Below are 72,089 nucleotides of genomic sequence, written 5' to 3'. Positions count from 1 at the left end.
AGATCATGGCATCTGGTCCCATCACTCCATGGCAAATAGATGGGGAAACAGTGGAAACAGTGTCAGACTTTATTTTTTTGGGCCCCAGGATCACTGCAGATGGTGCCTGCAGCCATGAAATTAAAAGACACTTACTCCTTGGAAGGAAAGTTATGACCAACCTAGACAGCATGTTCAAAAGCAGAGACATTACTTTGCCAACAAAGGTCCATTTAGTCAAAGCTATGGTTTTTCCAGTGGTCATGTTTGGATGTGAGAGTTGGACTATAAAGAAAGCTGAGCACCGAAGAATTGATGCTTTTGAACTGTGGTGTTGAAGACTCTTGAGAGTCCCTTGGACTGCAAGGAGATCCAACCAGTCCATCCTAAGGGAAATTAGTCCTGAATATTCATTGGAAGGACTGATGTTGAAGCTAAAACTCTAATACTTTGGCCACCTGATGTGAAGAACTGACTCATTGAAAAAGACTCTGATGCTGGGAGGGACTGGGAGCAGGAGGACAAGGGGGTGACCGAGGATGAGATGGTTGGATGGCATCACTGGCTCAATGGACATAAGTTTGAGTAAACTTTGGAAGTTGGTGATGGACAGGGAGGCCTGTCATGCTGCAGTCCTTGGGGTCACAAAGAGTTGGACACGACTGAGCAACTGAACTGAACTGAGTTATATGAGATACAAACAAGTTTAGGTTTTGTCTGTGGTGAGGAAAAGGGATCTAGTGAATATTTCTTTATCTCTTATCCGTTTAGGCAAGATTATGTTTCTCTGCACATTAGGCTGCTGTAGTGTGTTGTAACTTATGTAGATCAGCTTTTCAAATTTCTCAGCTGATTGCATCTTTTCCATTCCAGTTGCCTTTTCATATATAGCCCAATACTCCTTCCATCAGCTCTTCAATCAACTGTTCAGTTGACATGTACCTAAATGTCTTCCTCACAGGGCAAATGCAGCTACCCTTCTGTTATCTTCTAGAAGATTAGACAAAAGAACAGAGGGAACCAGATCCCATTGAGAGAGACACCAGCTGGACTAGTGCTTTTCACAGGGAAGGGCCTGGGGTCAGAGCTGTGGAGCTGTCAGAGTGTAACCTCACATCACAGTGCAGGGGCTCTGCTATGCCGTGGGAAATCCCAGGAGCCCTGCTGGAGGTGAATGAGTCACTGGGAGCCTATTTCTGCTGCTGGAGTCCTGAGCTGTCAGGAAGTTGGTTGTCACGCAGACACGTTCCTAAGTGTCCATTGATGACTGAGCCCCACAGAGGACTCTGCCCTAAGTTCCTGTCATACAAGCCAAAAATAAGCTGAGGAACCATATCACAAACTATGTGAAAAATGCTTCAGAGAAAGCATTTGCATTTTTTGTTAGTAAATTGAATTAGAACCCAATCTCTGGCTTAGCTTTGACCCCAGCTGAATTCCTTGCTTCAGGGTTTCAGTGTCTCTGGCTTGATTACAGGAGAGAGAGATCATTAGAAGTTATCTTAGCAATGAGGGGTTCTGCATTTGCTTACACTGTATAGTCTGTCAAAGTAGAAAACAAAACTGTGTGTATTTTGGATTTCCCATCTATTCTTTCTCAGTGATCTGATATAAAGTCCATTTAAGAGTATTGTCCTTAGACTAGGGTTTAGTCTTAACCATCATTCTCAATACTCAAAGTAGCTAGAAAAGCTTCTTCTTTTCCTTACTTGATCCACTTGATCAACGTTAGCTGGTGCTTCACTCAGAGCAGTGGTACCCCATGAGGCATGAGTTGAAGACACGCAGATTGACCTTGGTTTTCCATTGTTTTGATGTATTGACAGTTAATGAATGATTTTGTTGATGAATATGTAAATGTTCACCCTTTTGAATCCTACTGGTGTTCCTTTCCAAAACAATTATGGAAGAAATTGAACCTCAGATAACAGTAACATTAGATCCATTGCATTTAGGGGGAAAAATGGCGTAGGTTGTGCTGGGGTTGAGGATATTAAAAATAAATCAGCTTTGTCCCCACTTTCATAAAAATCATAGTCTACATCAGGTGGTATCATGTGAGTTGAATTTGTGGGTTGAGACATAAAAATAGTTAACCCTAGAACAAAGGAAGAAGCTGCAAACTAGATAATGGATAACCAAGCTGGGGGTTGATTAGACTGGATGGAGAAAGATTTTGAAGATGACTGAGAGGTGACCAAGAGACTGAATTTTAAATAATAAATGGGGTCCCATCACATAAGGTGATGAAGTGAAAGGAAAGAATATGAACATAAGCACATAGAACATGCATAAAACCTTTAGAGAACTATGAGCATTCAAGATTTACTAAGAACATGAGGTGTGACAGATGGAGATGGGACCAAAAACATCAGTGAGAACAAGATTCTGGCAGGGTTTCTATACCAGTACTTGGAATTTTTAAAAACATATATTTATTTCTTTGATTGTGTTTGGTCTTAGTTGTGATGCTCAGGGTCTTCGTTGTGCATTCAGGATCTTTTGTATCAGTGCAGAGACTCTAGTTGTGGCCCTTGGACTCCAGAGTGTGCAGGCTCAGTAGTTATGGTTAGTATGCTTAGTTGCTCTGTGGTATGTGGGATCTTAGTTCCCCAACCAGGAACGGAACCCATGTCCCTTGCCTTGCAAGGCAGATTCTTAACCATTGGACCACCAGGGAAGTTCCCAGTACTTGGAATTTTGAACTTCAACTTTGGATTTTAGGAAGGAAAATTTTGTAACACCAGCTGCAATTTCTATTGCTGACTTGCCATCATCAATTTTAAGGTAAAAAAAGACTAGAGCATGCATCTGGTCCCACCTTTCACTTTTCTCACATCTGAATGGGTTGTAGAAACTGTGGGAACTCATCACAAGAAAATATAAAAACAGCCTTTCTAATATGATTTCCTACTCACTTATTTTCCTATCCCTAAAAAATATAAGCCAACTTTACTTCATTTGATAATACTGAGGCACTAACCAAAATTGATATTGACAACACTAGAGTGTACAGGCAGCAGGTGACCTCTATCTTCTCATTTTTTGGTTTCTTCCAACTTCACCACTGAACTATAAAAAGAAGTTGAGAGGCCACTTGATGCCAGAGGTAAAACTGCTGTTGGTGGAGACAGAACGGAAATGCAAAACAGGGCTCAACATTTCCCCCTCCCCAGGAAAATGCAGACAAAATTGTTTCCTTAAGACCTTTGATCTAAAGAGGGTCCAGAAGGCCCACCATGTGTCCTTGCCTGGTGCAAGGGAAGGAGCTCAAGGCCTGGAGTTGAGGCTGGTGTCCTAATACAGTTTTTCACATTGAAATGTATAAACTTGGACAAGTCTTTTGATTTTTTAGAATCTATGATGTTCTTGTATTTAAATTGCATGGAACACTAATTGCTCTACTATATAAGTTTGCCAGGGCTACTATAACAAAACAACATAAGCTAGGTGGTTTAAACAGCAAAATTTTAGTTTTTCTCACTTCTGGAGGCTAGAAGTCCAAGATCAAAGTGTTGACAGGTTTGCAGATGGTCACTTTATCATTGTATCCTCATTTGGTCACACCCCTCTGTCTGTGTCTCTGTCCTAATCTTCTCTTCTTATAAGGACACTAGTCATATTGAATTGAAGTCCACCCCAATGACCTCATTTAACATTACTCCTTTAAGGACGCTGTCTCCAAATATAGTCACATTCTGAGGTACTGGGTATGAGGATAACACGTGAATTTTAGGGGGAGGACACAATTTAGCCCATAACACCTGCTTACATTCTGGTGGTTGTTTTTAAGGGACCAGTAAGATGATGTCATTTGGGTAAGCATAAATCTTATTGTGAATCCAGAATATTTGTGATTATGGTTGCCTTTGGTTATAGCTCTACAGTTGACTGAGTCCTCCTTTTGGCCTAATGACCTATTTTCTTTACTATCCTAGAAAGCTGGTGGAGGTCTCTGGGGTTAATTTTTCCTTCAGGTATAAACCCACCTACTTTTGATTATGCACACATGCATGTTATCCATTCTCCTATTTTATTTTAACCTATGTTGCTAGATTTTACACATATTCATTTCTTCTCTGCTTATGAGCACATAGAATACTATACTTCTGAGTCCCTTTATATCTTCCCCACATTATGAAATATAATGTCATTCTAAGGAGATGGACAAACTTGTAAAGAAAGTAGTGAGCCTGATAGCCTTAGAGAAGACCATGCGTTAGTAAGAGGTTAGAAGAGATCACACGGTCCCACAACGGAAGTTTTGGACACAGGGTCCACAGCCACCACTCCTGGGATCTCAAGTGCCAGGAGAAGGCTGCCTATCTGTTCCTTTCATATGGCTTGTGGGTGAACCTCACACATTGACTTTCTCTCTTTACCAGCTGGTATTTATCACCTTCAGCTCTCTTCAAGCAGCCTCCTCTTGCCATCAGACACCACTCAGGCAATTCTGTAGTCAGTAAACAACTATTTGTAAAATCTGCCTTGCTCTTTAAATTCCTCTTGCAATTGTTATTTGTATTCATGGTCTATCTTCAAATTGTTGCCTAATAATTTCTTTATATTAGGGGACATATTCGTTGCATTATAGAAGGAAAATGCAGTAAAAATCTGAAACTATACACTACTGTTGGGTTGGGCATATAACAATACCCATTGAGGTGTGCAATAAGTATTAGGTAATTAGACAGTGGGTAAATGGTTATGTGGGGTCGCAAAGAGTCAGACACAACTGAGCAACTGAATTGACTAACTGAAATTGTTATGTAGATGTCACAAAATATTTTAGTAATACTGGGGGAAAGTGGTTAGGAACACAGGGTAATGTTTTATTCATATTTAAAGTAAAGAAGCATAGGCTCCTACTATAAACATTCACTAGGAGGTTTTTAGGGATAGATTCAATTTGGATAGTAAGGGATTCCTGTATTCAACTTAGAAATTTAAAATTCGTGACCAACTTTGATTTTTCATAATGGTGTATGCAACTTGTTTATGCCAGGGAAAGAATAGGAGAGAATGCTCGTCTATCAAATATCTTTCTTATTTTCTCATTTTCTGAAGCATATTTAATAAGATTTGTGGTTGGAGAAAGGTGAAGAGAAGGAAGAGGATGGAGAATGGAACTGCTTTATGGTGTGTGTGCGTGTGTGTGTGTGTGTGTGTGTGTGTGCGCGCGCTCGCTCTGACTCTGCAATTCTATGGACTGCAGCCCGCCAAGCTCCTCTGACCATGGGATTTCCCAGGCAAGAATATTGGCGTAGGTTGCCATCTGAAGCTCCAGGGGATCTTCTCGACCCAGGGACTGAATCCACATCCCCTGTGTCTCCTGCATTGACAGGCAGATTCTTTAAAACATCCTCAAAATAACTAAGGACAGCCTTGACATTGTACATTGAAAAGGTATTAGTGGACAGTATATACAGTGGGTCCTTTTCAACAACTCAAATATTCAGCCTGATTTTATTATTCACTTTCTGCAATGAAACACACTGGCTTAGAAAGTATACTCTTGCAAATTCTGTTTGAGAACTTTATGGAGTTTATACTATTAATAGTCTCTATGCTTATTTTACTTTATTCTTTTCTGTGTATATTCCCCAGTCTCCACTTGTGGAAAACACTTATGGGAAAATATGACAGCAGTAAATATATTCAATGCTTCTCACATGACTAATAAGTTAATAGCCTATTTTGAGTAGCTGCAATTTTGAGTTTTGCCAAGGTTTTTCTTCCCTTTTCAGTCTTGCTTAACTTCAAAATAGACTTGTTTGACTTTGAAGAGATGGCCCTTTTGTCAGACTATAAGCTTCTCAGCTTCTCAATGAATGATTTTGTTGAATGTGTTTGAGGTCAGATTTTGTTTGTCTCCATTTCATTTGTTTTTGATTATTTTATATTCTACCTCAGCCTCAATTCTTCTCCGATTGATAGACTCAGCAACAACCTTCTACATTGCCCAGTATAGACTGTAGAGAGGAAGTCTGACATTACCTTAAGCAAATATCGTAAACGGCTCTCTGAGGCAAGATTTGTGGATAGGATAACTGGTTATTAAAACTCAAGCTTTAGAAGATCAGGTAGTTGCTTGGAAAGGAATATATAAAAGATTGGATCAATTTCCATTTAGGAAACCAACTTAAGAAAGGGTCCTTTGCCATAGGAAAGGGTACTTCTTGGGAAATTTTCCTAATTACTAGGCTGTTGTTCTGTTTATTACGCCATATAGTTAAGGAATCTTTGTTTCCAGTTCCAAAGAAAAAATTTTATTGAGTCAGAGGTGAAATAGTCATAATATGGAATTCTGTTTACTTTTCTCATACTATTTTCTAAGATATTTTATTTTTGTCATTCATTTATGAACCAGTTTGGTGAAGTGGAAAGAACATTGGACTTAGAGCCAAATAATCTACAAAAATCAGCTGATGTATTTTTCCCTGAAAATATGGCTCTTGAGGAGACAATGAGATATTGTAATTGCATGTACTTGTAGTTTTTATCAAGCTAGAAATTTCACAGATCCCTTTAAGCCTTGATATCTTTCTCCATAAAACAGAAGGGTAGGGTAACAACTGAGCAATCTCTGGCTTTCTCACTCTCACATTGTTTTTTGTTTTTTTTAAACTGGAAGAGGTAAGTAGAGTCAGATGTGATATTGAGATTTATAGTAAGAAGTGTGTATTTGGTCTTCATTCAAGTTTATGGCACAGAGCTCCTAAAACCCTTGGAGTTCCCAGCACTGAGAGTAATAAAGGTGTCTTTTGTTATGTTAATGAGACGACTTCCTAAGGCCTGATCCAGTTGCCAAGGAAACCAACAAAGAGAATTAGGGGTTGGAACTTTCATTCCCTCCACACCCAACTTCAGGGAGGGGAGGCAGGCTGGAGATTGAGTTCAGTCACAACCAATTGCTCATGATTTAGTTAATCATGCTTCTGTGATGAAAGTGAAAGTGAAGTCGCTCAGTCGTGTCCAACTCTTTGCGACCCCATGGACCTGTAGCCCACCAGGCTCCTCCATCCAGGGGATTCTCCAGGCAAGAATGCTGGAGTGGGTTGCCATTCCCTTCTGCAGGGGATCTTCCCCACCCAGGGATAGAACCCTGGACTCCCGCACTGCTGGCAGACTCTTTACCGTCTGAGCCACCAGGGAAGTTATGTGATGAAGCCTCCATTAAAACCCCGTAAGATAGGGTTCAGAGAACTTCCAAGCTGGTGAACACCTGGAGGTACTGGGGAGGTGGCAACGTACAGAGGGCAAGGACGCTCCAAGCGCCTTCCCACATACCTTGCCCTATGCATCTCTTCCACCTGGCTGTTCTGGAGTTATATCCTTTTATAATAAACCAACAATCTAGTAAGTGAATTGTTTCTCCGGATTTGGTGAAAATTCATCAAACCCTAGGAGGTTCTATAGAGGTTTTCACATCTATAGCTGGTGGCTCAGAAGCACAGGTTATGATCAGGAGTTGGGATGGGCATCTGAAGTGTGATGAAGTGGGTGTTCTTGTAGGATTGAGCTCTAACCTGTGGGATCTAATGGTATCTTCAGGTAGATAGTATCAGACAAGTGAGTTAAATTGTAGGACACCCACCTGGTGATATCTGAGAATTGCTTGGAGGTGTGGAAAAAACCCATCCACTGGGACTGGGTGCAGAATCCCAAGATGGTATAAAAAAAAAAAAAAAAAAAAATCCTTTCACAAAAGAAGAACTGGAATAAAGAGGCAAAGTGAGTGGCCTGACTGACTAGAGATAAGAGATGAGCAATCAAACACTTTGCCCACTCAGCAGTGTTTTTCCTCTGGTGTCTCAGATGCTGGCAGAAGGAGCTTTGTGTGGCCCTCATACTTGGACAACCTTTCACTGAATGCAAATGATTTTAGGATAGAAAGCAGCAGGTCAGACCTCAGCTGTGTCCCAGAGGAGCTTAGCTTTTTTTTGCTGAGAAAAACTAGCAAAACAACTTCCTTGGGTATAATGGAAATGTTGGAGTTCTGAGCTGCTAGCACCTGTGAAGAGTTGCATGGGCAAGGGGGATTATCTTTCTAAGACTTGTTAATTGTTCAGGAAGTGGGTCTATGAGTTTATTTCCTTTTAAAACTAATGGTTCTTATCATTTTGATCCACGAACTGCTTTGAGAATTTCATGATGGGTAATAAAACTATTTTACAAAAATGCATTTTGAACCAACACAGAGAGTTTTTGTAAATAATCTCAGTGGGTCCAAAAAAAAAAAAAAAAAAAAAAATCCCCTGGTAGCCATACAATAGTTCTCTTAGGTCATTGGTCCTGAAAATTTAGTACACAAAGGAATAACACTAGGACAACATTCTCAAAAATTCTGATTCATTAGATATTAAGGAGCTGGTCCTCGTATCCTGAATTTTTAAAAGCCAGCAAGAGAATTCTGATTCAAGCCAACAGGACTCAATATTAAGAAACATTGTCACAGGGGTCCCTGGCTCTTAGTTAAGAGACACTGTGTCAGACTGTCTTAGAATTCCAGTGTTCCCAAATACATTCCCCAAATTAATATCATCTTTCTCAAATTCAATCTGAAAAAGGGAACCCAAGTCCCCATCAAATGAATTAGCCACACTGGAGCAAAACCCAAACACAAAGTAGATTTTTGTCCTGACTGAGCCACTTTGGCTGGCTTCCTAGTCGGGCATCAACCAGTTGTGTATTCAATTTCCAAGTCCCTAGGTGACAGGATGCCTGGCTTCATACAAGTATGGGAACTTCCCAGCTGCAGGGTACAGTACAAGAACTGTCACATAAGATTGGGCTGGCCTTGGTGAGACCATTCTGGGTTTACTCTGAAGCACAGCATCAAAAGAGTGGTTACAACTGAAAGTTGAGATCAGAACCAAAGAAGTGGTGATCAGCAGATCTCTGAGCAAGGCAATAAGGCAATTCTGTCAACAGAAGGTAAAGCAAGGTCTCAGCAGGACTGACACTCGGTAACAACATTTGAGTGGGATGGAGCAAGCAGTTCAGGATGGAGGCTGTGAACAAAATGAAGTTGTTGGTCTTATCACATCCTGACCAGCTTAAACTTCCCACTAGACTTGACTGGGCACAAAATATTCCCTGTGGACATTTGCTGATGAATGCTTCCTAACAGAGGTTCAAGAAATAAAAACCCTGTGGGTGGTAAAATTCGTCCCTCATCTTCTTTCTGATGACTGTTTCTTAAAAACGAATTTAGGCAGAAATCAAGAATAACTCTTTGTATGTCTTTTTCATTAGCAATCTTCTTTGTTAGGGTATTGTTTAGTTCAGGAGTTGGAAAATGTTTTATCTGCAGTGCCAGATAGTAAAATGTTTTAGGCTTTGTGAACTACAATACAGTCTCTGTTGTATGTGCATCATTTTTTCCTTTTCACAATCCCCTAATAATGTGAGCACTATTCTTGGCTCTCTGGCAGTACAAAAACAAGGCATGGACTGGATTTGGCTCCCAGACTGTTGTTTGCTGACCCTCCACTAGATTGTCTCAGTGATAAAATAAGATTATTTTGTTTTTACAGGGCATTTGATATTTTCTGATAGTAAGTATAGTCAATGGAAAAAGTTTGCAGTTATCTGTTCCCCATTGAGAATATAACCCCTCCATTGTGTACTGATAGGAGAGCCTAAAGCCATATGTATGAGAAACAGTTTTCTACAATGAGTCCCCCTATAGCCACCTAATATTAAAATCTGTAAGGGAAGAGTTGAATTTTAACTGGGTTTCGCTTGACATAAAAATTCAGACTTGATAATCTGTTCCCTTTAGGCTCTAATTTTTAAAATTAACTCATATGATTTTGGTTCATTATATTTTAAAAATATATGCATATTATGAATTAAGTAGATGATTATTTCACTGTCTGAGTAATACCCTGAGATTTAAGTCCAAGTAGACGTTTGAGCATAAGATTATTTTGGTTATTAGCAGTGCTGCCTTAACTGTTGCCACGTAATGAGACTAAAACAAGGTAAATTTAGTAAAGGCCAAGTGATGTCACAGTTCTGAAGTCCTTTAATAGAGGAAAAATAGTTGGATATAGGATCATCACATAACACGTGGTATATAGTACCAAACTAGGACAGTCCTAGACAAAAATGTTCCATATCCTTGTTGGAGCAGAAGAGGTTCAGTTTCAGCCCTTTAGTATTTCAGTCACATTCAGTTACTGCTGTTAATTTGAATATTTGAATTTTGGTGACGATATATTTGTAAATTTGTATGTAACTTGTCCCTGTTATGAATATGTATGTATTCACTTTCAATATAGATCAATCCCAAAGGTATTAGGCTATTCCTGTAATCAGTATGAAAATGGGAAGAGCCAGGAACAAGGCAGGTGCAATCATGATGGTTAGAGTGAGTTTGTGCTGGTTGACACAAAGATGCCCTATTCTCTGGGCTGATACTTCCTGTGTTGGGTCAGTGATTGGCTGAAATTTAGCCTCACATGTCCCCTCTACTGGGCACTCTTGTTCAGAGGAATGCTCCTGCCCTGAGTGAAAGAGAATGAACTTGAGAGATAATGTGTCCATATAATCTTTGAGACCTGGTAGCCAATTAAATCTGGGGATCAAGTATTGCTCCCCACTTCTGGCTTTGGTTGGTAAAGAATCCGCCTGCAATGTGGGAGACCTGGGTTCGATCCCTGGGTTGGGAAGAACCCCTGGAGAAGGGAACAGCTACCCACTCCAGTATTCTGGCCTGGAGAATTCGTATAGTCCATGGGGTGGCAAAGAGTCCAATATGACTGAGCGAGTTTCACTTTTGCTTCTGGCTTTGGTGACTATTGTTTTAAAACACTATCTGATTCATTGAATCCTTCACACCAGTCACAATAACTTAATATTGACTTTGGGAAAACTTTGGTGTGGTTGAGAAAAACAAAAACCCAGAAAAGAGTATTTAAAAAGGGAAGCACTGGCAGCAATAGGAAGGGACTAGATGTCCACTACAAAGTAGAAACCTAAGAAACTTAACTTCTTCTTTCCTGTGTGTGTTCATTAGGGGGTGTCATAGGCATGAATCCACAGTGTCCCCTACTGCCTCTTTCAGGGTCTGTGCCAACATGGAAGAGCGTGGTCTAGTGTCACCTGGATGGAGGATGTTTTAATGCCAACCTCCCTAGAGGTGGACTTAGAGCTGTGATGCTGAGAAACAGGACTCAAAGTTGAGAAGAACTGGAAGATGCTTCCTTGGGCATAGGGAAATGGGACACAGAGACTAAGCAGAATTTAGCTGATCATCCCTCTCTTCACTTCTCAACAGAAGCAGTTAGAGATAAGAGTTTTGTGCTGGACACTTCTTACATCTTGCAAAGGAAAGATGACAGTCATATAAGAGAACCAAAGGCAATATTCTTCATCCTTTGATTGAAAGTGAAAGTTGCTCAGTCGTGTCTGACTCTTTGCAACCCCATGGACTATACAGCTCATGAAATTCTCCAGGCCCGAATATTGGAGTGGGTAGCCTTTCCTTTCTCCAGGGGATCTTTCCAACCCAGGGATTGAACGCAGGTCTCTTGCATTGCAGATGGATTCTTTACCCGCTGAGCCACAATGGAAGCCCAAAGAGGCTTTAAAGGAGGATCAATCAGGTCCATTTTTTTTTTTTTCCAGTATGGAGAGGAGGAACCAGATATGCTTAGTGGAAAGGAAAGCAAATTCAGAGGCAAGAACAAACAAGTGGAGTTCAAACACAGCAGAGGTTAACAGCATCTCACAGCTGGTGAAATAATACTACTCTCTTAGTAAATGTTTCCATACCAGAAGCCCCAAAGCACCTACAGCCTAGAGGTGTCCTGCCCCCTTAGTGGGGGCTTCTTAATGTTGAGCCAGGCTTTTGTTTATTGAGGCCTGATTACTTTGATTCTTTTCATCTTGAGTTCACAGGCTTAGGCAAAGCTGAGCAGCTGGTATATATTTTTGTCCTCTTGTGATGGTGAGCACTTTAACTATTAGTCTTTGAAGCCTAAAAACACATGGCAGTAGCTTTTACCCAATGTCCTGGAGCCCTTAATCAAGTTGATGTTTTGTTTGGTTATGTTAGAATAAGATTTAAGGACAGTTTGCATGCCATCCTTGCCCTATAATTATAGTCTTTAAATGCAGCCCCAGACAAGGTGTTAAACATTCTTGGAGATGGTTTAGTGATGAAATACTAGGTCTTTCTGACATTAATGGTCTTTGGTGGGACTGACTTAGGAATAGCCATGTAATGGGTGACTTATGGCACTGAAATACTAAAAGGGCCAATTACTGCATGGAGATGGACAAACCTTTAATATAATGATATATCTGTCCCTTTGTTGTTTTCATATATATTAATGCAGAATACTCATCAGGGCAGTGGCAAGACTAGCTCAAAGTCATGTGACAGCTCTGCCTTAGACGATGACCCAGGCTCCATGGTGTAAGTGGGCCTGTGGGTAATGAGTCAGGTTGTCTGTTGGCATCTTGTTTTCACCACTGGTTGAACAACCTTGGGCAATTGATTTAACTATTCTCTGAATGTCGATTGATTCATTATAAAATTGGATCATACTGGTATGTTCTTGTTACAATGGGGATCATTGGAGAGAGCCATTTGTAAATTACATAAGTTAGGCATAAAGTAGGTAGAATATTAGTTTATTTATTGTTGTTGGACCTGTTACTCTCTTGCACTCTATCTGGATTTATTATTGTTTTTTTTATTTTTTTATTTTATTTTCATTCTATAATTTTCATATATATAGCATTATAATTAAACATGTATATACACTACAAAGTGATCACCACTACAAGTCTAGTTACCATCCATCACTGCACAGTTCTATTCCCTTCTGTCAGCCACTAACCTGTTCTTAGTGTCTGAGTTTGTTTTTGTTTTATTTTTCATTTTTCTTAGATTCCACATATGAGTGAAATCATGCAGTAGTTGTCTTTCTCCTTCTGACTTATGTCCCTTAACATAATACCTTCAAGTTCTGTCTATGTTGCTGCAAATAACAGGATTTCATTTTATTTTATTTTTTTAATGGCTGAGTTATCTGGAATTTAATACAGAGATAATGCTCCCAAGGAATATTTTAAAACCTGTAGAGCTGAGTTGTCCCTGGAAGACAGAGTAAAAGAACAGCATTTCTGAAGAATTAATACATCTTGATTAGAAATCTAGTATGTAAATTGGCTACTACCCAACACACATTCCATGTGTATCCAAGATTTCTTGCTCCACCTCAAGGAATATCTACATTTTGGAGGCCTTGGGTTGAATTGCCATCACCCTCTTGCCCAGGCCACCACTTCAATTCTAAACTCAGCCCCTCAACTCTTAGTCTGTAAATCTGACATAAATCCTTTTGGTAAGAGAGACATTTTGAGATGTTTCATTTGTTAGTTGCAAGCTGGGGCACTGACATGTGTCTAAGGCCTCCTCATTGAACAAAGGTCAAGCCTGCAATACATATTTGTTCATGCAGGTCAGACTATTTAAAGTAAAAGTTATTCTGGATAATTTAGACCGTATGGTCACATCCCACTCTTTTCACCACTGAAGCTCTGCATGCATCCATCAATGAGCAGAGCTTCATCCTCACACAGGCCAACCAGCTCTTCTCCCTGCCCCAGAGTTGACTTTGATCTCTTGCTGGTTCTGAATGTTTGAGGAGCTTGGCTTCAGCCTCTTAAAACATGAGCCCTGGAGCACTCAAATGTTAAGATGCCAGAAAGCTAAGGAGGAAGCAGCAAAGAGGACAGAGAAGGATCAACCAACTGATGTAGGATGATGGTAACCAATGAGGGTGTGGTTTCCAGGAGGCCAAGTGAAAAAATATATCAAGGATGCGGGAGGGGACCTTAATATCAAATACGATTAGTGGATGAAGTAGATGAAAACTAAAAATTGATCATTGTATTTGGCAATGTTGATTAGATTAGTTTTATGGATGAATTTCCTTCTCTCCTAAATTGTAAAATCTCTATAAAGGTAACTATTTTGCATTTTTTGCAAACAACCTGAGATTCAGGATACATCATCTGTGCAGATTCACACAGATAGAAAGTGGCAGAATTGAGGCTTGAACCTAGTTTCCTGATCCTAAATCCCATTATCTCTCCTGTCAGATATTATATTTACATTTTCGTTTGACTTTCAGTTATGGGTTATCTTTTCCTAAGAACTCACATTTACATTGTGGCTGTAACATTTTGTTCCACTTTTATGAATTTTAAATATTAGTAATTTGGTGGGATAATCTTTTTAGGAAACTCCTGTCTAGGAAAAAATCCAGACATGAGCATGGCTACCTTTAACACAAGCCTCTGAACATTCCTCAATATTGTGTAGAAAGGAGAATGGGAAGAGGAAAATGTTGAGAGAGAGAGAGGCCCCATGCATCCTCACCTGAATCTTTTCCCTGAAGGCAATTAGCTGCTAAGTGTATATTCAAAGCATAATGCGCATGAAAAGACTTGGAGTGAGCATCTGTGTACAGTAGTAAAGTACTGGAATTCAGGCACTAGCATCAAGTGGGTCTTTTGCAACTCGATGAAATCCAAGAAAATGGAAAACTCACATGAGAATGTGCTTGTGGCTTTGGAACAAGGTGAATAGGACTTCTATGATAAGAGACTAATGAATATTTTTGTCAGTTCATGGGCCCAGATGGTTGGGTACACTGAAAAATGCCATAGATATTAATTACTTGAGGATTAAGAGAAGAACAAGGGGGAGATGGCTTTGACTGACTCATTATTCTCCAATTACTTTTGTCCAACATAGGAATTTCTAATTGTTCATTTTTTCTCACTGAAAAAAGAAGTCAATAGTAATTGTAGAAATGTGGTAATGGTACAAAATGACAGAAAAAAGCAACTACAGTTAATTGGTGTATGCATGGAAGTGACTTGCTTCTCACAGTTATCAAATTCACAGTTACCCACCAAATAATTTTAGATCTGAGGTCTTCTTTGTGTATTTTCTTTGCTTTTCCACAAGCCACAAAGGGTAGCTGTCATCATGAGTTTTATCAAAAGCTGAAAAAATTCATACTCAAAGCTTGGCACCATAGACATCAACAGTAACTTTTAGGATATTCAAGACTGGAAAGAATCTCTTCATTTTAAGACATAAGATAGCAAAATTCTAGAATTTCAAATTTCTAACAAACAGAGTTTACTGAAAACCCAGCATTAATTAAAACAATCCAAGTCATGAACTGCTTCAAAGTTTTACAGGGTTGTTTTGATTAGTTTAAAAACAGAGACTTATGCTAAGTTGAAGTGCCTGGTCCATCCAGAACCCTGTGAGTGTCCAACACAGCCGTAAAAAGGTTGAAGGGAGCCTTTGATCTTGAATTCAGAGCCTGAATGACTGTGCCTATTGTTTGTAAATGTGGTTGGAAACTAGAGCACGAACCTGAAAGGAATGAAACCTGCCTGATAAAGAAAACAGCTTCCAGAATGGTAGGGACTCAAACAGATTCTTTAGGATTGTGAAGACTCCAGCATGTGAAGTTTATGGATGGATGTTAGGTAGTTGATTTGCTAGTGCTTCACGTATTGGTCCAGGGCAGGTGGGGCAGAATGTAATGGCATCAGCTCAAGTAGAACCAGGAATTCACTCACCATTCTGCCATTAAGTAGCTGCTCATCATCTTGGCTCACTCTGAATCTCTCAGTGGTTTTTCCTTATTGGTAGAATACAGAGAGAATGATAGTCACTGCCTCTCCCAGGATTAATGAGGTGGTATTCACAAAAAGCATTGTATTCTTAGGAAGGAGTGCTCTGTGGCAAGATGTAATAGGGCAATAATGTTAAACATGTTTAAAACATGTGCCTGATGTTACCAAATGGATGCCACGGCTGAATAGTCTCGTATCTCAAATATAAACCAATGCATGTGGAACTGCTTACGGGTAACAGATGACAGGCTGGATAAGTGAAAGAATTGATCATTATACGGAAGGTAGTTCTTGCTTAAAAACATGCTTTACGCCTACTACTTCAGCCTTAATACACTGAAGACATACTTGAGAAATCCCATTTAGATAATCACTGGCCATTGATGGCGGAAATTAGAAATGGAGAAAAGGATTGAGTCACTGAGTCTGTTTCCTGGGAGACAATATGGAAGAAGAAACCCCAGAAAACAATGCCTGCATGTTCCTGCTGTGTGTCAACTCAGCTTCACAAACTTGCCTCTGCAACCGTGGCTGTGATAAATGCCAGACTGAGTCCAGGAGGGCTCCCCCTGGACTCACTCTTCATGGTTGCCTGAGATCTTTTGTACAAGGACCACATTGCAAATCTGTGGGTTCCATAAGTAGATAGCAAGGCTCTGAATCAGAGTGGCGCCTGTGACTGCCCCACCATGCTTGTGCTAGTTATTCAGATACATTTCCATCATCAGGGAAATAATATGCCAGATGATTACTCAAGAGCATCTTTCCCAGTATTTGGAGGTTCTAGGATTCATTTCATGAATAATTTGCTGAAATCAGATAACTTTATTCCCTTAAATCCTCTAGTGAATTCCCATTACCCTTAGAAAAGAGATCCCATCTTTTTACCACTGCTTCCAAGGACCTGTCCACGCTGGCCTCCAACCTCCTCTTGGACCAACTGTCTTATTCACTATGATGTGCTTCAGGCTCATTTACTCCCTGACCTGCCCTTGCTGTTCCTTCAGGTGAAAGTGCTCTGTCCCAGGTTTCCATATCCTGGAAGTTTCACATTCTCAGCTCAACTGTCACTTTTGCAAAGACACCTTCCAGGACCATCTGATCTAACATCCTACCCTCCCCTTCCAATTTTTCTTCATCTTATCACCTCATCAGACTATTTTTAAAAGCACTAACACCAACTGCAATTATTGTACTCATTTGTCTCTTGCTTATTGTTTCCTTCTCATGAAAATAGAGAGCTTGACAGTCTTCATCAGTCTTAAAGCCCTTGTGCCTGGGAAGCACATGGGACATAGTAGATTCTTACTAAATATGACTTCAGGGGATGAATTCATGGGCAACATTCACAATTTAGATTTCCAAATTCTTTATTTGTCATATTAGTCACTGTGAATAATTCCTCAGGGTGTTATGCTTGCTCTGATGAAGATTTTTGTCTCATGTGTAGTTGAGATAGTCTGAGATCATTCTTTTTATCATGACTTGGCTTCCAGGGCAAGAGGGAACTTGCATAGTATGGGATTGAGAGAAACAGCTATATTTGGAGTGATTGAACGTGAAAAGACTTCTTATTACCTAGCTTATTTTTAATTTTCTAGATAGAGGATGGAACAGGAGATCTGAGATCAAATTTCAGATCTCATTCTTATGTGCAGAAGGTTGGAAAGAAACTCCATCGTTCTGACTCTGTATTCTCATATATTGCCTTGACTATTCTTATAACTAGTGGTTCTTATCAGGACCAAGTGAGATACTGTGGCTGAAAAGGCTCTGGGACCTTTCAACTGCTATTTAGATACAAAACATCAGTGTTTACACATAAGCATCTTGACTTCTGTCTTCCTGACAAAGTGATGACATTTTCAGTTCAGTTCAGTCTCTCAGTCGTGTCTGACTCTTTGCGACCCCATGAATCGCAGCACGCCAGGCCTCCCTGTCCATCACCAGTTCCCGGAGATCACCCAAACTCATGTCCATCGAGTCAGTGATGCCATCCAGCCATCTCATCCTCTGTTGTCCCCTTCTCCTCCTGCCCCCTAATCCCTCCCAGCATCAGAGTCTTTTCCAATGAGTCAACTCTTCACATGAGGTGGCCAAAGTATTGGAGTTTCAGCTATAGCATCAGTCCTTCCAAAGAACACCCAGGACTGATCTTTAGAATGGACTGGTTGGATTTCCTTGCAGTCCAAGGGACTCTCAAGAATCTTTTCCAACACCACAGTTCAGAAGCATCAATTCTTTGGCACTCAGCTTTCTTCACAGTCCAACTTCACATCCATACATGACCACTGGAAAAACCATAGCCTTGACTAGATGGACCTTTATTGGCAAAGTAATGTCTCTGCTTTTGAATATGCTATCTAGGTTGGTCATAACTTTCCTTCCAAGGAGTAAGCGTCTTTTAATTTCCTGGCTGCAACCACCATCTGCAGTGATTTTGGAGCCCAGAAAAATAAAGTCTGACACTGTTTCCACTGTTTCCCCATCTATTTCCCATGATGGGACCGGATGCCATGATCTTCGTTTTCTTAATGTTGAGCTTTAAGCCAACTTTTCTACTCTCCACTTTCACTTTCATCAAGAAGCTTTTTAGTTCCTCTTCACTTTCTGCCATAAGGGTGGTGTCATCTGCATGTCTGAGGTTATTGATATTTCTCCCGGCAGTCTTGATTCCAGCTTGTGCTTCTTCCAGCCCAGTGTTTCTCATGATGTACTCTGCATATAAGTTAAATAAGCAGGGTGACAATACACAGCCTTGACGTACTCCTTTTCCTATTTGGAACGAGTCTGTTGTTCCATGTCCAGTTCTAACTGTTGCTTCCTGACCTGCATATAGGTTTCTCAAGAGGCAGGTCAGGTGGTCTGGTATTCCCATCTTTTTCAAAATTTTCCACAGTTTGTTGTGATCCACACAGTCAAAGGCTTTGGCATAGTCAATAAAGCAGAAATAGATGTTTTTCTGGAGCTCTCTTCTTTTTCCATTATCCAGCAGATGTTGGCAATTTGATCTCTGGTTCCTCTGCCTTTTCTAAAACCAATGTGAACATCTGGAAATTCACGGTTCATGTATTGCTGAAGCCTGGCTTGGAGAATTTTGAGCATTACTTTACCAGCATGTGAGATGAGTACAATTGTGCAGTAGTTTGAGCATTCTTTGGCATTGCCTTTCTTTGGGATTGGAATGAAAACGGACCTTTTCCAATGTTGTGGCCACTGTTGAGTTTTCCAAATTTGCTGGCATATTGAATGCAGCACTTCCATAGCATCATCTTCCAGGATTTGAAATGGCTCAACTGGAATTCCATCACCTCCACTAGCTTTTTACTCTTCTCCATATCTCCAGTGCCATTGTGGTAGGTATTCAATACATTGTCAAATGAGTGAATGCTATTTTAGAAATATAGAAAGGAATTACTATACCTGCCATTTTCCTCATTATCTTTTATTTTCTCATGGTAAACATCATTGACTTTGTGTCTATTTTTCATCCTCTCTTTTGTAAGCTATTTGCCATTAAATAGAACAGTTTCGTAGAAATATCTCTCATTTAATTTGTTATTACTGTCATTGCATATTGTCTGGACATGGGTTTTAACATCCCAGGGCACTATAAAGGAGAGAGGGCATCTGTCCAATTAACAAAGTGAAAGGCACAGATCCACTGGCCATGACCCTATGGGGTAAAACTGAGAATACTTGAGACTTTTATTAATCACAACTCCAGCCCACTCCAATCTATGTACTGTAACCATTGAGGAAATTGAAGTCAAGACCTCAGTGAATCATGTTGTAGTCTGTTGGGCAATACCTTTATTTTGGGATTTGGGCTATTTGTAGATTGCCCTTTTTTGGTATAAATGAGGAGGACTGTTTATTTCCATTTTGCAATAAAAAGCTACTGGCTATTTAGCCAGAAAGCAAATATTTTCACTCTGAATTGCTTTCTGGACATTTTTTCCAACAGCGCTTGATTTGAAGCTGTGAAACACATTACTCCTCTTCTCTCCTAGAACCCCCACCATTTCCTTTCAAGTGGATCAAAACCAGTGCTTTAAAAAAAATAAAGCCAGTATTCTTTGATTGCTTCTTTACCATATGAAAGGATCAGAGAAGCTGAAATAAATGCCTTTTTGGTCCTCAAATGCTGCAGTCAAGGATAGTCTGCCAGCCAACCAGGTGTTCCAGAACATCTTGCCTTAAGCCAGCCTGCCCAGAGACTGGCAGTGAAGTATGTCTGGGCTTTGGTATTTTCTGTGTAGCTTAGAATGCTATCTTTGGGCACATTTTATTAGGCTGCACAAGAAATATTGTACGATCTGCATAGTGATGAAGTTATGTATGTCTTAGCCATGTTCTCCAGTCATAGAATATTCCTTTTGCAGGCCTTTGGATCCCTTAGGTTGTTTTTAAACTTAATTTTAATTTTCCATCTGGATGCACTCTCCACTCCACACTTATTTGACTAAAAATTTCCAGCCTGTTTGTTTCTGTACCATTGAAAACCTTACCTCCAAACCTATGCCCTTTACGTAACCCACATACACACTCACCCCAAAACAAATTTTAAAAACCTTGAATTTAAGAGTTTAATTTCATTACCAGCTGTAATTTACTTCAGTAGCCTGGCTGTCCTTTATTTTAGTCATTTCCACCCCTGCTTGTTTCAGCTCAAGGCACTCAATCCTGATTGACTCATTGTCTAGGTATTTAGTAGATTTGTATCTTTCCTTTTTATTTTGGTGACACTGCCTAGGTATGCCCTGCCATTCTTGACATAGCTGATATTGGGAAGCCTTTGAAAGACATTTTTCTTACTTGTTAGTGACAGCAAGTGACAGCAATTGAATAAAATTAAAAAGAATAAAATACAAAAATAATTTTTACCTTTATTTGTATTTTTATTCTTCATAAAGGATCTGCATGAACAAAATAGCAAATTTTCAGAAATGGCTTGAGTATTAATATTTCACATTCCTCAAAATTAGATGAACTATTTTTTTCTGAATTTTCCATAGCATCCTTTAAGTACTCTATGAATGCTCTACTATTGCTCTATTATTATGGAGGGCTGACTCAAACATTCAAATATTTTGAGTGGTAGGAAAAAAATAAATACAAGTCAATTTTATTTTATGAGTTAAAAAATTGTTTAAGCCCCAGGGAAAGAGCCAACTGGACCAAACCTGCTTTATCCCTCCTGGATCCATAATACACTTTGGCAAGGTGAAGGCTTTGAGGAATCCTATAGTAAGGAATCCTATTTAATTTGGTATTTCCTGAATTGGGGAGAGCATGAAAAAAATAAGAATCAATAGGTTATAGAAAGGTTCTGATCATTCTAAAGGTAGAGGGTGGGTGTTTTGGGGGCAACAACTCTGCTGAATGATTAGCTGGAGAGACAGAATCAAAAGCAGCAGCAGAGTTACATGGCCACAGACTGAAAACTTGGGATGAGAAACCAAGATGTGGTCTTGAGTGGTGGGCCTCTACCCACAGAGAGGCCAAGACTAAGAGGGAGAAAAGGAGCTGAGATTACCATAGACCCTGAGCAGATATTCAGACAGGCTCATCCTTCAGGTTAGTCAGGCTTTTCCAGCTTAGTTGGATATTTGAATCATATAGCTGTTTTATCTTGCCTTGAAGACAATTGATAATTTCTCTTTTCTAGCATACATGGAGAACAAACCTCTTTAGTCATTAATAATTACTCAGTGCATCCCTGGTGAGTATTCATAGTCAGATTTTTAAAACAGGCTCAAGTCATTTGTCATTGTTTTTAATTTAAGCAACATCAATTATACACACACACACACACACACACATACACACACATGCACACACTTCCCCTCCCAGCCCCACCCCCACATATATGTTTTTCATTCTGTGGGGACATGTAATGAAAGGTTAGTGTGAACTTAGGCTACACAAGACAGCTGCCCTGCAGATGTTCCAGAATTGCATTAAATGCTCTACACATTAATGTTGCCTTATAGGAGTCTGAAGCTCTCACCCCAATCCCAAGAACTTTAACTCCATTCCTCTTCGATTTATTTTCAAACTGAGTGATTAAGGGACAATATGAAAACCATATGTAGCATGACCACTAAATAGTCTTTTCTTATTCATACATAAAAACAATGGGTTGGAAAGCCAAGCTTACCAGGGACATGAGAGAAACTTGCCAGTACATGGATCATGTTTGAAGAGTCAGATCAAAGAAAGAAATAGGAGTGTCAGAGCCTGGCATCTCCTGGGTTTGCATGTCCAAAGCAATTTTCATTCGTTGTCCATGCTGCATTTTGTGTCATTCTTCTCATCCCCAAATCTTCAAAATGGAAAGGCATACACTCTGTGTGAACAGACACAAGCTATCATCACATTTTAAAAAAACAGAACTGTCAACTAGTCTTTTTAGACGCCATTTGGGGTTCATTGATCCCTAGAAGATTGAAATCCTTGGTAGTGAAGTATTTCATGTCCTTTACCATGACTAAGGATATCCTCTAATTTCATTTAACTTCTAATTATTTTTTCTCTGATTTTCCAGAGTCCCCAAAGGGATAATTGTCTATATCTTTATACCCCTCTTGGAGGCAGTGAGGGAAAGGTCCAAAAGGACTCTCTGGTGAGACGGAGCGTGAGAAATGGACTAAATACACTACTGGCCTAGACTTTGTATCTGCTGAGATATTAATCACTTACTTGTGTCAGCGTATTCAAGATAGTACAGGGACTTCTGGCAAACCTGTAATCTTCTGAAGTTCCAAATGAAGGCATAGACTTCTCTTGATGGCAATATTTCTTGGAGAGTGTGACTGATGTTTGTTCTCCAAACTCAAAACCTAGCAAGGAGCTTGAATGTGATAAGATGGAGAGAAAAAAAAAAAATCTGTTCCTTGATCATCTATGAATTTTTGTCCTTCTCTTTGAATAAGTCGACCCACTTCATTTTGACTTCCACAGCTCTATTTTCCCCTCTGTTTCTGTCCTTCGAAGATTCTGTGAATTTTCTAAGTCTGTTAAAAAAGATGGACGCTACATGTGTTTCTGACTTTGATTCTTGTCATAGCATTCCCCAAGATTTCCAAAAGGCCAACATCTTGAAGAAGTATGTCAAACAGCTTAGTATATGTTTTTTGAATGTTTTAAGTGCTAGACACAACTTTGGTTCTGGATGTGCATTTAGCATTTAGTTGGAAATCAGTACAGTGATTCTCACTTTATTTTCTAGAAGAAGATTTAGTATTAGATAACCGTGTGGAGCTGGGGTGACTTTCCAAAAGGGAACATACAGCCAAGGTTTTGCTTCTGCTTAAATATTGAGGCAAAGCTGCCCTCATACAAAACGAGTTGTGACAATTCAATTTCTGGCTGCATATTTGGATCCGGGACATCATTTCCCTTTGTATTTCACGATTCTGTCACTCCAGAGTTGTAGTCACTCAATGTATTACTATCTTAGATTTCAGTTTCCATAATGGGTTCATCAGAATTCCAGAATTAAAATTCTTTTTTTCCTGGGAAGAAAACACAAAATCGTTTGTTTGACCCCTTGAATTGTCAGTTCATCAGTAGGCCAAGCTCTGTGCTTTGGGGCAGTTCAACAAATCGTTTTGCCACTGACCACAGAGTTGGATGGAATGATCCCTTTCTGTAGAGAGCACGGGGGATGGTCCAAGCCAGGGCATATGGGGAATGACTTCTCCTGCCATCTGCATTTTGCATAGGATCATGTAACCACCAGACCAGCAGGACTACTCATTCACCCTGTCAACTCCAAATAGAGCAGATTTCAGAAAGAAAAAAAAAAAAAAAATTGCAGCTAAATCCAAACAAAGAAACGGCTTATGTTTTCCCTTATCTTCACATCTTTGGATCTTAGGCACTAAAAATATATCTTTTCTTTTTTAAGTCAGAAACCTCCTAAGAGCTTTTCACTTTAAACCCTTTCAAAGCTTGCAGTGTGGCAGCAGAGAGCCTCCTTATATGTTTTTTGTTTGTTTGTTTATTTAAGAATTTAAAAAATAAAAAATTCTCTCCCTACCCAATTCTGACTTTTTATTGTGTTAAGCTTTTGTTATTAACCTTTTCACTAGGCTTTATTTAAATGAATCCTTAAAGGTTTGGAGTAAAATTAATTAATACATGTATATATGTTGAAGATCACATCTACATAAAATTTGGGGAAGCTGTTTTGACCAAATATATGAAACTACTCAGTAAATGGAATGGAAGTTTGGAACTCAACAACCAGTTATTTGTGGATGTATATCTTGTTCAATCTTGTGAACAAAACCTCTACCTGCTAGGTATTCTGTCCTGTAGATAAGTAAACAAAAGTAAGGACTTAGGAGAAAATTCTGAGAAAAGTTATACATATTTTAAATGACTACGAAACACGGTATGGTGACAAATTTTTGCTGTACTCAGTTCTTATTTGTGTTTCTTTTTCTTCGTAATGCCTACCACATTACTCTGATAGATATTCTATTCATTAATATTGCACTTAGTGTTCTAATCAATTTCTTTGAAATTCATTCTTATTTTGTTTGTTATAGAGCCCAAGCTCCTACTGCTTGCCACCCAACAGGCTAATAAATTGAGTTGTTAGGGGAAGGAGCAGTGACTCTGTTCAGAAAGCTGGCAAACCGAAGAGATGGTGAGCTCATGTCCCAAAGAGCCATCTTGCCTGAGTTAGGATTCAGGCTTCTTCAAACATATCCTGGTCCCCATCAGCCTCCAGAGGGGATGTGTTAATTTCTTCCTTTCTGCAGTCATTCACATATGGTCCTGGTCAGGAACTTTCCTGTAAGCTAAACAAAGGTATTTTAGCTTAATTCTCATTGCCTGGGAGGCAGGGTTCTCAGAGATAGGTCATTATGTGTATTTTAAGTTTATAGGCAACATCACTTTAATGATTAACTTATAGTAGAATACAAAGCTGCTTCCATGTTACAATACTGCCCTTGGTGTTTTAATTGATTCCTTTGGAATTCATTCCCATTTTGTGACAATACTGACTTCTGCTGGTGGTGGCTGACACTGTGGGAAGAATGAATTTTGCATCTAATCTATAATTTATACCTTCATGTACTCTAATGAGTCAAAGTATAGAAGAGTAAGGGGCTTCCTTCATAGCTCAGTTGGTAAAGAATTCACCTGCAATGCAGGAGATCCCAGTTCGATTCCTGGATCAAGAAGATCTATTGGAGAAGGGATAGACTACCCACTCCAGTATTCTTGGGCTTCCCTGTGGCTCAGCTGATACAGATTCTGCCTGCAATGTGGAAGACTTGGGTTTGATCCCTGGGTTGGGAAGATCCCCTGGAGAAGGGAAAGGCCACCCACTCCAGTATTCTGGCCTGGAGAATTCCATGGACTGTATAGCCCATGGGGTCGTAAGGAGTTGGACATGACTGATTGACTTTCACTTTCATGTAGAAGAGTGATGGGAAACTAGAGGGAGTGGGAAATATTAGTAGAAAGTTTCCTGCTGCTGCCTCTGTCTAATGTCACATTGGTGGCCAGGGATTTTAAGTGATGCTTCACTTGTCAGAGTGGAAAACTTTAGCATAAGCATCCTCTCAGAAATCCTAGAACAATAGCATCTCTTTACTTGTTATTTTCTTGGGAAGTTCCAGAAGAGAGGATAGGAGAGAAGGCTGGTTTTGAAAAGGAAAAAGAAAGCCAGTCTTTTTAAAAAAAATTATTTTATTGAAGTATAGTTGTGTTCATTTCTGCTGTAGAGCAGCATGATTCAGTTAGACATAAATATACATTTTTATATTCTTTTCCATTATTGTTTATCACAGGCTATTGAATAGAATTCCCTGTGCTATACAGTAGGACCTTGTTGCTTATCCATTCTATATATAATAGTTTGCATATGCTAATCCCCAAATTCCGATTCATCACTCTCCTGCACCTCATCCCCCTTGGCAACCATAGTTTGTTCTGTTTTTGTGAGTCTGTTTCTGTTTCAGATAGGTTCATCTGTGTCATATTTTAGATTCCACATATAAGTGTTATCATGTGGTATTTATCTTTCTGACTGACTTAGTGTGATCATCTCTAAGTCCGTCCAGGTTTTTACAGATAGCATTATTTCACTCTTTTTTTTACAGTATTCCTTTGCATATATGTAATATCTTCTTTATCCATTCATCTGTCAGTGGGCAGTTATGTTGTTTCCAGTTTTGGCTATTGTGAGTAGTGCTGCTATGAACATAGAGGGGCATGTGTTCTTTTGAATTACAGTTTTGTCCCAGATACGTGCTCAGGCATGCGACTGCTGGATGATATGGCAACTCCTTTTGAGGAACCTCATACTATTTTCCAGAGTAGAAAGCCCATCTTTACATCTATATCAGCACAGCAGGTATCAGCTGTAGTCTGTACCCTATAACCTCAGGGTCTCAGCAACCATGTACTTAATAATATTAAGGACTTGGTGAGTTACAAAAGTTAAAGCCAGGTCTATAGTCAATGTGCATCCATCCTTTCCTGGAGATAAGACTGTTGGGAAAATATTTGTGCTTTGTTATCTCTAAATCTTGCAAGAAGCTTAATAGTGAAATAATGATAATACTAATAATACCAGCAGCTGACAATCATTGAGTGTTTACTAGAAATCAAGCAATATACACTTTATAATGAAGCACTTTATAACTATTATCTTACTTAAGCTTGATTACGATTGGGCTTCCCTGGTGGCTCAGATGGTAAAGAATCTGCTTGCAGTACAGGAGACCCAGGTTTGATCCTCTGGAGAAAGGAATGGTAACCCACTCCAGTATTCTTGCCCGGAAAACCCCATGGACTAGAGCCTGGTGGGCTCTAGTCCATGGGGTTGCAAAGAGTTGGACATGACTGAGCGACTTCCACATGATTCTACAATATTGTAATTAGTATCCCTACCCTATAGATAAGGAAATTGAGGCTTAAAGGTGACACAGCAGGTCACACAGCTGGTGGAGTGGGAAAGATGGTAGTTTCAAAAAGATATGTCCAAGTCCTAATGCCCAGTACTTGTGAATGTGACTTTATTTAGAAATAAGGTCTTTGTAGATGTAATTAAATCAAGGATCTTGACATGATTATCATCCTAGATTTAGTATATGTGCTAAGTCACTTCAGTTGTGTCCGGCTCTTTGTGATCCCATAGACTGTAGCCTGCCAAGCTTCTCTGTCCATGGGATTCTCCTGGCAAGAATAGTGGAATGGGTTGCCATGCCCTTCTTCAGGGGATCTTCCCGACCCAGGGATTGAGCCCGGGTCTTCTGCATTGCAGGCAGATTCTTTACCATCTGAGCTACTTAGGAAGCCCCCTTGATTTAGGGTGGACCCTGAATCCAACAACCATCCTCCTTATAGAAAAAAGGAGAAAGATATTTGTGTCTCACACAGAGGAGGCCATATGAAGATGGCAGCAGAGACTGGAGTGCTGCATCTACAAGACAAGAAACATCCAAGATTATTGGCCATCAGCAGAAGCTAAGAGGCACGAAATGGATTCGCCCTCAGAATCTCCTGAAGAAAGCACCTCTGGCAACACCTTGATCTTAGACTTCTGGCTTCTAGAGTTGTGAGAAAATAATTTGTTATATAAACCACCCCATTTGTGGTAATCTGTTACAGCAACCCTTGGAAACAAATACAGCTAGCAAGTGATGGAATCAACACTTAAAACCAAACACCAAAGCCCATATTTAGAGCCCTATTCTTTATACCTCTCCCATATTGAATGTAAATATCATTGTGGGTTTATAGTTATTTGAAAAAAGCAAATGGATGAATTTTTTGTTTTTCTTTCATCTCTTTGGAAAAATGTTAGTGAAAGAATACACGTGTGATAAGAATGGTTGTGCTGTTGGTGGACAGCTGTTGGGAAAAACTGTGAGCATGCTCCTATAACATTTCCCTTGCTGCTGCTAAGTTGCTTCAGTCATGTCCGACTCTGTGCGACCCCATAGACGGCAGCCCACCAGGCTTCCCCATCCCTGGGATTCTCCAGGCAAGAACACTGGAGTGGGTTGCCATTTCCTTCTCCAATGCATGAAAGTGAAAAGTCAAAGTGAAGTCGCTCAGTCGTGCTTGACTCTTAGCGACCCCACGCACTGCAGCCTACCAGGCTCCTCCGTCCATGGGATTTTTCCAGGCAAGAGTAGTGGAGTGGGGTGCCATAATAGCAAGTCATTGTAAGACCAGAGATGTAGTATTTTAGATTCTTTGATTGGACATACTGCTAAGATTCTCCTAAAGTGATAAGGGCATGTATTTAATGAATATATCTTCAAGTCTCCTAGCCCAGGTCACCCACTAAGTCAGTCTCAACACAGAAAAACTGTCGAGGAGCATCCCTCCTCAGTTCTTTTCTTTTCTTCAGTAGACATGATTATCTTCATTTATAAGCTTTTCATTTTAATTGTGCTTGTGGTTTACTCTGCAGAAATGTCAAGAAGTGAAGAAAGGTAAGGGTGAGTGAGCTTGGACAGGAAAGAGATATTACCCAGGACAAGAGGACAGATGTGAGGAAAAAGAATTACCAGGAAAATCACTGAAGGAAAAATACGTGACTCTGGCGGTGCACATTTGAATAAGTTAGTTGATTTGTACTTTTCTGCCATCATGGTTAAAAGAGTAGATATTAGAGGACATAGGGTAGAAGCGTGGATTGTTCTTTTTTTCAGTTCTCGTTAGGTTTTGGTTTTGTAAGAAGTCTTCTTTTCCAACCCCCTTTGTCAGCACAATCCAGTGGCTGCAAACGTCTAACAGAAAGGTCATTCCTGAAGTTGCTAACCTTTGAGGATGCCCAGTGAAGACTCTCCAGTCTCAGTATGCTAAAACCAATGGCTTTCTCAGTGTAGCATTATTGAAATGGCAGGACATTTGTACAGCTTTTTTCTCCCTAAACCATTTTGTCTCCTTCTTGTAAAGATTATTCCTTGTTGGATCTTCCTAGCATTGGAATTACTGTCCCTATCTTTTGGAGGAAGAATTGAGACACAGGGATGTTGAGTAGCTTGTCCTAGAACATGTGGTTCTCAAAGAACCCAAGGGTCTCGGGATATTTCATGATCTTCTCCTAAGTGGAGGATATTTGGGAGTTGAGTCTCTGCTTCACCACTCTGCAGGCCATTCCAGGCCAGTCTAAGTCTGGTGCTATTGCTGACAACTAGCCGTAGAAATGCTTTAAGACTTGGATGCAACAGTAGACTAAAAGCACAGGGAAGGAAAATGGATTAAACATCCATTTCATTCCAGGAGAGTTATATGTGTCTAGTTATAGAAAATGCCCTGGAGTTGCCAAGGTTGAGTTTTTTTTCTTTTTCCCTCCGTCTCCTCTGGGGCAGATTAAACTAGAGATTTTTTTTTTTTTTTTTAATGCTGTTGACATCGTTAAATTCTAAACCTCCCTCTGCTCATACCAGGAACTTTCCAATAGCTAAATATGAGCAATTTAGACCTAGGTTCATAAGACAAAGTGAATCCACTAATATACAGTTGTCCATTTTCCCAGCTGTTAAAGTGCAGATTTCCAGGAACTAAATTAAAATTGACGATTGCCAGCAACTATTTCCAACCAACTGTGTCTTGGTGCTTGAATTTAAGGAGGATGTGGTTAAAGAACTGTAAGAATATTTTTAAAAGAGAAGTGTCTCTTGAGAAATATAGATAAAATACTTTATTCTATTATAATTACCTTACTCTTTGTCTTTATGATTTTAATATCATTTTCTTCAATTAAAAATTATCTTAAATCTGCGTAAAATTCTTTGGTGTATATGAACACAGAAAAGCCTAAGAGGAGAGAATATAAATTACTTGTAACCCCACCATTCAATGATAGCATTTTGAGGTATAGCCCTCTAGTGAGTTTTTGTATGTGTGTGCATATATGAAAGCACATGCTCGTGGGTGTGTATGATTTTACAAAATCAAATCCACTATTTTAAAATATGCTTTTTTACACTTAGCCATATATTATGAACATTTTTTTCCATACCTTTATTCTATGGCATCCTTTTAAGTGGCTTTATAATATTTACTTAATTCTTATTATTGATTTTTACTTTTGAAGTATAAATAATGTGATTAATATTTACTATATAAATCTTGAAAAATTTATGATTAACTTTCTTAGAGGACTTTATGAGTAAAGGAGTATACATGTATTGGGGCTCTGGATACATCTTGTCGTGCCATCTTCCTAGAAAGTAGGAAACATTTGTACTTTTCTCCAGTAGTAGTTTGAAGCCCCCATTTTCCTGCACCTCAGTGATCCTATTTTGTTTCAGTCATTGCAGTTTGGTTAGCAAAAAAAAAGTGTTTTCTTGTCTAAATTTATATCTACTCCTAGAAAGGATAAGAATTCATCTTGTTATCTAGTCTTTTTATTTTTTTTCTGAATTGTCTGTTAATTAGGTTGAACATATTTTTAGGTCTTTTGTTATTTCTGTTGCTGATTTTGAAGTGCTTTATAGTTAAAAAAAATCTTTTTTTCTGTCATGAATTTTCTTTTACAATCTGTGTGTGTATGTGAATTTTCCATTTGCTTTTAATTTTTGTGGGTGGCATTGTTGACATTCAGTGGTTTGCTTTTTCTGCCAGATCTGTCACTGTTATTAACATATTTTATTGATTCTATATTTAAATATTTGAGAACTTCTGTGTCCCAAGATCTAAAAAATGTTCATATTTTCTACCAGATTTTTAAAACAGTGCTGTTGTTTAGTTCTTGAGTTTGTTTGGGATTTAACTTCATGTGTTATGAGGAAAGAAAACATTCTTGTTTACATCTAGCTAAGTATCTAAATAAGCCATTATTTCTCTAGTGATTTGCCATGATCCCTTTCATATACCATATTTTATATGAACTTGCCTTTGTTTCTGAACTTTAAATTCTGTTCACTTTATCTATTTATTGCAAGCTTTCCACCACTGTTTAAATTATTATTGTTTCATAATATGGTTTAATAACTTGAATGAATTCCCTCTTATTGTTTTCATCTTTATCTTATTATTTAAAACTCTTTTCTTGGATATTTTAAAAGATCATTCTTTCAGGAAAATTTTAGAATAATTGTAAAAAAAAAAAAAAAAAAAAAAAAAAGAATGTTCCATTGGTATTTTGACTGAAATTGCAATTACATTTAATGTGTTAACCTGGATGATTTGATACCTTTCCAGTATTTGCTCTTATTCAGACTTGCTCTTTATTTGGGAGTGTACATCCTCGACAGACATTTCCTGAGGTCATAGCAGATACTTCTAATTCTCCACAGGGTGTAGACATCAAATGTTCCAAATGTACCTCATAATTTGACCTAGAGGCTGCCTAAACATTAGCATTACCCTGTGGTCTGGCCAGTTAGCAAAGGCGAAGCACGCAGGCTAAGCTCACACTGCTTTTCTTTTAAGTAAGGAACTTGAATTTGATTAGGCAAGGAAGGAGGAGTAGCATGATCAGTGACAGGAGAGCAGGTGATTTTTTTGGCCCCTTCTTTAGTTGATGGAGAGATCAATTACCACAGAGTAGGAGGTGAATTTCCCAGTTTAGGAGAACTGTGCAAAGATTGCTTTTGTTGCTAAAACAATTATAAGAAAAATAATGTGCTTTGTCAATAGGGAAGATGCATGTATCTGTGCACCTCAGGTTTGGTGTTCTGCTCTGATACTCTATTCTACACTCACCATTTGCTCTTGGGGTGATTACAGAGTAAGAACACAGGTAAGAACAACATCTCTCATGAACAAATTCCATGAAAAATTTTGTCTCAACTTTCACTTTGAGGAATACAAACAGATTAGCTGTTTATTTGAGGAAGGTTCTAGGAAAAAGTAAAACCCTACAGAAATGAGTGAGGAGGCGGGTGGCGGGTTGGGCCCTGTTCCTTTGTCCACTCTAGGTTTTATATAACCTTGCATTTTTGATGTTCATGATATGGCATAAAACACAAATATTGTCTTTAGTATGTTTAGCCTCTAGGTGCTGTTTTTTTTCTCTTTGGATTGGAATCTGCTTTTGTAAAGAGTTTATTTGGGGTCAAGAGTGTTCAATACTTGTAAGAGGAGTTGATCATGAGGGATACAGGCTGTAGGAAGGACACTTTTCTCTGTCATAGAGTCAGCGGGTGAGAATAAAATAAGCATCCTTGAATTGCTGTCCTTCTGGGTTAGAGTCCTGCTTTTGGCTTTCTGAGATGGATAGAGGAATTTTTGCTTGATTTCCCGAGTTATGAGCAACTCTCAAAAACAGGACTTTGTATTTTTGATCTCTGCGATGTCTCCAGTACAGCATGAGGCAAAATAATGTCAGGAGACATGAAAAATGTGTTTCTCGAATGGCCAGTCCAGGTTCGATGCATGATACAGGGTGCTCGGGGCTGGTGCACTGGGATGACCCAGAGGGATGGTATGGGGAGGGATGTGGGAGGGGTGTTCAGGATGGGGAACACATGTACACCCGTGGTGGATTCATGTTGATGTATGGCAAAACCAATACAATATTGTAAAGTAATTAGCCTCCAATTAAAATAAATAAATTTATATTAAAAAAAGAAATTTTACACCCCCCCCCCAAAAAAAAGAAAAGAAAAATGTGTTTCTTTGGAAAATTCTAGATGTGAAATCAAAGAACAAAACAAAAGAACACCTAGACTATTGGTTTAAACAAAAAGCCTTCTTGAACAAAGGATAATATGAATTTGGTTTCAACTAAGTCTTATTTCCATCTGTCCTATTTTATCTGGGATCCCCAGAAGTATTTATGTGTTTCTGCTGGAAAAAGGAAACAGATGTGAAATTAACTAAGTATAAGAAAAGGGAAGATGGATAGGTACAAAATAGAGGGACAAATAATATGCTGCAGAGAGTGCAGAAGTAGGAACAATTCATTCTTATTGTGGGGAATGAGGGAGAATTCTAGAAAGGAGATGGCATTTGAGTCAGACTTAAAGTATTTAAATTCTTTGAGAATTGGAGGAAGTGGGAACATTTTAAACTGAGGGAGTCACATAAACACCAGCCCAGAAGCATGAAAAAGCTTCCTGCTTGAGAATGTGCAGTTTCCAGAGGCATTGACTGCAGGGGGAATATCACAGGGAGTGCCCTTGTCAGACCTGACTTAAGAGCAAAATATGCTGATGTACAGCGAAGTAGCTTCTTAAGTGCAAAATCAGGTTCAGATTACTATCTGAGGATGACACCTTGGAGTCCCAGGACATCATAAGAAATAGGCATTGACTGAAAATGAACAGAAACCTGGGAGGGGAAAAACGCTTCAATCAGTCTTTATGCTGTCATATAAATGGGTTTTTCAGACCACTTGGAATCTTAGAAGATTCTTTTTATTTTATTCTGAATATAATTCACAGAGCTTTAAATGAAAAATAAAATTTCTTAGAATCTATTCCATATGGAAAGAAGCACCTTTTGGTGGTTAATAGTGACCATGACTTGTCACTGATGTGAATTTTCTGCACTGGGAATACCAAACCTTCTCTACTGGTTAACATTTTACTTAAAGCAGGTTAAGCATAGACCCAGACTAGACAGAGTTGCTCTGGAGAACAGGTGAGTTGTAACAGCATCCCTTGCTTTATGGTTCTATAATAGAAGAACCGAGAGACATTTTACCAGCAAATGAAAAATCTACCTTATGGCATCCAGATGTCATTCTTATTTTACAAGGATCTGTATGTAAAAATTTTTGCCTTTTTTTTTTTTTGGTATATTCATTATTTAGCTGTTATCTTTGTGGAGGCACAACATCTTTCTTGAAGGTCTTCCAAAAATAGCAAATGAATTGGGGAAAAGAAGAGTTGAGAAGTGTTTTGTGTTAATCACTTAATTGTGTCAGCATTTAAGTACTGATGCATTCTGGGTCAGGGAGAAATATTGAATGCAGAAGTTAAGAAGCAAGATGGGAGAATACGGACAATGAGTGCTCACTTATGTGAGTGCAAAGAAGTGACTACTTACCTTCCCCAGGTGATGGTCAAAATCTGAGGAGCAGAAGTTCAGCTGAAAGGCAAATGAAAATGTGTTCATCTCCAAATTTCTCCAGAAATCAGTGGCTAAAAGAAAATCCTACTTCTCTCATGTAGTAAGGAATAGGTTAACTGAAGACACCATTTCTACTGGTGATCACTTCTGAAAGAGCTGAAAAAATCCAAATGTATTTGTCACAATAACAAAGCTGTTCCTAATGAAACTTCCCTGGTTGATTCAAAAGTAGTTTAAGCTGATGATCTTGCATTGCTATAGAGCCATTATTGGGAACATTACAACAGTTATACTTGAAAAATGAACACATACTTTTTGATGGAGATTCCCAAAGGAGGTTTAATTTTATTGACATAAGTCATAAGGACAACTTAGTTAGTTCAGTCGCTCAGTCATGTCCGACTCTTTGCTGCCCCATAAGCTACAGAACGGCAGGCTTCCCTGTCCACCACCAACTCCCAAGCCTACTTAAGCTCATGTCCATCTAGTTGGTGATGCCGTCCAACAATCTCACCCTCTGTCTCCCCTCTTGCTCCTGCCTTCATCTTTCCCAGCATCAGAGTCTTTCCTAATGAGTCAGTTCTTCACATTAGGTGGCCAAAGTACTGGAGTTTCAGCTTCAGCATCAGTCCTTCCAGTGAATATTCAGGGTTGATTTCCTTTACAATATACTGGTTGGATCTCCTTGCAGTCCAAGGGACTCTCAAGAGTCTTCTCCAACACCAAAGTTCAAAGCATCGATTCTTCGGTGCTCAGCTTTCTTTATAGTCCAACTATCACATCCATACATGACTACTGGAGAAACCATGACTTTGACTAAATGGACCGTTGTTGGCAAAGCAATGTATCTGCTTTTTAATATGCTGTCTAGAGTGGTCATAACTTTTCTTCCAAGGAGTAAACATCTTTTAACTTCATGGCTGCAATCACCATCTGCAGTGATTTTGGAGCCCCCAAAGATAAAGTCTGTCACTGTTTCCATTGTTTCCCTATCCATTTGCCATGAAATGATGGAATCAGATACCATGATTTTAGTTTTCTGAAAGTTGAGTTTTAACCCAACTTTTTCACTTTCCTCTTTCACTTTCATCACAAGGCTCTTTAGTTCTTCTTCACTTTCTGCCATAAGGGTGGTGTCTTCTGCATATCTGAGGTTATTGATATTTCTCCCAGCAATCTTGATTCCAGCTTGTGCTTCATCCGGCCCAGCATTTCACATGATGTACTCTACATATAAGTTAAATAAGCAGGGTGACAATATATAGCCTTGATGTACTCCTTTCCCAATTTGGAACCAGTCTATTGTTCCATGTCCAGTTCTAACTCTTGCTTCTTGGACTTCATACAGATTTCTCAGGAGGCAGGTCAGGTGGTCTGGCATTCCTATCTCTTGAAGAATTTTCCACAGTTTGTTGTGATCCACATAGTCAAAGGCTTTAATGTAGTCAATAAAGCAGAGGTAGATGTTTTCCTGGAATTCTCTTGCTTTTTTGATGATCCAACGGATGTTGGCAACTTGATCTCTGGTTCCTCTGCCTTTTCTAAATACAGCTTGAACATCTGGAAGTTCATGGTTCATGGACTGTTGAATCCTGGCTTGGAGAATTTTGAGCATTACTTTGCTAGCATGTGAGATGAATGCAATTGGTGGTAGTTTGAACATTCTTTGGCATTGCCTTTCTTTGGGATTGGAATGAAAACACCTTTTCCAGTCCTGTGGCCATTGCTGAGTTTTTCAAATTTGCTGGCATATTGCGTGCAGCAATTTCACAGCATCATCTTTTAGGATTTGAAATAGCTCAACTGGAATTTCATCACCTTCACTAGCTTTGTTCGTAGTGATGCCTCCTAAGGCCCACTTGACTTCACATTCCAAGATGTCTGGCTCTAGGTGAGTGATCACACCATCAAGGTTATCTGGGTCATTAAGACCTTTTTTGTATAGTTCTTCTGTGTATTCTTGCTACCTCTTTTTAATATCTTCTGCTTCTGTTAGGTCCATACCATTTCTGTCCTTTATGAGCCCATCTTTGCATGAAATGTTCCCTTGGTATCTCTAATTTTCTTAAAGAGATCTCTAGTCTTTCCCATTCTATTGTTTTCCTCTATTTCTTTGCATTGATCACTGAGGAAGACTTTCTTATCTCTCCTTGCTATTCTTTGGAACTCTGCATTCAAATGGGTATATCTTTCCTTTTCTCCTTTGCCTTTCACATCTTTTTTTTTTTTTTTTTTTTCCTCAGCTATTTGTAAGGCCTCCTCAGACAACCATTTTGCCTTTTTTCATTTCTTTTTCTTGGTGATGGTCTTGATCACTGCCTCCTGTACTGTCATGACCCTCTATCTGTAGTTCTTCAGACACTCTGTCTATCAGATCTAATCCCTTGCATTTATTTGTCACTTCTGCTGTTTAATCATAAGGGATGTGATTTAGGTCATACCTGAATGGTCTAGTGTTTTTCCCTACTTTCTTCAATTGAAGTCTGAATTTGGCAATAAGGAGTTCATTGTATGAGCCACAGTCAACTCCCAGTCTTTTTTTGCTGACTGCATAGAGCTTCTCCATTTTTGACTGCAAAGAATATTATCTGACTTCAGTATTGACCATCTCATGATATCCACGTGTAGAGTCATCTCTTGTGTTATTGGAAGAGGGTGTTTGCTATTAGCAATGTGTTCTCTTGGCAAAACTCAATTAGCCTTTGACCTGCTTCATTCTGTACTCCAAGGCCAAATTTGCCTGTTACTCCACGTATCTCTTGTACTTTTGCATTCCAGTTCCTATAATGAAAAGGACATCGTTTTGGGGTGTTCGGTTTAGAAAGTCTTGTAGGTCTTCATAGAACCATTCAACTTTTGTTTCTTCAGCATTACTGGTTGGGGCGTAGACTTGGATTACTGTGATATTGAATGGTTTGCCCTGGAAATGAACAGAGGTCATTCTGTCATTTTTAAGATTGCATCCAAGTACTGCATTTCAGACTCTTTTGCTGACTATGATGACTGCTCCATTTCTTCTAAGGGATTCTTGCCCACAGTAGTAGATATAATGGTCATCTGAGTTAAATTCACCCATTCTAGTCCATTTTAGTTCACTGATTCCTAAAATGTTGATGTTCACTCTTGCCATCTCCTGTTTGACCACTTCCAATTTGCCTTGATTCATGGACCTGACATTCCAGGTTCCTGTGCAATATTGCTCTTTGCAGCATTGGACTTTACTCTATCACCAGTCACATCCACAGCTGGGTGTTGTTTTTGCTTTGGCTCTGTCTCTTCATTCTTTCTGAAGTTATTTCTCCACTCTTCTCCAGTAGCATATTATGCACCTATCAACCTGGGGAATTCATCTTTCAGTGTCCTATCTTTTTGCCTTTTCATATTGTTCGTGGGGTTCTCAAGGCAGGAATACTGAAGTGGTTTACCATTCCCTTCTCCAGTGGACCAAGTTTTGTCAGAACTCTCCACCTGACTCGTCTGTCTTGAGTGGCCCTACAGGGCATGGGTCAGAGTTTCATTGAGTTGTACAAGGCTGTGGTCCATGTGATCAGATTGGTTAGTTTTCTGTGATTGTGGTTTTCATTCCCTCTGCCCTCTGATGGAGAAGGATAAGAGGCTTATGGAAGTTTCCTGATGGGAAAGACTGACTGAGGGGAAAACTGGGTCTTGTTCTGATGGGCGGGGCCATGCTCAGAAAATCTTTAATCCAGTTCTGTTGATTGGCAGGGCTGTGTTCGGTCCCTGTTGTTTGACCTGAGGCCAAACTATGGTGGGAGTAATGAAGATAATGGTGACCTCCTTCAAAAGGTTGGACAAAATTCAAGGACAACTTGAATTTGGTAAATGCTAATCTATATCAAGTTTAAAATTTACCAAAGAATGAAAGAAAGTGAAGTTTCTCAGTCGTGTCCAACTCTGTGACACCATGGACTGTAGCCTATCAGTCTCCTCTGTCCATGGGATTTTCCAGGCAAGAATACTGGAGTGGGTTGCCATTTCCTTCTCCAACTCTCTCTCTCAATTTACTTGAATGAATGTCCATCATTGGTTAGTGCTTAAGAGAGGAAGTATTATCTTGTCAACTCAGAGATGAAAGAAATTTAAAATCCTTTTTCAAGTGTTTTGCAATAAACCTAAATTTAAAAAAAAAGTATTTGAATTCTTATTGATTCAGAGAATCAATCACAAAAATTCCTTATCTCTAAAAGAATCTGGTATTAAGTTTGTGTAGCACAGAGTACAAAATTTTGCTATCCATTTTTATTGATTGAATTTTATGTCAACTCTCTGGGCTCCATTTCATAGATAAGACTTGGGGAGATTAATAATGGAACCACAATTAGGTGGCTATTAAATGACAAGATGGACTCTGAAACAAATATTCTCACTGCAGATGCCATCCCTTTTCTGCTAAACCAGATGTTTTAACCTTGACCCTTCATTTCTTCAAAATTTTTCAGCAGAAATTTGCAAATTTTTAAAAAGCTTTCCAATAGAAGATCTTGAGGCAAGTTCATGGGCTCTGAGGGAGCCATCCTTTATTTCCTGTTTCAGCTGGGATTTTTGGTTCTAAATCTCCCCCTTCTCTGTTTTTACCTACTCTTCCTCTTCACCGTTTTTCATTTCCTCCATTGGCTTCATCATCATCATCATCGTCATATTTCATCATCAAACTCAGCTTGCAAACGAGGCAGAGGCTGTGATGACAAAATAGGAATAATTTTATGCTACCTCTCTCTCTATTTGTGCTGAAATTTATCTTGTTATTATTGACCAAAGGAGGGAAAAATATAATTCTTTCCTTTATTCCTTCTTTCTCTGTCTCTGTAAGACTCTTCTCTTTTATTTTATTGTTCACTTTACTCTTTACATCTTCCTCATTGTATTAGCTCTCCCCCAAGATCCTAACCACAGAAATTCCAAAGCAGCTGTTTTTTTGGACAGAAAAGCCATCTGTCTCCCTGCTTGGGCACCACCCTTACATACCAGGGATGGACAGGCTGTTCTCATCTCTCTGCCTCTGAATCTAGTTCACCACCTTCATAGGCTTCATTCCACAGGCCACACATCAGCTTGTGGCTTCTGTAATATGTAAGATATATTTGTTAAATTTCAGATCAGGAGCAGAAACCAGTATATTTTGCCCATGTGGGCATTACCAACCTCCCTCCCCCAAATCACTGTCAGCTGTATCAACAAAGAGAGCTTTAATTTGAAATCCAAACTCTGAGATCATAGTTTCTTAACTGCAGGAAGTCTTCCCCTAAAGTGAGCCATATCAAGTCTGAGATGCTCAGAGTGGCATGTGGGGATCTCTCTGGATAGAGAAATGCATTTCCCCCCAGACGTGGGATTTCCCTTCTGGTCTATTCTAAGTATCAGAAAGCCTCCGTATAAAAGATAATTTTGTTTAGGCAGTGGAAATTCATCTTTCAGAAAATCACAGATATGCTATAAACAGCAGCAACAAGAACAGCGGTAAAAGATGCTTTAGTTTAATTTTGGCCATGTAGTCATTGGTCCCTCTTAGGGAGAGGTTCAGAATCTCTGTGGCTATAGGAAAGAGCTGGTGATGCTCTGCTCAGAACCCCCTTCAACAATGAGGGACTCATTCTTCCAGCAGCTGGAAGGGTGGCAGCTGAATCATTGATTCTCCTATAGGAATTGCCCTTGGCCATCAATGCTACCATGCTCAAGGCCACGAACCTTCCCCAGGGACAGCCTGCACCTAATGCCTTGTCCTCAAGCTTCAAGGCAGGACGAGCCCCAGAGCTCCCCATAGGACTAGCAGGGTTCGTGCTAGTCCTCTGTGCACGCATTACAGCTAGTCTCTGTCTTGACCCAGTCCTAAAAGCTCTCCCTAAAGACTCTTGCATGCAATTTCAGAGCTTCAGAGTCTTTTCCCTGGGGAACTTGACCTACCACAGAGTCTTCTGAAATAGTTAAAATATGTTAGGACTTGCTGGGATAAAAAGCCCCTGGATGTTTGCCACAGCTATTCTCCCATATTCCAGGGAATAAAATCAGAAGCTTCTCACAAAGAATTCTTAGAACTTCCCATGTTGTGAAAGACACCAACTCTATCTCCAGTCTGCCCACAGAGCTGAGATGCAAGCTGACCCACCAGGTATAGTAGCGATATGTGTCATTTCACTCTTGTTACCAGTTCCTTTAAACGGGGGGCATTTTGATCACCAGATTCTGAGGAGGAGTCAGAAAACCTTCTCTTATTACTAGCTGTAGATCAGTAATTAATTATTTTATCATATGTTCTAAGAATCATTTTCTCAAACATATGACAACTGTATACATGTGATATACAAAGTGAAAGTGAAAGTCTCTCATTCATGTTGACTCTTTGTGACCCCATAGACTACACAGTCCATGGAATTATCCAGGCCAGAACACTGGAGTGGGTAACCTTTCTCTTCTCCAGGGGATCTTCCTAACCCAGGGATTGAACCCAGATCTCCCGGATTGCAGGCAGAATCTTTACCAGCTGAGTCACCAGGGAAGCACAAAGCATAATCATTTAAGAAAATTCTTTACATTAAAAACTGGACATTGATAAAATTTTATCCCCAAATTACTTTTGTTTCTGAGAATTGGATACTATACTGAGAAAAGGATACTATAATGGTAGTTATCATTTATTGAAAAATTATGCAAGTACCTTATATACCATTAAAAATATTAAAGAGAACAATTCAGATGATATGGACAAATTTTAATACTTCATGAAGTGAACAGTCAGTCTCCTTTCAGAGAACTGAAAAGTGAAATGGAAGGCAGGGAGCTTTTATAGAATAAAGAATAAGAAAACAAGGAAGAGAAAAATAGAAAAATATCTGATTGGCTGGCGCTACTTAGCCAACTTTGTTTGGGGTGAAAAGGCCCAGAGTTGGTTTGCTGTTCAGAGATGGGCTGACTAGATATACTGTGCTTCTGATTAAGCAGAGCACTTTATAGGGACAGAAATGTTATCTAAGTTTTGATTTGCTGATACGGTACCCTGGGCAGGACCACCTCCATCTTGGGCCTGGAAAGTTATTTTCAACAGTCTGATCATTCACTTTTCAATTCAAATGGTTTGATCAAAAACATCCATCTTAGCATGACTCGGCTACCATGGCCTCTTAGGTCTCAGTGCGGTATTCACAGTGACCTATCATGCTCCTGTTCTTCAAGCTGGTTACATTATTCTGTTCTCTTTTGTTGTTCTAGTTAGAGACCATCAGTTGGCTGGTCAATATTAGAGAATATAGCATGTAAAGGAGATAATACTAATTATTAGCAACAAAATAATGTCCACAGTTTGGAGAATGCTTCTGAGACCCAAACCAGCTAGAATCATGAAAGTCAAGAAATGATCCTATGGAGATAGGGGTGGATGTCTGTGCGTATGTGTGGTTACTTCTTTAAGCCAGTTGACTTGTTTATGCATTTTGTGTAACTGTCTCCACTTCCCTAGAAATATGTATCCAGAAAGCTTATTGCAGAGAAATTGAGGGTTGTAAATTAGGGAGAAGCTTATGATGGACAGAAAGAACTACATGATTACCAGCATCATAGGAAATTCAACAGTTGGTTGGAGTTTGGATTACCCTCCTTTTTAATGGCCTGAGATATTTGAAAAATGTTTCCGGGCCAGGGAGAGACAATAAGTGGACAAAAGAATCATAAAGACTCTATACGAGTTAGGAAAAGTAGGTCAGAGCGAAGAGGAGGAGTGAAAGGAATGTTCCTGATCCTCCTGAGCCAGTGTCTTGGGAAGAAGCAGTCTGCCTTGATGTTTGCTACTTTTGTTCCCAGTCAATTTGATATCCAGGTCTACAGTGTCTGGGGCTTCCCTGGTAGCTCAGATGGTGAAGATCTGCCTGCAGTGCAGGAGACCTGGGTCCGATCCCTGGACTGGGAAGATCTCCTGGGGATGGGAATGGCTTACCCACTCCAGTGTTCTGGCCTCAACAGTTCCATGGGCAGAGGAGCCTGGCTGGCTACACTCCATGAGGTCGCAAAGAGTCAAACCCAACTGAGCAACTTTCATTTTCAGTGTTCACTTCCCAGGAAGTGCTAGTGGTAAAGAACCTGCCTGAAAAGGCAGGAGACATAGAAGACATGGGTTTGATCCCTGGGTTGAGATGACCCCCTGGAGAAGGAAATGGCAGCCCACTCCAGTATTTTTGCCTGGAGAATCTCATGGACAGAGAAAACTGGCAGGCTATAGTCCATAGGGTCACACAGAGTCAGACACGACTGAAGTGACTTAGCACAGTGTTTGCATAGACCAGATGTCAGATCAAGCCTTCCTAAGTTGTGAAATACATACCCAAGTTGTGACACCTGGTAATTTGGCAGTGATGTCAGTTGGTCAAGCATTTTGGGTAGAGTCCTTTTCTTAAATCTCACTTTTGCAAAAGCATCAAAATAAAACTAGAACCATCTGTAGATAACAAAAGACTTTAAAATGCCCATGGTTAAAGATCTCATGAGAGCTTATTACAATGAAATTGACAAGCAAATTGGTTATTTCTGTGAAATAACATTTTAAAATAAGTGGGATTATGCCTGATAGCACCATACTATGACATATCATATTTTTAGGAATTTTATATAATTTCTGGAACATTTATTAATAACATATACCCATACAAATATAACCTTAGAAGTTTAAACTTCACTTCTTAATTGATAATACTTCCAATGTGATTTTACATGTCAATTAGCTCAACATGTCTATCTTTATAAGAAGAGACAATAATCTTTTTGAAATATTCTGGTGGCCATCTGGAAAATCCCAAAGTTAGTTTGAGATCAAAAAAACTTCATTTAGAATTTCATTTTTTGGAACTAGTCAAATGTCAAAGCTTTTATCGTTTGACTAAACAGCATCAAGGAAGAAATAATACTTAATTATTTAAAGTTACTATAGACGATTTTAAAGGTAAATACAGAAGACTGACTATTTGTGAATGAAATAGCTACTTTTAGTACTGAAAAGACTGGGTTTTCTTAAGTAATCAAAGGCCCAATAAAGACAGTGTGGAGCAGAGTCAATCTTTTAGGTAAGACACAAAATCCTTGCTTTCCCAGAAGATTACTTAAAAGGTAAAGGTGAATCCTGTTTACAATATTTTTTTTAAAAGCAGACCAATAATCTAAAGAAAAGTTTGTCCTTTTAACAGAGAGAAAACCAAAATCTAATTTTGCACCAATATACTTTTGTTATTAAAATGCATTTTTAAAGAAAGCTTAAATCAAGCCATTCTAATCTTAGCTAGATTAACCATATATAAAATTTAATATCCTAAGATTCCTTTTCCACAAACCTCTTGTAACTTTTTAATTCAGATTTTGTCTTATGTTTTCCCCCCTATTGCTCATTCTGAAACAATCAGTTGTTTTACTTTAAGGACAAAATTACTCTTTTTCCCTTAACAAAAACACATTCCACACCTCATCTATTTTTGTACCAAAACCACACGCTACTTTCCTTACAAAGAGATTTTTCCCTTATTATTTCTAGGGAGTGAAAGTGTTAGTTGCTCAGTTGTGTCTGGCTCTTTGTGACCCCATGGACTGTAGCCTGCCTGTCTCCTCTGTCTGTGGAATTCTCCAGGCAAGAATACTGGAGTGGGTAGCCACTCCCTTCTCCAGGGGATCTTCCCAACCCAGGGATCAAGCTGCAGGTATCCCACACTGCATGTAGATTCTTTGCATCTGAGCCACTAGGGAATATATTTTTTTCTAGTAGTTTTAGTTACATATATTAATTAGAATTTTTAAATAATTAATTCCTAGTAAAACTAAAAAGAAAGAAGTTGTACACTGTTACACTTAACATTCTGCAAACTGACAAATTTGTAAATACATTTTGCAATTTCTAGAAGTATATACTTCTTCATAGTAAATTTTTCAATGTGAAACAAAACATTTGCCAGTAAACCAAATATCTTTAGTTCTTTTGCAATAGGAAGTCAAATGTGAATAAACCCATATTTAGTAATTAATGTTTCAATATTTTATGTTATTTGGAAATGATGTAGATATTCAGCAAATGTTGTCTACTGAAAAAAATTTCACAGTGTAAAAGCTGAGAGCTATGTTTTATTTTGTTGACAAAACTGAGGATTTCCTCAGAAGTAAGCCTCTCAGCGGGCGGGTCATGGTGGAGAGATTTGACAGAATGTGGTCCACTGGAGAAGGGAATGGCAAACCACTTCAGTATTCTTGCCTTGAGAACCCCATGAACAGTATGAAAAGGCAAAATGATAGGATACTGAAAGAGAAACTCCCCAGGTCAGTAGGTGCCCAATATGCTACTGGAGATCAGTGGAGAAATAACTCCAGAAAGAATGAAGGGATGGAGCCAAAGCAAAAAGAATACCCAGCTGTGGATGTGACTGGTGATAGAAGCAAGGTCCAATGCTGTAAAGAGCAATATTGCGTAGGAACCTGGTCCATGAATCATGGCAAATTGGAAGTGGTCAAACAAGAGACGGCAAGAGTGAATGTCAACATTCTAGGAATCAGCGAGCTGAAATGGACTGGAATGGGTGAATTTAACTCAGATGACCATTATATCTACTACCGTGGGCAGGAATCCCTCAGAAGAAATGGAGTGGCCATCATGGTCAACAAAAGGAGTCCGAAATGCAGTACTTGGATGCAATCTCAAAAATGACAGAATGATCTATGTTCGTTTCCAAGGCAAACCATTCAATATCACAGTAATCCAAGTCTATACCCCAACCAGTAACGCTGAAGAAGCTGAAGTTGAACGGTTCTATGAAGACCTACAAGACCTTTTAGAACTAACACCCAAAAAAGATGTCCTTTTCATTGTAGGGGACTGGAATGCAAAAGTAGGAAGTCAAGAAACACCTGGAGTAACAGGCACATTTGGCCTTGGAATACGGAATGAAGCAGGGCAAAGACTAATAGAGTTTTGCCAAGAAAATGCACTGGTCATAACAAACACCCTCTTCCAACAACACAAGAGAAGACTCTACACATGGACATCACCAGATGGTCAACACCAAAATCAGATTGATTATATTCTTTGCAGCCAAAGATGGAGAAGCTCTATACAGTCAGCAAAAACAAGACCAGGAGCTGACTGTGGCTCAGACCATGAACTCCTTATTGCCAAATTCAGACTGAAATTGAAGAAAGTAGGGAAAACCACTTGACCATTCAGGTATGACCTAAATCAAATCCCTTATGATTATACAGTGGAAGTGAGAAATAGATTTAAGGGCCTAGATCTGATAGATAGAGTGCCTGATGAACTATGGACAGAGGTTCGTGACACTGTACAGGAGACAGGGATCAAGACCATCCCCATGGAAAAGAAATGCAAAAAAGCAAAATGGCTGTCTGGGGAGGCCTTACAAATAGCTGTGAAAAGAAGAGAAGTGAAAAGCAAAGGAGAAAAGGAAAGATATAAACATCTTAATGCAGAGTTCCAAAAAATAGCAAGAAGAGAAAAGAAAGCCTTCTTCAGTGATCAATGCAAAGAAATAGAGGAAAACAACAGAATGGGAAAGACTAGGGATCTCTTCAAGAAAATCAGAGCTACCAAAGGAACATTTCATGCAAAGATGGGTTCGATAAAGGACAGAAATGGTATGGACCTAACAGAAGCAGAAGATATTAAGAAGAGATGGCAAGAATACACAGAAGAACTGTACAAAAAAGATCTTCATGACCCAGATAATCATGATGGTGTAATCACTGACCTAGAGCCAGACATCCTGGAATGTGAAGTCAAGAGGGCCTTAGAAAGCATCACTATGAACAAAGCTGGTGGAGGTGATGGAATTCCAGTTGAGCTATTCCACATCCTGAAAGATGATGCTGTGAAAGTGCTGCGCTCAATATGCCAGCAAATTTGGAAAACTCAGCAGTGGCCACAGGACTGGAAAAGGTCAGTTTTCATTTCAATACCAAAGAAAGGCAATGCCAAAGAATGCTCAAACTACCGCACAATTGCACTCATCTCACACGATAGTAAAGTAATGCTCAAAATTCTCCAAGCCAGGCTTCAGCAATATGTGAACTGTGAACTTCCAGATGTTCAAGCTGGTTTTAGAAAAGTCAGAGGAACCAGAGATCAAATTGCCAACATCCGCTGGATCATGGAAAAAGCAAGAGAGTTCCAGAGAAACATCTATTTCTGCTTTATTGACTATGCCAAAGCCTTTGACTGTGTGGATCACAATCAACTGGAAAATTCTGAAAGAGATGGGCATACCAGACCACCTGATTTGCCTCTTGAGAAATTTGTATGCAGGTCAGGAAGCAGCAGTTAGAACTGGACATGGAACAACAGACGGGTTCCAAATAGGAAAAGGAGTACCGTCAAGGCTGTATATTGTCACCCTATTTATTTAACTTATATGCAGAGTACATCATGAGAAAGGTTAGACTGGAAGAAACACAAACTGGAATCAAGATTGCCAGGAGAAATATCAAGAACCTCAGATATGCAGATGACACCACCCTTATGGCAGAAAGTGAAGAGGAACTCAAAAGCCTCTTGATGAAAGTGAAAGTGGAGAGTGAAAAAGTTGGCTTAAAGCTCAACATTCAGAAAACGAAGATCATGGCATCCGGTCCCATCACTTCATGGGAAATAGATGGGGAAACAGTGGAAACAGTGTCAGACTTTATTTTTCTGGGCTCCAAAATCACTACAGATGGTGACTGCAGCCATGAAATTAAAAGACACTTATTCCTTGGAAAGAAAGTTATGACCAACCTAGATAGCATATTCAAAAGCGAGACATTACTTTGCCAACAAAGGCTCGTCTAGTCAAGGCTATGGTTTTTCCTGAGGTCATGTATGGATGTGAGAGTTGGACTGTGAAGAAGGCTGAGCGCCAAAGAATTGATGCTTTTGAACTGTGGTGTTGGAGAAGACTCTTGAGAGTCCCTTGGACTGCAAGGAGATCCAACCAGTCCATTCTGAAGGAGATCAGCCCTGGGATTTCTTTGGAAGGAATGATGCAAAAGCTGAAACTCCAGGACTTTGGCCACCTCATGTGAAGAGTTGACTCATTGGAAAAGACTCTGATGCTGGAGGGATTGGGGGCAGGCGGAGAAGGGGACGACAGACGATGAGATGGCTGGGTGGCATCACTGACTCGATGGATGTGAGTCTGAGTGAACTCCGGGAGTTGGTGATGGACAGGGAGGCCTGGCGTGCTGCAATTCATGGGGTCGCAAAGAGTTGGACACGACTGAGCAACTGATCTGATCTGATCTGAAGCCTTTCAGCTATCTCTGAGAGACTGCTCTGAAGAGGTAAGGATTGTTGTTGCTCAGTTGCTCTGTCATGCCCAACTCTTTGTGACCCCATGAACTACAGCACACCAGTCTTCCTTGTCCTTCATTGTCTCCCAGAATTTGTTAAAACTCATGTCCGTTGAGTTAGTGATGCAGTCCAACCATCTCTCCTCTGTGGTCCCCTTCTCCTCCTGCCCTCAATCTTTCCCAGTATCAGGGTCTTTTCCAGTGAGTTGGCTCTTTGCATCAAGTGGCCAAAGTATTGGAGTTTCAGCTTCAGCATCAGTCCTACTGATGACTATTGATGGTTAATTTCCTTTAGGATTAACTGATTTGATCTCCTTCCTGTCCAAAGGACTCTAAGGGAGGAGCCAGGATATACAGGAGTTTTTGTAACAAAGACCAGATAGTTGGAACATCAAAAGATTACTGTTAATTGAAAATCAGATATCTCAAGTTAAGGAATTTACCACTTTCTATGTATGGGGAAATCCAAGAGTCTGGGCTTACTGAAATCATTCTTTTGATGTACACCTCAGTTCTCTCTATGACCTATTTTCTGTGTTTTCTCACCCTGAGTTTGCACTGGCGCGGCTGCAAAGTCGGGTGGTTTGATGGCAGGCATTATGATTCTACCCTGAATTCCCTCAGGGCTCACCATTAGGATATCTATAATGTGATGGCTTGATAGCTTCAACATCCTTTGTTTACGATATAGCAGGCAATATATTTCATTCATAATATCCATCATTTAACTTATTTCAGTATAACTTTGAGGTTTCAAATTACCAAAAAGTTCTCAAAAACTATTTTTAAGTAGACATATCATGAAGCAAAGTTATCATTGAAAAGTTCATTTATAAACTTTTACCTTCAATACGCCTATTTAATATAGTTATTCTGTTGTGGAATCCAGAGTCACGAAACACCTCAGAGGACACTCAAGACAGTAGAATACAGTTTATTATGCCAGCGAGTCCAAGGGAAGTCAGTTCCCAACAAGGACCCTGATGTTTCTGAGAGGCCCAGTTTTATACCCCCCACTACATGACTGGTTATATATTAGCAATCTCTTTGTTGTATATGATTAAGTTTTACAATAATTAGGTGCTAGGAGAACAAACAATTAAGGTTAAAGGCGGGGAAATGAAGGTTATACATCAAGGGGGGATGTCTCCATGGTTAATCTAACAGGGGCAGCCTGACCTCAACTACAATCTCTGTCTGTCATCTGTAGGGAGGGAAGTCTCCAGGAGACCTGGTTTTCACTAGCAATGGTTTCCTCACTCTAGGTCAAGGCTCAGGCCCAGTTCACATCCAGTCTTTAAGATGGATGACAGGCTTCAGGATGGAGTCTCTACTGCTTTTCTCACACTGGTCCCAACATTTCTGCCTCTTGATACTCATCTTATCTTTAATGATGGGCATCAGTCATGGGTAAGTACTGCACACGGGGACTATGTAACTGCAGCAGGGCTGTCAGTCTGGAGGTTACACATCGAGTTATACACTGGAGAATACAAGGCCCCCAAATTAACAATATAATGATTAACAAAATAATTACAAAAAGTTTTTCCACCAATCACCAAGCCAAGAAAATACTAACATCTAAAAAGAAGGATTATCATTAGACATCACTTCTACATGGTTTATCATGTAGTCTAGAGTGGCTGATATATTGCCACATAAATCATGGAAATGTACACAACATTCAATTTTACTTATAGCACAGGTCCCTCCTTGGCAGCTGTAAGCATGTCTAAAGCCATCCGATTTTGAAACATTGCCTTTCTCATTTGTAATTGTTCTTCATTTAAAGCTTGGATTGCCTTTGCATTGTCCAGGAGGGCCTGTTTCATGAAGTTAGTTAGAGCTTTTATTTTAATCATCACAGACTTTGCCCACCCAACATGTTCAGTTCAGTTCAGTCCCTCAGTCGTGTCCGACTCTTTGCAACCCCATGAGCTGCAGCACGCCAGGCCTCCCTGTCCATCACCAACTCCCAGAGTTCACTCAAACTCATGTCCATCGAGTTGGTGATGCCATCCAGTCATCTCATCCTCTGTCGTCCCCTTCTCCTCCTGCCCTCAATCTTTTCCAGCATCAGGGTCTTTTCCAATGAGTCAACTCTTCGCATAAGGTGGCCAAAGTATTGGAGTTTCAGCTTCAACATCAGTCCTTCCAATGAACACCCAGGACTGATCTCCTTTAGGATGGATTGGTTGGATTTCCTTGCAGTCCAAGGGACTCTCAAGAGTCTTCTCCAACACCACAGTTCAAAAGCATCAATTCTTGGGCACTCAACTTTCCATATAGTCCAACTCTCACATCCATACATGACCACTGGAAAAACCATAGCCTTGACTAGACAGACCTTTGTTAACAAAGAATGTCTCTGCGCCCAACATGTAAATAAGGTGAATTTACTGGGGCTTGTTGTAAAGATGGTTTAATACTTCCATGAGCAAAGGCAAATCCTAATGTGCAGTAGCTGACCCCACCAACTGGAAGCCAAGGCCATAAATTTGATCCACACAGCCATTGGGTGCCATTAGGGGCCACCCATTGGATCCCAGGGTTGTACTTCCAGTCTGAACCAGGCCAGTGAGCTGGTAAATCTGGGTGATAAATGTCCTCTAATATTTGTTCACGTTGCTCAGAGGACAAGTATCCCACATATTTTAATTGTTTTGGATCCAAGGAATGGTCACCAAATCCAACTTCTTGTTCCCTTTGTTCCCAACAGATTGGGGCAGGGACAATAAGTTGGCTTTTTTCTGAAGTCATCCAAAAATACTCATCCCATATATGGTAAAATTGTTCAGAGTACCTGATGGATTGCCCTTCTGACTAGCCATTGAGTTCTCATTCTTTTTTTTTTTTTTAAGTAAAAAGTATAGGCTTTGGTCACTTTTGTAAGGCTTGCGTTTACCTCAAATGTCACCTCATGGCCTTAATCAATTTGATTAAAGTCCAGGTTACAGCAAGTAAGAAGTGACAGGTTGTAGTTATCAAGGAAGCAAACGCCTCTCATTGCTGTCTCAAAAATGAGCAGAGGGAGCTAAAGTCCGCTCTGCATACGGGAGACACCCATGAAGGAAGTCCATCCATCACTGACAAAGGCATGGCCCCACAAGCCTAACAGTTAGAAGTATTATGGAAGTTTGTATATGAGTGGGCCCAGGACAGGAACACATTATCCTGAGTTTGCAGTCCTGGAAGGGTCATCCTGCTGATCAGGAACAGCAGAATTATTCGCAGCGGCTACATCCTGAATCTGTGGCCACTGATGGAAGACAAGTCGGGTCTTCAGTGATTCCTTCAGGTCAGGATGGACAGTCCAAGGTCCCTTTTCCTCCGCTGCTATCTTGAGCTGGGTGTGGTGAATCTAGGGAGTAATATCTGCAACTTTAACTGCAGTGGGAGTGGTTAGTACAGTAGTGTATGGCCCTTTCCAGGTGGGGGATAATGTCTGCCATTTTCAATCTTTTATGCATACTAAATCTCCTGGTGATTATGGGTGTACAGTAGTACGTAAAGAAAAGGGAATTCTTTCTTTTTGAACATAAGGGGTGATGCCATGGATCACCTTCCCCAACTGTTCCAGTTGCCGTGACACACCTCCATCCCTCCTCTTTGTAATAAATTTCCCTTTACTTCCTGAATAAGTGGGGAAGGCCTCCCAAACATTATCTCATAGGGAGAATACCTGTGTGGGGGTTATTCTGGTCCTCATTAACACTAATGGCAGCACATCCATCCAGGGGGGTGCGTTTCTTGCACCCCTTTTGCCAAAGTCACCTTGATGATCCGGTTCATTCTCTCAATCATTCTTGAGCTTTGTGGCCTATACGCTGTATGTAGTTTCCATTTAATGTTTACTGCTTTGCAGATCAGTTGGAGTAATTCAGCCACATATGAAGGCCCATTATCTGATTCTATACTCAGATTCTATACTCCAAACCTAGGAATAATGTCTCTCAGCAAGAATTGGGCCACTTCCTTAGCGTTTTCAGTCTTGGTGGGGTAAGCTTCTACCCATCCTGTAAAAGTACATACCATCACCAGCAAATATTTGTATCCTCAGCATGGGTTTACCTCAGTGAAGTCCACTTCTAGATGTTTAAATGGAGCAGTCCCCTTTAATTTGTATCTCAGAAGGAGCGGTCTCCTTGGGAGACAGGTTATTCTTGGCACAGGTTAGGCATCAGTGGCTTACATCTGCACACAAGGCTATTAGACATGGTATGACAAAATAGCAAGCTAAAATCATGCTCAGTTCATGCCCAGGTGGCTTTTTTTCCTTGTCATAGACTGGGACCATTTGGGCGGTTAGTAGGCTAGACACCACAGGCGTCACCCTAAGTTTTGTTGCTCTGTTGTCCTGGGTGGCTGCTTGCTTTGCCGCTCGGTTCCCTTTTGCCTGAGGTGTGTCCGACCACTGGTGGCCCCTGCAGTGGGTTCCCACACTGCTTCCAATAGCAGCAGAATTTCCTCTTTATTTTTTATCTTTTTGTCAGGTGCAATTAATAGCCCCCTTTCCTTGTCTACAGAGAACAGCTGGTAGTAAAGAGAAGGGGAGCCAGGGTGAATGTGCCAGCCTGACCCCACCTGTGGTGCTGCTTGGACTTCCTTAAGAGGCATCTGCAAAACCACTTTCTCTTGAGGTTTCTTTGTAGACCTCAGCCGCCTCTGAACAAGGGCTCTCACTTTTTTCCTTCTTCTGAACCAGGGAGGGGGAGTATAATGCTGGTGCAGTCGCTTCCATCACACTCGGTGGCACAATAGGAGGGAAAGGAGCCTCCTTCACTGGAGGAGGTGAGGGAGGAAAATCTCCCTCTTTTCTTATTTCCTCCTCCTGCCCTGGGACTCCCCATCGTGTTCCCCAGTATGGGGGGAGGAAGTGGGAGCTCCTCTTCCTCTGGATCATGATATATTTTTTTCCAGCTTTTCTTGCGTGGGTTCTGCCTACACCAGCAAAATCTTGCGTTCTCTTTTTTTAACATAACATACCTGGGCCCAAGGGGGTGGGTTTTGTGCAATTAGTAGCCATGAGTCAATGTGCAGAAACTGACCTGGGTGGCCTGGATGCCTGGTTACCACAGAGTACACAGCCCGAACTTTGTCCAATTTTAGGGTTCCCTCTGAGGGCCATCCTACCCCAAAGCTTGGCCAGTCTATCTCACAAAAGGTGTTAAGCTTGTCTAGGGTGAACTTTATGCCGTAGTCTCCTCCAAAGCCCTTTCTGAAGTTTTTAGTCATGCATCCAAGAATGGTAGGCTTGGATTCTCCGCTACCCATCCTGCTCTCACTTTCCTTGTATAATACCTCTTGTGCCCCTCTTGCTCTCTTGGTGGCCAACCAGATCCAATAAATTAAGGCCTCCACCTACTCTTCTCTGCACAAATCTGATCCTTGTGAAATCCAAGACTGTCTTATCACTGGTTGGTGCAGGCAAACATGCGTCCAAAACCACAGTTCCCAATCCAACCCCAAGCAAAGCTCGGGAGGCCCCTGAGTCCCGAGGCAAAGGGGACAGGCCCTTAGAAAACAAAAGATACGTTGACAGTCAGTACAGGCTTAGTTAACAGAGTATCACTTACTTCAATAAACAATTTCCCACTGAGCCTATGAGGACGCAGCTGCCGTAGACTCATCTAGCCTCAAGGGGTTGGTTATCAGGCCCCTTTTTCCACTACTATAGTGGGACCTACCTGCACGCTTCCCTTCTGTTGCCCACAGTCTTGTGAAGTCCACCTGGAAGGATAAGTCACTAAAACAAAGCTGATCTGGAGTGGGAGGCACCTTCTCCTCCCAGAGGCTCTCATCCCAGTGAGTGGCAGGCAGAGGCTCAATGGGCCTGTCTCTCCAACGGCTTCCTGGCCGATGCACCAGAAATGCTGTGGAATCTGAAGTCAAAAACACATGTCAGAGGACACTCAAGACAGTGGAGTACAGTTTATCATGCCAGCGGGTCCAAGGGGAATCAGTTCCCAACAAGGACCCTGATGTTTCTGAGAGGCCCAGTTTTATACCCCCAACTACGTGACTGATTATGTGTTAGTAACCTCTTTGTTGTATATGATTGAGTTTTACAACAAGTAGGTGCTAGGAGAACAAACAATTAAGGTTAAAGGCGGGGAAATGAAGGTTATACATCAAGGGGGGATGTCTCCATGGTTAAATCTAACAGGGACAGCCTGACCTCAACTACAATCTCTGTCTGTCATCTGTAGGGAGGGAAGTCTCCAGGAGACCTGGTTTTCACTAGCAACGGTTTCCTCACTCTAGGTCAGGGCTCAGGCCCAGTTCACATCCAGTCTTTAAGATGCATGACAGGCTTCAGGATGGAGTCTCTCTTGGTTTCCTCACACTGGCCCCAACAGTTCTTAACAATTATGCTTATATTACTCTTAGAAGTGTCATGAAACATCAAACATCTAACCATCATCTTAAGCTATCTTTTTTTCTGGCAAATCTGTGTCAGAGATAACATCAGCTCTTTTAGTAAACCTAGGTAGAATGACACTCCAGTACTCTTGCCTGGAAAATCCCATGGACGGAGAAGCCTGGTGGGCTGCAGTCCATGGGGTCGCTAAGTCGGACACGACTGAGCGACTTCACTTTCACTTTTCACTTTCATGCATTGGAGGAGGAAATGGCAACCCACTCCAATGTTCTTGCCTGGAGAATCCCAGGGATGGCGGGGCCTGGTGGGCTGCTGTCTATGGGGTTGCACAGAGTCGGACACAACTGAAGCAACTTAGCAGCAGCAGCAGGTAGAATGAAAGTTTCATGTCTGCATTATTTTTAACATTGATAACTCTAAAGAATACCTGTTTTAATCAGGCCAACAAACTTGTTTGTTTTCTCCCAAATTATCCTAGATCACATGACCTTGAATAACATTTGGCTTAATTTCTATATTCCTCAGACTATACTTAATTTATGCAAATACTTTACTCTCCTTAAGTCAGTTAAATAGAGCTCTTTATATGGGCTTTCCAAGTGGATCAGTGGTAAAGAATCCACCTGCCAACGCCAGAGACATAGGTTAAATCCTTGGTCCGGAAGATCCCTGGAGAAGGAAATGGCAACCCACTGTAGTATTCTTGCCTGGGAAATCCCTTGGACAGAAGAACCTGGGGGAAGGACAGTCCATGGCGTCACAGAATCTGACACAACTGAGCGCCTGAGCATACACACACACAAATTAATTATGACAGTATCCTCTGAAGGTCAAAAACTATCACACATCTGTGACATACATACGTAAACACACTAATAATGGGCAAACAGATCTTACAGCTTTCATTTTAAAAATTTAACCATAAGTATGATAATGAAAAACTCACAAGTTTGCAAAAGAAGAGTTGGATTCAAATGTTGTTTTTGGCAAATGGAATAAATTAAGCTTACCTGCTCTGATGGCTTAAACTTTTTATTAATATTTATGGAGAAGACTTTAAAGATTTTCCATTTACCTAGTTTCCAAATAGACCCTCCCTTTTTTTTACTTCTGATAAGAATTTACTTACTTGAAGTTTGCATTTCAAAGTGGTGGCTCTCTAGGGAAAACCGGTAGACTATTTACATCTCAAAGGCTCAGAAAGAAAAGTGAAGTCTCTCAGTTGGCGACCCCATGGACCTTGGTCTGCCAGGCACCTCTGTCCATGAGGATTCTCCAGGCAAGAATACTGGAGTGGGTTGCCATTTCCTTCCCCAGGGGATCTTCTCAACCCATGGATCGAACCTGGGTCTCCCACATTGCAGGCAGATTCTTTACTGTCTGAGCCACTGGGGAAGCCCTGATTTCTGTTACTAAAGAGAGCAGAGAAATGAATGTTGAGACCATTGGTGGACTTTGTCATCTTTTCCATTTGTGGAATCGAACGGCTGACTTCTCCTGCATTGCAGGCAGATGCTTTACCATCTGAGGCACTAGGGAAGCAATAAAGACTCAGAGAAAGAATATCAATTCCTTCAGGAAGGACTTTTATTTTCTGAGGCCAGAATTTTTATAATACCTATAAGCCGTTTGAAATGAATAGGGGGAGGTTTTGGAATTGGTACAAAGGAGAGGTGGATATTTCCTATTCTTGTAAAGATTCAACCTGCTATATAAGTTCTACCAGTTGTAGGACAGTTGCCTTTACTTTCTCAAAGAATTGGGTTGCAATCTGAATGATATCAAGGCTGATACCCCACCACCCCCAATCTAGTTACATTATCTTCAAATATGCTTTCCACTATCAGGGAGAAAATCGTGAACTAAAAAGAAGCCAAAAGATTCTACCTACATTCCAGAGTTAGAGCTGTTTGTCTCTGGAATGGTTTTCATTCACTTTGGGTACATAGTTTAATTTTAGCGTAGAAGAGAAGGCTTTTAAAAAGTTCCTTTCAGGCTTTTGGGAGGGAAGTTTGTGAGAGGAGAATGGATACATGTATGTATATGGCTGAATCTCTTTGCTGTCCATCTGAAGCTATCAGGACATTGTTATCTGCTCTGTATGCCTGCTAAGTCACTTGGCTTGTGTCTGACTCTTTGCCACTCTTTGGACTACAGCCCACCAGACTCCTCTGTCCATGGAATTCTCCAGTCAAGAGTACTGGAGTGGGTTACCATGCCCTCCTCCAGGGGATCTTCCTGAGCCAGGGATCAAACCCACATCTCTTATGTCTCCTGCATTGGCAAGCAGGCTGTTTACCACTAGCATCACCTGGGAAGTCCCATTTTCAGCTATACTCCAACATAAAATAAAGAGGATTAAAAAAAAATTCCTATCAAGCTCTGAATATCAACTTTCACTTTGGCCAAATTCTGACCATTTGAGCCACATTTGGGGAAAAAAAAATTCCTTTCAAATATCTTGTCTGTTCTGATTTATCTGCCCAGATTGATTTTGCCTGTGTGCCTATTTTTGAATATCGCAGAAAGGAATCATGCACTATGGACTCCTGTGTGTCTGTCTTCCCCCCCACCTCTTCAATGCACTGTCCTTGATGTTCATCCATGTTCTTGCATGAATCGTAGTTCATTCCTTTTTGTTATTGTCATTTGGTCATATTGTGCTGTATAAATATACCAGAATTAGTTTATTCATTTTCCTCTTGTTTTTGGGTCTCGGCTATTATTAATAAAAGTACAATGAATGTTCATGTACAACCTAATTTGTGGACCTATGTTTTCATTTCTTTTGGGTAAACACTGAGAATTGCAGGATTATAAGTAATATTTGGCATTTTAGGCTTTTTAATTTTAACCACTGTAGTAGGTGTGTAATGGTGGTGGTTTAGTCTCTAAGTCATGTCTGACTCTAGCAACTCCATGGATTATAGCCTGCCAGGCTCCTCTTTCCATGGGATTTCTCATTTTGGTTTTAATTTGCCTTTCCCTGATGACTAATGATGTTGAACATCTTTATATCTTCTTTTGTTAAATGTCTATTCAAATCTTTGGCTCATTTTTAGTGGGTTGTCTTTTTAAAAACTACTTAATTGTAAAAATTCTTTGCATAGCCTGCATACATATCCTTTCTCAAATATATATATTTAAATATATTATATATATTAAAATATATAAAATGTCCTATTGTGTGTCTTCTCTTGACCTTTTATTTTCATCTTTTTACTTTATCCTTCAGTATTTGCTCAAGGGTCTATAATATATGTACGTAACTAACAGCATATCTGGAATTGATGTACTATCTCTCTATGTATAATGTAAGGTTACAACATTTTAATTCCATTTGCCTTCCCTGTTCTTTTTTCAAATTACTGTCATATAATTTGCTACTATATACATTATAACCACTCAAATACAATGTTCTTTACTTTTACTTTAAGCAAATATATTTCAAAGAAACTAGAAAAAAGCAGTACTATATATTTACCCATCTATTTACCATTTCAGCCACTTTTAAAACATTCCTATAGGAACAAACCGGAGAAGGCAATGGTACCCCACTCTAGTACTCTTGCCTGGAAAATCCCATGGATGGAGGACCCTGGTAGGCTGCAGTCGCTGGGGTCGCTAAGAGTCAGACACAACTGAGCAACTTCACTTTCACTTTTCACTTTCATGCATTGGAAAAGGAAATGGCAACCTACTCCAGTGTTCTTGCCTGGAGAATCCCAGGGACGGGGGAGCCTGGTGGGCTGCTGTCTATGGGGTCACACAGAGTCGGACACGACTGAAGCGACTTAGCAGTAGCAGCATAGGAACAAATTGCCAGTTTCCAAAGTGGTATCATTTTACTTCAGCCTGAAGAACTTGGTTTAGCATTTCTCACACTGTAGGTTTGTGGACCCTGGATTCACTCAGCTTTAATTTGTATGAAAACATCTTTATTTTGCCTTTATGTGGAAGGATATTATTACTGGATATATAGAGTATTAGATTAATGGACTTTTTTTTTAAGTAGGACTACATTGTTTTTCTTAAAAAGTCAGCCTTCATTTTTCTTGTTATATCTCTATATATTATTCAGCTGTTTTTATGATATTTCCTTTATCTTCCTTTTCCAGAATTTGTTACTATATGCTTATAATGTGCAGCTAGGACTCCTGCCACAATCCTTGTGTCTTTAGAAACTCTGTTTCTCTATATATTTGACTGTTTGATACTGTCCCATAGGTCATTAGTGCTCTGTTCAGTGTTTTCTACTTTTTTTTTAAAATTTCCTTTTAGATAATTTCTTCATGTGCAAAATCCAACATCAGGGCCCACCATGGAGAGTGGGAAGGGATTGTCATCAATTCCCAGGTCCCAGAGCAGAAGTTGGATTGTCTAGAGACCTTATTGACTTTTTACTAAATTTTTCCTAGGTCTCCTGTGACTTTTTTTTTTTTTTTCTCTTTTTTTAGTATAAGGCTGCATTGGGTCTTAGTTTGCAGCATGTGAGATCTTTAGCTTTGGCATGCAAACTCTTAGTAGCACTACGTGGGATCTATTTTCTTGACCAGGGATCAAACCTGGGTATCCTGCTCAGAGTTACTGTTTGTGTGTTTTGTCTCTCACCAGATTTCAGATTTCAGGTTGGAGCACGGTGGTCTTTCTTCTTCTGCCATTAATCCTTCAAACCCTACCTTCCCTATTTCCCTGCAGATTCAGCTTTTAACATCTAGTGTGGGCTCGTTGGGCCAGTTTTATCTATCATTCCAAATATAATACAAAATATTCTGGCAATTATCAAATGTAGTGTTTCTCAGACAGAGCCTCTTATTAGAATCACTGGACAAGTTTTTTAAAATGGCAGTGTCCAGGCTGCACTTTAGACTGATGAGATCAGACTCTCTGAAGATGGGATCCAGGGAGCTCATGCTGAAAAACAAAGCTCTCATGGAAAGTGGTACCTTTATGTAGCACGCTAATATTTGTCTTAACTTTTTTATCTTAAACCAACATTTACCACATCCTTGAGGCACACGTTGGAATATTCGTGGGCAGAAAGTGAAGCAGAAACTGGATTATATCACGATTTCATCTCAGTGTGTCAATACGTCTGAGGTCATGTTGGCCAAATGCCCGTCAGCGTCCTGGTATTCATTCAGCAGCCTCTTTGGTGGCTGGCAGCCTAAGAGAGGCTTACCTCGAGAGAGCAAACAAGGAAAAAAACCAACAACCTGTAGGTATGAAAGGTGTCAGGTCTCATAGACGACTGGCCCATTATGTAAAATGCAGTGACATATTATTGCAAATATTTACCTTCACCTTTCTCTCAGGGAGTCTTTGTTCTTTAAACACCCAATGGCCATTGATTTTTTTTCAAAGGGAAAAAGGAAAGTGGTAAATCTTTCACTACCTTTTTCATAAGAATTGTCCTTTTGAGACTTGGATTTCCTCCTCTGGCTTTTTGAGATGACAAGATTGCCTCTATATCAAGTGCCTTGGTTCATTTCTCTAACCTGCAAGACAGGTGCAGCTTCTTCTAGGTCATGAAAGGTGGCTGGGAAAAAAAAAAACAGCAAATATTTGCCATAGATATTTGTTGGATCCCAAACCTGTACAAACCAACTTCTGAGTTTTCTCCTTTTAAGGAGCAACTGAGTAGAGGACTGAGGTTACATTTTAAGGACCTGGAGGAATGCTTTCAGCACTGAGTCATCTGGTGCCCAGAAAGGTGCCGGCCAAGTATGAGACCATGGATACTTGTGGGGAGCCTGAAACTTTGTGCTTAATGGAACCAGCCTCTATTTTTAATAGAAGATGGTAATGAGGGTAGCAATCAGGAAGGATTTCCTGGCGTGAAAGAGGTTAGAGGCAAGAGTGTATCATTCTGTAGAATTTTTGCAGTTCCTTTTTAGGATTATGTTTTGAGGGAGAGATGGTTTGCTTTTTAAAGAAGGACTAGGGTGGTTTCTTGTTGTGTGACATTATTCTTAAGACAAAAATGTAATAACTCCTGAGGATTCCTGCTAGGCCTGTAATTCTTGAAGACATCATACTCAGGGCAATTTAGAAGAAAAACATTCAACTTTCCTTATTTCCAGACTTTACAACCATTCTAAATTTCCTCATATTTTACAAGTTTGTCAGGTATGGGTCTCTAGTCATTGGAAAGAATAAAAGATAATTTGTAGAAGAAGGCTCAGGGCTACCACCTATGACCTGCAGGTTGTGTGCACTTCCAGCACTGTGGACCCTGTTTCTGAAACTACTCTGTGAGCTGAAGTCCCTGGAACTGTGAATTCAGTGGTCCTGGGAAGGAGGCTGACCTTCATGACAATCATGGGAGGGTAGAATCACAGCTGGTGTTCCCATCCCTGCATGCAGGGTGTTTTCAATCAACTATGTATTTAAGGTTATTCAGTAATTTTAAAATTTGGTTTATATATTGCTAATTTAGTTCATGTTAGGGGAGATAGCAGAGAGGTAGGAGGAAAATCCACATATCTAGTTTTTAAAAAAGATGTTCTGATAACAGGCATCATCTTTTTTTTCATGCTTTTTTTTTTTTTTGGAGGGGTGTTTATTGAAGTGTAGTTGGTTTATAAATGTTACAATGTCATGTTAGGTTCAGACATACAGAAGAGTGATTCAGATATATATATATATATATATATATATATGTGTGTGTGTGTGTGTGTGTGTGTGTGTGTGTACATGTGTATTTGCACACACACACACACACACACACACACACATATATATATATATATATACACATATATATACATACATACATTTCAGATTCTTTTCCTTTATAGATTTTTATAAGATACTGAATATAGTTCCCTGTACTATATAGTAGGTCCTTGTTGTTTATCTATTGTGTATACAGTAGTGGGTATATGTTAATCTCAAACTCCTAATTTCTCTCTTCCCACCCCTTAGGTAACCAAAAATTTGTTTTCCATGTATGTGAGTCCATTTCTGTTTTACAAATAAGCTCATTTGTATCCATTTTTTAGATTCCACATAAAAGCAATATCATATGGCATTTGTCTTTGAGCAATAATATTTCCAGGAGGAAGGTCAGTGGATACCTTTGGACATTGTCTGAAACTGTGTTCTTCCAGTAGATAGTGCCAAAGGCAGGAGGGCTGTGGAGTGCAGTTATTTTCACAGTGGAGGTCAGAAATACAGTTAGCCTAACAGAAAAACCTCATCCTGAAGCTATTATTATTATTGTCATTTCTTGTTGTCTGGCCTGTCGTTCCCATTGTGAAATACTAGCTCAGTACTTCCCAAGAGTCACAATCAAGTGGAGGAATTGCTTGGCTGGGTCTCTGGGCTGAACATCATTTGCTGCTGTCAGACCAAGGGTCATCTCTTAGTCTGCTCACCTGGACTGCACACGGTTCTGAAATCTGAGTGCCCTGAGACTCTCCTAGAAGGACCTCTGGAGAGAGGATAGTCCCAGGACACGGCCAAGCTGTGATGGTGTAGAGAGGGAGGGTGCTGGCTGTTAGGAAGTAAGCTGAAGATTCTCAGACTAATGGGCTGCTCCACAGTCCTGTCTGAGATTGTTTACTCATATTTAATGATTTGTAAGTGTCTACAGCCTTCAAGGGAATGGACTAGGTGAGGAATAGAACTAAGACACAGAGTTCCTCATTCCAGAAACTTACAACTTTATTGAGGAGAACAATCTGCATTAAACTGTGAAGCACCAGCATATCGGAGGATGTCCTCTGTGTGGTTTGGAGTGATCAGGGAGATGCTGGGAAGGAAGCAGGACTTGACTTAAGCCTTGAAACTTGTATAGAGCCTCTGTAGGTGGAAGGGAGGGAAGAACATTCTGAGTTGTGGTAGACTGCAATAGACTGGACCAAACCCAGGTTTCAGAGTTTTGGAATCACGGTAGTGATTTCTACAACATGCGTTAGGAGGAGTTAGCCGCTGTTGTGCTCTGTGGTCTGTTGTACTCTGTGGTCTGCTCTGTTGTGCTCTGTGGTTTTGGACTTTCACTAGAATATGTTTTCAGACACATATTAGGTTCCTGCTAATATGTTGGATCAGCACTCAGCTGAGGGCTGGATGTTCTGGAGCATAAATGGCAACAGACAGAAGTACAGAGCAGTGCATGGGGGGCTACCTGCATTGTTTATTACAAGTCTTAGTATCAATGTTCTGCTTACTGTTAGGCTTGCCAAGTTTCTTTTGAGTTCTATGCCTACCTATGGGTTGAGGATAATTTGTGTAGCTGCTGCTTTGTTGAGTTTCTCCTTCTCTTGAGTAAGAAAACATAATTTAGAGTTCAGCATAGTTTTCTGGATTAATGTGCAGCTGTAGCTCAGAGAGTCAGGCTGCCTCCTCAAGGCTGATTCCTTACAAGGCTCTTTTCAGAGCTGCTGTCTCTGCTGTTTAGTCTCTAAGTCATGTCCAACTCTTTGCGACCCCATGGACTGTAGCCCACCAGGATCCTTTGTCCATGGGATTTCCCAGGCAAGAATACTGGTGTGGGTTGCCATTTCCTTCTCCAGAGGGTCTTCCCAATCCAGGGATTGAACCCACATCTCCTGCTTGGCAGGTGGATTCTTTACCACTGAGGCACCTAGGAAGCTCCTTTTGAGAACAGAGCTTCTGTAATTGTAATGTGTATAAGACTCTTGTTAAACAGGTCCTGCTTCATTAAGCCTGAGATGTAGCCCAATATTCTGCATTTTCAAAAAGCCCTGTTGCTGGTGCTGATGTTCTGAGAATCACACTTAGCCTGGAAACTCAAGGCATGGTATGGATGCTTATGGAAACAGAGTGACCCAGGAAGATTGAGTGTGGGAGGAAGCAGGATGGAGCAGAAATACTTTTCATATGAGATGATAGCCACCCGGGCTCCCACATAGGCTTGACAATGACTCACAGTCACTATCCACCCAGACCCTTACTGCTCATTAGAAGGGGCTCCCCCAGGACATGCCCACGCTAAAGCCTCAGGAAGACCATTCTTTTCCCATCAAAAGCCCAGTGCGGAAGCGTATGACTTTCCAGCAGTGAAAGATACAGGGGTAAGCTCAATGCCCAGTTGGTCTTGCCTTTTCTCCTTATCAATCACATTGCAAGTTGGAAGGTGAATCTGGTGATTTGTTCTACTCTGTTCAGCTCAGCAGGTGCTTGTCAAATGTCTGCTCTTGGCCTGACATTATGTTATGTCTGTGGGTTGCTGGTGAAGGGTGAAAAGTGGTCTCTGTTGTTTAGGGAATAACTGTGTTATTAGGAAGAAGAAAGCAGAACACTTAACAAGCAATGAAAGGAAAACTTGTGAGGGCGGGGATATAATTATGTGCTAAGTTGAATATAATCAAGTGCCAAATCTATGACACAAGCAATAAGGGCTGTGAAAACTCAGGGAGGGTTTGGATGTTGACTTAGCTTGCTGAAACCAGAGTTAGAGTTTTTAAATTGAGGGCTCTATTGTTTGACTTGTGATGGGATTTTGGAGATCTTGTGAATATAGAGTTTGAAACTACTGGACAGGAAAGGGAAAGGCAGAGTCTAGCACAGAAACCCAGTTCACTTGTTGCAGATACTGAAGCTCCACGATGAATGCAAACCACACCTCCCATCCCAGACCTCCCCATTCCTCCAATGAATGAAGCATTTCTTTAAATGAAGCCAGCTCTAGAGAATGAGATCATTGCAACATTGTACTGGATTTGACCAGGCACTCCTACAGCTTACTGGGGATTCAGACCTCAAGTGAGTTCTTTCCACAAAACATGAATAATCATGGCGATTAATGGAAAAGGTCATCTCAGAATCTCAGGGCAGATACCTTATAGTTTATAGATGGGGTGGACAAAAGGAGAAGGGATTCTGGGAAAAGGCTTTCAGAGGCAGAGAGGGAGCTCCTATCTTTTATCTTGCCCATGAGAGCTCTGTGGAAGAACAATGCCATTCAGTACTTATATAGCACTTTCAACTCTGTTATAGAAAAGTCACATGACATCCCTGGAGAACAAGTGTGCATGGTCTTTCCTGATCTCTGAGAGTGGATTATGGGGACAGAGCCTATATGTGTCTGGTGAAAACTCTCAGGTATCCCTTGACCTTCCAAACTGAGAGAGTAGGCAGCCAGTCTCTATGGGGCCAAATCTATCAGGGGGCTCAGCTGTGTCATGTATGGACCATGTGCCAAGCCTCTGCATCTACCAGGATCTCTAAATTGTCCTGTGGAACATCCAGCTCCCAATCAGTGCTGAAGGAGAAGATGGCCCTGTTCCTCCTCCCCACCCTGCCAGTGGGGTTTGGAGACTCACTCCCAATTCCCTTCAGAGAGGTTCCCCTCAGGTGTGTTGTACTGTCTGCTTCTGTGTCTTGGTTTTGTATCCTTTTCTGGCTGTGGTAAAGAATCCACCTACCTGTGTAGGAGACTCCGGAGACGTGGGTTTAATCCCTGGGTTGGGATGATATCCTGGAGGAGGAAATGGCATCCCACTCCAGGATTCTTGCCTGGAGAATCCCACAGACAGAGAAATCTGGCAGGCTACAGTCCACGGGGTTGTGTAGAGTGGGACATGACTGAGTAACTGAGCACATACACTGGCCAAGTAGACCAAGAGTTGCTGTTGTGTAGTTGCTCAGTCATATCCACCTCTTTTGTGGCCTCATGTACTGTAGCCTGTCAGTCTCCCCTGTCCATGGGGATTCTCCAGGCAAGGTTGCTGGAGTGGGTTGCCATTTCCTCCCCCAGGGGATCTTCCCGACCCAGGGATCGAACCCTTGTTTCCTGCATTGCAGGTGGACTCTTTACCTGAGCCATCAGGAAGTGCAGCCCAAGAGTTATAGGACCTCTTTTACTGCTTCCTGTGTGGCTTTCCATATGAGGTCTGTTTCCTGCTCTCTTTGGTTTCTGAGACCTGCCTCAGTCTGTTTTGAGGCAGGAAGTGTGCTTCTGCACCTTTGGAAACACCATCATCTTCTCTCCATCAGTGAACAAAGGCTGACAGGACACTGCCAAAATGTATCTGCAGGCTAGACTTGAAAGGAGGAGACCTTTCCGTGTGCTGGTCTTACTATCTCTATCAAGAGCAACTGGAATCCTAGCCAGTCTCCAGCTGGTGGCCAGGAGGCCAAATCTAGCCCACAGATGCATTTTCTTTAGCTGGTCTTGAGGTTTGTAAAAAACCTGAATTTCTTTTGAACATTTTTAAATGAGTGTGTTTTATATAAAAATTGGAATTTCTGGCTGCTCTTGAAAAGATTGTGAGTAACTGGCAACCCTGGGCTTTGCCTGTGCTAGGTAGGAAATGTTGATCTGAAGCTGAGGAGTGGCCCCACTCCTCACTTGGTCCCTGGCTCCCTCAGCTCACTGCACTTGTTTCTTCACTAGCTGGCCTCTGCTGGAGTTTTTGACCTTGACGAGTCACATATACAGGCTGCACTGATTCCACCAGGGTAAATTTGGGTGGTGTGCCTAAGACAGAGAAGATGGCACAGAGGTTTGGGTAGGTGTGGTATAAGAAAAGTAGAGTGCTGATTTGGGAACTGCTTAGAAATGGTCCAAACTGGAGGCAGAGAAATAATCTGTGAGTGCTTCTTAGATCATCTCTGGAAAAGGACCAGTTTGTTTTTCAGTTTCTAATCCATCACAGACCTCTACTTTTGTAAAATACAATATAGCATGAATTCATATAAAAATAAAAGGAATAAAAGACATACAAAGTGCAAGCCAGCTTTTATTATTATATTCTACAGACATAAAATTATTTTAATAAACATGGTCAAAATGAACATAATATAGGAAAAAAAGAAAATAACTATAAAGCTTATATTGTTCATATAATGTATGCACATAGGCTATAACCATAGAGAATCAATGTTATAGCTTCTGTCTCTGCACTATAAACTAATGAAAATTATGAATAAAATGGCAGTTTTATATATTAAATACCTATATAGACACTTTTAATTTATTCTATGAATTTCCTGCTTATAAATATTTTTATGATGAAAAGTAAAATTCAAAACCTTCTGTAAAATCTCTAAGAGGCATTGCAATAACTTTGCAAATGTGTAATTTCAGGATCATCATTTACCTTATTATTCAGTTCAGTTCAGTCACTCAGTTGTGTCTGACTCTTTGTGACCCCATGAACCGCAGCACACCAGGCCTCCCTGTCCATCACCAACTCTGGGAATTTACCCAAACTCATGTCCATTGATTTGGTGATGCCGTCCAACCATCTCATTCTCTGTTGTCCTCTTCTCCTCCTGCCCCCAATTCCTCCCAGCATCAGGGTCTTTTCTGTGTGAAGAGTCAGCTTTTCTGTGAAGAGTCAGCTCTTCACATCAGGTGGCCAAAGTATTGTACTTTCAGCTTCAGCATCAGTCCTTCCAATGAACACCCAGGACTGATCTCCTTTAGGATGGACTGGTTGTATCTCCTTGCAGCCCAAGGGACTCTCAAGACTCTTTTCCAACACCACAGTTCAAAAGCATCAATTCTTTGGTGCTCAGCTTTCTTTATAGTCCAACGTTCACATCCAAACATGACTACTGGAAAAACCACAGCCTTGACTAGACGGATCTTTGTTAACAAAGTAATGTCTCTGCTTTTTAATATGCTGTCTAGGTTGGTCAAAACTTTCCTTCCAAGGAGTAAGTGTCTTTTAATTTCATGGTTGCAATCACCATCTGCAGTGATTTTGGAGCCTTATTATTAGTTATTGTTAAATTACAGGACAATCAAAACTCTGGAAAAATTCTGTCTAATCTCACATTCTTTTTGCCTTTTGATCTTGTCTATCATTGAAAACATGTCACATCATTTATTTGAATGGAAGTATTAAGTTCTTTAAAACAGCAAATGATAAAAAAAAAACAAATTAGCGTCACAAACTAACTCATATCTCTGAAATGCTGAAACTAATTCTTATTGTGCAGGAACACGATAGGTTTGTCCAGTAGTTCAAATATTCCTGATAGAATGTTTTTCCTCAGTAACCATATCACAGTAGTTATTTATAATCAGCTTCTATACCATTACAAGCAAAAAGAATGCTCTCAGATTTAGTGCATTAGCTTTAATGTAACTTATACTAAGTGAACTGTTTAGTTTAGTCAACATTTTGGTAATACGATTTTCTTGATGAAGGAAGCACTTCATTGATTTGCGCTGTGGCACAGCTCTTCCAAAATGCTTTCCATAAATCCATCAGAGAGTACTCCTAAAATTTAAACTCTAAATCACATTTGTTGATTAACCCTTCATGGTTCTATATAGTTTAGAACTGGTTGTGTTTTGCAAAGAACATTTAAGAAACAATTCTTCCTTATATCACCATCATGCTCAAACCTCATGTACATGAAAAGAATTGCTATTTTAGAAATAATTGTACATCTGTCTAGTTGCAATAAAAATTACTAGCTTTGTTTGTTTTATATTTGATCCTGCATAACATTGAGCTTTAGTATCCCCGGAAAAAGGCAGTTGAACTACCTTGTCTGACAAGATCCTTTCAACATTTCCAAGCAAGCATCTTTGATTTGCAGTCTCTCATTAATATTTCAACAAATATGTGGGTTTTTTGATTTAGCAACTCGATGTTTTACTTTTATAAGAAGCCCACAAAGCACCTTTACTTCTGGTAGCTGTTTGATCTGTCCTTAAAAAAAAAAAAATTCTTCTGGTTTGGATTTACTTTTTGTGATTTGGGTGTAAATATTTCTTAGGTCTTAATAATTTCATTGATTGATTAGCCAACCCACCTCTTCAGATAACACACTATTATTTAACTCTTAAACATCAATTATGGATGCAAAACTCAACACAGTATGTGAAGAATCATACTTTCAAATAAAAGTATAAAACTTTTCAGTATTTATTTCTATGAAATCTTATTTATTGTCATCATTTAGTTAGTATAGCAGCTGTGATCATAAGAAGTTAGTATTTTCTTGATAAAAATGATCAGTAAAGCTTGTTTTTATCTGTAAATGTTAAAATTAGTAATACCAATTTCAATTCTCAAATATATAAATTTCATTTGTATATATGCTTATATATGTATTTATATGCTTATACTTTCTCAGATGTCTATCAATCTATCTATCTGTCTCTGTAGATATATGTGCTTATGAATATGTTCTTATACAGTCTCAGATTTTTAAAACACTTTTGCTGACAGCTGACAAGATAACCTTTAAAGTGACATATCATAAAGTCCATGATTAGCAGGCAGTTTGGATTATATGTAACTCACTAGGAAAGTTCAAACATGTTCACCTCATTCACTGAGATAAGTCAGGCAGTGTGAAACTGCTGCAAAAGTTTCTAACTTCTTATTTTCAAATTCTCTAGTTATCTTGTCATGGACTCATAACAGATAGCATGTGGATTGTCACTGGTCCGTGGATAACATTTTGCATAGCCCTTAAATAGATGCCTCTTCAAAACTCTTATGAAGCTACTATAAATACTTTAATACTTACTGAGTAATATCAGACCAAGAAACTATTCCCTCAGTCAGAGAATAAAAATAGAGATTACATTTGGCCATAAGTATCAAAACAAAACAAAGTAAAATAATGCAACTTATATAAGATTGCAGCTATTTGTTTCATATTAAAGGAGTCTGGTATTGGGGAGTGATGTAGTCAGTGACCCTTTGCATCAGTGATCCAGGCTTCTATCTCATTGTTTCAGTGAACGTGGCTTATTTTCTCAACATACCTCATGACACAAAATAACTGCTGGAACTCCAGCTATTATGTCAATATTCCAACCAGCTAGAAGGAGCAGGACAAGGATTAGAGGAGCAACCCCTCCTTTTAAGGCGCTTCCTGGAAACTGCATGCATTGTTTCCACATACATTTTATTGACAAGAATTTTAGTTGTGAAGCCACTCATACCAAATTTAAAGAGATACTCTGAAATGTAGTAATTATTGCAGGAAGTCATACTCACCTAAAAGGAAGATGGAGAAGAAAGGATGTTGGAGATTATCTGGTTTACTCAGAGATACTTTCAGAACCTCAGGGTATCAGTTAGAAATGAATGTGAGGATTCCATTAGCCAACACAAACTGTTAAGAACTTCCAGTACAAGAGAGAATGTAATTCACCCCCTTCAGTGACAGGGCTTGTTCAGGACCTATAAAGATTTATCCAGTTTTACATTTTGTAACCAATCTGTATTTTTTTAAATATAAATTTATTTATTTTAATTGGATTTTAATTACTTTACAATATTGTATTGGTTTTGCCATACATCAACATGAATCCGCCACAGGTATATGCATGTTCCCCATTCTGAACCCCCTCCCAACTCCCTCCCCATACCATCCCTCTGGGTCGTCCCAGTACACCAGCCCCAAGCATCCAGCATCATGCATGGAACCTGGACTGGCAATTCATTTCATATATGATATTATAAATGTTTCAATGCCATTCTCCCAAATCATCCCACCTTCTCCCTCTCCCACAGAGTCCAAAATAGTGTTCTATACATCTGTGTCTCTTTTGCTGTCTCGCATACAGGGTTATCGTTACCATCTTTCTAAATTCCATATATATGCGTTAGTATACTGTATTGGTGTTTTTCTTTCTGGCTTACTTCACTCTGTATAAGAGGCTCCTGCCTTATGACCCAGCAATCCCACTACTGGGCATACACACTGAGGAAACCAGAATTGAAAGAGACACGTGTACCCCAGTGTCCATCACAGCACTGTTTATAATAGCCAGGACATGGAAGCAACCTAGATGTCCATCAGCAGATGAATGGATAAGAAAGCTGTGGTACGTATACACAATGGAGTATTACTCAGCCATTAAAAAGAATACATTTGAATCAGATCTAATGAGGTGGATGAAAGTGGAGCCTATTATACAGAGTGAAGTAAGCCAGAAAGAAAAATACCAATTTGTATTTTTAAGCAACTGCATATTCATTGTGTACCGATTTCCAGTCCAGATGCTGGATGGATATGTTTTCCAAATTAAAACAACAACAACAAGAACTGTGGAAAATGACTAACAGGAAACTTGATGGAGAAGGTCCAAAACCTTCAATAAGGTGTTGTCCCTGAGACGTGGTGGAGACAAGGCAGGGGACAAGGCAATGCCTGTCATCAAAGAGCTTCCAGTCTAGCAGGGGAGATAATGAGTAAACAGATAATGGCAGTGTGGTAAGAAATGAGCTCTGAAAGATATTGGAGTGATTTCAAAGCAAACTGCCAAACTTCTAATTGAAATCGGAATCAGTCCATTCTTGTGAAAGTATTATGTCCTGCAGAAGTTCTGCTGATTAGCTAAAAATTACCCGGAGTCACATGAACTGGCCTTAGATATGTTAATATAAAATTGCCAGTTTGTTTCCCCTCAATATGCCTCAACAAGTCTTGTTAGGAACCCCTAGTATTAGAGAAATTCCATGTCTTAGAAATCCTAAGAAGGAGCCTCTCTGTAGTACCATGTTGGCAATCAGAGTTTCTCTCTCTTTTCTTAAGGGAAAATAAGCCACAAAAAAAGGATTTTTACTTTCTTTTTTAAAGCCACAGGATGTGCTTTTATCAGTAGAAGTTAGTCACCTATCTAGAAATGTGTCCCCTTGTTCTGGTTAATAAATTAGAGAATAGACTTATGGCCATGGGGAGAGGGGAGGAGAGGGTGAGATGTATGGAAAAGAGTAACATGGAACCTTACATTACCATATGTAAAGTAGATAGCCAATGGGAATTTACTGTATGGCTCAGGAAACTCAAACAGGGGCTCTGTATCAAACTCGAGGAGTAGGATGTGGTGGGAGATGGGAGGGAGGTTCAAAAGGGAGGGGATATATGTATACCTATGGCTGATTCATGTTGAGGTTTGACAGAAAGCAGCAAAATTCTGTAAAGCATGTATCCTTCAATAGAAAATACTTTTTTAAAAAACACCACAAACATCACAATAAATCAGGTCACACAAATGTTTTTGGTGTAAAAAAAATAAAAAATAAATAAGGATGAAGAGTTCTGCAATATGCGAGTGTGGGTAAATACACAGACTGTTGCGTATAGACTTAGATTTTGAGGTATTTTTGCTGATCTTGGTTGAGACATTTTTCGTTGTGCCTGCAACCCTGCTGCTGAGAGCTGGGCATCAGATTTTAATAAGCAAAACAACAACCTTCATGTACAGCCAACTATCAAATTTCCCAAATAGGAAACTTCTTAGGTTTTTTAAACTTTGTTTTCATGTATTTTATCTTGTTTTCTCTCAAATATTTCATTCTGTTTTCATGTGGTTAGATTTTTACAGATTGCTGTTTTTGAAATCTGCCTCAGAAAGGAAGCTAGCATAGGATCATATATTCGTGGTATCACCTAATATATCTTTCAGAAGATTTTCTCAGTCATTTCAGAAAAAATTTATTATCTTTCCTTTTGTCAGTCTCGGGGCAACTGATTTTCCCTTCTGTCTAGGAATTTCTCTCAGGTTATGCATGAGTGTTTGTATTGGTTTCCACTCCCAACCCACCTCTAGATTGCAAACTCCTGGAGAAAATCAGGGTCTTACTCATATTACCTTATTCATCATATGATCAGATGAAAGTGTTAGTGGCTCAGTCATGTCCGACTCTTTGTGGAACCATGGACTATAGCCCACCAGGCTCCTATGTCCATGGAATTCTCCAGGCAAAAATACTGGAGAGAGTAGCCATTCCTTTTTCCAGGGGATCTTCCCGACCCAAGGATTGAATCCGAGTCTTCTACATTGCAGGCAGATTCTTTACCGTCTAAGCCACCAGGGAAGCCCATTATCTTATTTCCTGCTATGGATTGAATTCTTCCTACTCAGCAAATCAGTATGTTGAAACTCTAAGCCCAAATGCGACTGTATTTGGAGACAAGGTCTGTAAGGAAGTAATAAGTTTAAATGAGGTGATGAGGGTGGGGTCCTAATCAGATGGGACTGATTGGTGTTTTTAAAAGAGGAGAAAAGGAAACAAAAACTCTCTCTTCCTCTCTGCACAGAGAGGAAATGTCGTATAAGGGCGCATCAAGATGGCCGTCGTCTGCAAATCAGGAGAAGGAGGCCTCATCAGAAACCAACTCTGTGGCACAAGGAACTCGAACTTCCAGCCTTCAATATGGTGAGAAAATGAATTACTATTGTTCACAAGCCATCCAGACTGTCGTGTTCTGTTATAGCAGCTCTAGCAGACTAATACATTACCTAAAATTTACACAGTATTTTGCATATAATATCTAGTCAGTAGATACCTACTTATTTCTTACTGACGTTAATTATTTTCATGGGGGAGAATTTGGCTTTATAATTACCTTACATTCTTTTAAGATAAAAACCATCTCTAAGAGTTGATTTAAATGCCTTTCTCCAACATCTTTTTCCAAATGCACACACATATAAGCTTGGTGTTAGCCATTTTGAGTGCACAGAATGGCTGGTAAATTTGCTTTTATAATTGGAAAAAGTACTTAATTTCATACTGTTGACAGAAGATGTTAAAAGCATATAATATGTTTCCCTAGAATCCTACCCCCAGAAGATATGTGTCATCTTAGTTTATTATTTCCTCTAATGTCCACTTTTTGATATCTGTGTCCCTAAACTTTTTGCTCAATGTTTGTCATTGGTGCAGTGACCCCAGCACCAGTTGACAGGCTAATGCAGAGGAAAGGGGAGCGGGCATTTTTACAAAAATTTGTCCATTTATTCATTTATTTAATCATTTAA

The 72,089-nt window shown here is 39.9% G+C and overlaps 1 long non-coding RNA gene across 2 annotated transcripts; it reads right to left on the bottom strand.

The window, feature by feature from the left end:
- Positions 1-23,098: 23,098 nt before the first annotated feature.
- Positions 23,099-52,767, bottom strand: LOC109564915 (uncharacterized). 2 transcript variants are annotated; one of them, XR_011568796.1, is made up of 5 exons: positions 52,677-52,767; positions 38,659-38,754; positions 33,649-33,690; positions 24,356-24,479; positions 23,099-23,183 (listed from the first exon to the last, which is right to left on the bottom strand). It is a non-coding gene; the product is annotated as an uncharacterized lncRNA (long non-coding RNA). The 2 variants fall into 2 exon arrangements; XR_002181563.2 differs by lacking the exon at positions 23,099-23,183 and having other exon boundaries at positions 24,352-24,479.
- Positions 52,768-72,089: the final 19,322 nt, after the last annotated feature.

Source organism: Bos indicus, chromosome 10 (assembly GCF_029378745.1).
Source record: "Bos indicus isolate NIAB-ARS_2022 breed Sahiwal x Tharparkar chromosome 10, NIAB-ARS_B.indTharparkar_mat_pri_1.0, whole genome shotgun sequence".
NCBI lineage: Eukaryota > Metazoa > Chordata > Mammalia > Artiodactyla > Bovidae > Bos > Bos indicus.
This window is presented reverse-complemented; position numbering and strand designations above follow the sequence as displayed.